This window comes from Euleptes europaea, chromosome 9, assembly GCF_029931775.1.
Source record: "Euleptes europaea isolate rEulEur1 chromosome 9, rEulEur1.hap1, whole genome shotgun sequence".
Lineage (NCBI taxonomy): Eukaryota > Metazoa > Chordata > Lepidosauria > Squamata > Sphaerodactylidae > Euleptes > Euleptes europaea.
This window is the reverse complement of record NC_079320.1, coordinates 54,602,687-54,674,775: the sequence shown is the minus strand read 5'-3', so window position 1 is coordinate 54,674,775 and position 72,089 is coordinate 54,602,687. Positions and strand designations below refer to the sequence as shown.

The following is a 72,089-nucleotide window of genomic DNA, read 5'->3' as shown; positions in this document are numbered from 1 at the left end:
GTTTGGGGAAATGGTGTATTGCGAAAGGCTGAAGTCCATGTATAATGAAGTTCCAATCTAAATGGGACACCACATATATGGGAACTGAGGAGAACCCACAGCTGACTGTTACACAGGAACTGAGGAGAACTCACAACTATTACACAGGTGGGGACTCCAGAACCAATATGTGTAGTCTGTAATGTATGAATCAGCTTCTAGGGCATAACTAGCACAAAAGAGCCAAAATAAATGCCAAATATTTACCTATGGTGTGATACCAATGACATTTTCTAGTCATAGGAGCGTACATGCATATCAGCCCCGTACATGGATCCATATGGAAATTTACTGTGAGTTTACGTTATGCAAGTGGATTGCATCGCTAAAAACAGGTGAAATCTTGAAACTGTTCTTGAAACCTGCAGTAGTCACACTAGTTTAAATCATTAAAACACAAAAACCAATGGTGCAGCACTAAGCATTTGGCAAGAGGAAGAGGAGTGTAATAAATAATAAATCGTCACTATCATAACATGGATATCAGAGCTGAGGAGTCTTTCACCACCTCCTTCGACTCTTACATAGAATTCCACATCACAGACTGCTACAATAGTCCTACAGATATCAATTGCCATCATATTTATTAGTTGTTTCTCTTCATTTGAACAGGTGAATCATCTCTTGGCTTCCAAAAGACTCCTGAGTCAATCTAAGCCATGCCCATATGACTCATGCTTTACTACTATAATTTCAAAGCAGGACCATAGACTATTCAGTTCTACATTACTAATTTCTAATTACTATTACTAATGTATATAAGCCCAGTTTATGTTGATTGGTGTACAAAAGCAAAAAAAAAAAATCCTTACAAGCTGCTTACTAGAGCATCAACATGCATTCTACACTAGATAACAAAAATCAGAATTATTGCTATTCAATGGAGTTGCCAGCGATCTTGGGCCTTGCCTAGACAAAAACAGACACGCTGTGGGCCCCAGGGCTAGAGGCCACACCTGAATAGTTAGTTGTTGCTGAGGAGAGACCAGCCAGTGCCAAATTGCAGGAGCCCTCCTCTGAAGGGGAAAGGAAGAGTGAGGGTCATAGAGAGAAGGTGAAGGAGGAGGAGGAGGAGGAGGGGGGATTGGCTTTTATATGCTGACTTTCTCTACCACTTAAGGGAGAATCAAACCGGCTTACAATCACTTTTCCTTCCCCTCCCCACAACAGACACCCTGTGAGGTAGGTGGGGCTGAGAGCTGTGACTCACCCAAGGTCACCCAGCTGGCCTTATGTGTAGGAGTGGGAAAACCAACCCAGTGCACCAGATTAGCGTCCGCCACTCACGTGGAGGAGTGGGGAATCAAACCTGGTTCTCCAGATTAGAGTCCACTGCTCCAAACCACCGCTCTTAACCACTACACCATGCTGGCTCAAAAACAAAAAAGAGGACAATCTGTCTCGTTGTTCTTCCCTGCCCTGAAGCTTTGAGTGGTTCCAGAATAAAGAAAGTTAACCCTGCAAGGGAAGCAAACAATGAAATCATACTTTTCTGCAAGGAACCATCTGGTCTCTCATCTAAACCCTTGTTCTAATGTCAAGATAAAATCAAAGCCAAAGCCAAAACTGTCCACCGCCCCACATATATAGACAATAGACATCTTCACAACTTGTTTTTGCCAGAGGGAATTCACTGTCTAACCACTGTCTAATAAGGAGACATCAGGAAAATTAATCTCTCTGAATTTGATTAAATATTACTTGCACTTCAGTTTCTACTAAAATGAGCCCTCTACAAACAGGGCAAGCAGTCAGGTCTGTGTTTGTTAGTGAAGGAAATGTTTGGGGGAATATTCACAAATTGCCCATAGAGTACGGAAGTGCTATGCTGATCAAGTAACAAGTACTCTGCCAGTAACATAGCTGGGCATTCATCCAGTTAAGGAAATTAAAAGAAACTGAGAGAGTGCTCACTTGCCTGCAGGGTAGCTTGATTTTTATCTCAGCTAACAATTTTTTTTTTGTAATATCATGCAATGAAGAATTGACCTTTTCCAAACATTCAAGCGCTTTCTAGAACACTGAAGCTAATATGCTGCATCAGGACAATACCCAGTCATTGGCAACAGACAGATGGAACAGAAGAGATTAAGGAGCCGAAGGCAAATGGCCCTGGATCTGCCATAGGTATGAACCCTGAGCTGTTGAGGCAAACTAATATGCAAAAGTCTAAATAGTATGCTATCGATAGGAACCACACAAATACATGCGCACACACAGAATTTTGAAAGCAACAATTTAGATCTTGAGCAATGCCAGACACTCAAATGGCTTCTTTGTCTTCCACCTACTGTGCTATGTACCAGGTACTATCTGTGTTATGCAATGACTGTGGCTGTAGCTTTGCCAGCCACACATCCCAACTTTCAAGGAGTATCAGCATTATATTGTTATGCACTCCCCACCTTCTCTTAGAAGTTCCAGGGGCAATGGTTACCAAGGTTGGTTCCCTTTGGAGACAAGAGAAATGTGTGGCTTTTTGGGGGGGGGGGGTTAACGTTTTATTGACAAACGTACAAGAGTATACTCATACAAGCAGAGAAACAACTACAGTGGTTGGAGCAGTGGAGTCCGATCTGGAGAAACGGGTTTGATTCCCCACTCCTACACATGAGCGGCAGAGGCTAATCTGATGAACTGGATTTGTTTCCCCACTCCTCCACACGAAGCCAGCTGGGTGACCTTGGGCAAGTCATGCTCTCTCAGCCTCACCTACCTCACAGGGTGTCTGTTGTGGGGAAGGGAAGGTGATTGTAAGCTGGTTAACTGATAGAGAAAGTCAGCATATAAAAACCAACTCTTCTTCTACAGGGCAGGAAGTTCTCCCATCAGATCCCCAGAGAGTGAGATCCTGCACCCTCAAGGTGCTTCAGCCAACCCACAAGAGTCTCTGGTCATTTATGCATGGGAGTTTTACCTGAGGTTCTGTCTGCCCCTCCCTTTGTCTTTTCCAGAAGCTAAACTGCTGTTTCTTTGCACAAGAGCAAAAGATATACATTTGCACCATCCCTCCATCAGGGTGGGGAGGTCACTTCCTCCAAGTCCTGGTGGGTCCTTGGAGGATGTTTTGTAAGAATGAAAGCCCATTGAGGAAATATTATTAAGAAACATTTCCATTCCTTTGTCATGACTTCCCCTACGCATGCTACTTTAGACCAAGCCCATAGGTTAGAACAATTCACAGTAATCAGACTTGAATTTTGAACAATATAACTGAAAAGAGTAATTTTTTTCCTTCTCATAGTACAAGTGAAATGTTCATTGACTTCACTTCCTGTAGAAGATTGTTGCACAACCTCAGAGTTACTGCTTCATGAGGTAAAGCTGCAGGGAATAGGGTGTTATAAAATTATCCTAACATGGGTTGGCTCATATTTGTTTACTTCACTTATACTCCACTTTTCTCCCAATCAGGTACCCAAAATGCCTTACAACCTTCTCCCCTTCTCCCTTTAATCCTCACAACAACCCTGTGAGGTTGGTTAGGGTGAGAGTGTGTAACTGGCCCAAAGTCAGCCAACAAGGGCAGAGTGGGGATTCAAACCTGGGTCTCCCAGATCCTAGGCTAAAACACTTAACACTTCGTACGGCTCTTCATCTCCAGCCAACACACCCAACTGTTCGAATGAAGGGATGACCTGGGTTGTCAGACCTAGTCTGAATAATGTTATCCAGTGAAAAATCTACTAGAAGTCTGTTCGCCTCTCAACCTGGAGTAGAGGTCCAAGGTAAGAGCTTTAGCCCTGCGATTGTTGTGGGGACTCAGGTCTAGATACTCATCCTTCATGGAATGTTTCATTAGGGTTGCCAACTTCCAGGTACCAGCTGGAGATCTCCTGCTATTACAACTGATCTCCAGCCGATACAGATCAGTTCACCTGGAGAAAATGGCTGCTTTGGCCTTTGAACTTTACGGTATCAAAGTCCCTCCCCAAACCCCACCTTCCTCAGGCTCTGCCCCAAAAACCTCCCCCCAGTGGCAAAAAGGGACGTGGCAACCCTATGTTTCATCTTACCAAGCTTGTGGCTGTTTGAGAATGGCATAGAAGACACCAGACTGCAATGAGCTGGAGCATCAGAGAAGATGCAAGGCTAGCTCTTATTTCCTCCTTAGTCTCTTCCAACCCCACCAACTCTGAGAAAACCTGCCTGGAGGACAATGTTGATCCTAGTCTGACTCTAATCTCTACGCCATGCTACAGCACACCATATGGGAATGCTATCTACTTTTGTCAGGCAATGGGACCACATTCCTTTTCACCCCATTTATATCAGATTTCAAGTAGCTTCTTGTTAAATTTTCTGCAATTAACATTCTCCAGTTTACCTCTCAATTCTGAATAGTAAACTTTCCCTAGTTCAAAGGATAGTTTCAATAGCTGCTGGCTTACTAATTAGGTTGTGAACTCTTCAGAATGTTGCTCTGTCTTTGTACATAACCTGTGCTATAGAGATGATACAAACGTTAGATTTATATACGCTTCCTTGGGTGCCTCCAACAGCCAACCATTAATACATCAATCACTAAGTAATTTAAACATTTGTGATAGAGAACTGTGATTTGTTTAGTTTTCTGGCCCACCCCATCCCAAATGCCCAAGGCAGGAAACAAAAGTACACATACACTCCCTAAGCAAAACTTTAAAGCTTTAATTGTGCTGGCACAAAAAATAATTACTTCAATACAAAGTGGCATAAGGACAAATTTGTAACCAATAAAGGCATTTATGTAGAACAATTCAACGGTTGCTAAAAGTGCATCTGGAAGCAGAGTTAATTTGTAGATACTGTTGGCTGGCTTCCAAGCATTTGTTAGGACAGGGGGTTTAGGAAAAAAACCTGGCTTTGCCTACCTAAAAGTACTTACTTTCTATGCAGACTATCAGTACAATCCTACATAGAGTTAAACTCATCTACACCCATTGACTTTAAAGGACTTGAAAGGATATAACTCTGCTGAGGACTGCACTGTTAATTAACAAAAGAATATTACCGCATCTTTCAAAACAGGTACTTTCAGCTACTCTGAGCACGAAGGAGAATCACCAAAACTGTAACTACGGAGCACAAAGAATTGCTTCTCTTTTGCTCCCTTCTCATGCCGTCCCTATACTTTATCATAGCCTCTGAAGTGATCAGAGCAGAAACATGGAGCACAGGTATAAGGGTCCCAAGTCTGACGCAGGAGGACATTTGTGCTGGAGCTGGGGCCCCATTCATGAACCCACATTACTGATCCTGTTACAGTAGCATTTTTGCTCTGCCACTCAGGTGAAAGGACTGCTCCAGGGCACTTGTCTGGCTATGGCATCCGAACTGCCATTGGAGACTTAATACAAAGCTCAATGTCAATGCAACCATAGGAACTGCTACTTTTAATAGGAATAGGGTTTGCCTAAGGAAGTGGAGCAGAACCAAACAACTTTTGTCCTGCTGTCATTCTTTCCTTAGCGGCAGAAGCACAAGGTGGAATCAGTGGCACACCGGCACAACAACAATCTATTATAAACTGGGCTGTTTCTGATTAGATCAGACCTTGGAAAGCGAGGTCTCCAAGTTAAGCAACAAAGAGTTCATGCATACACGCCTCTTAAGTTTCTGGCTATAATCCAGCGAAGCTCTACGCACATACAATGGAGAAGCATAGCATACACATAACCAGCAGTTTCTTTGGAGAGTCCACTTTTCCCCATACTGCCAATAGCCTAACCACTGTTAAATAGAATTGTTGTGGCTTGCCTCTTCAGCAGTTCAAGAAACCAAGGTTCTGCCATGCCATTTCTCAGCCTACATCTCACCATTGTAACTGTATCAAGAACCTTTTCCTCTGTTCCCAAATAAATATTATTGGATATTGTGTAAATTACAGCTAGGGACCGAGGCTTACACAAAGTCTTGTGCTGGCACACCGAAATTTTGAACATTTTCCCCTTTGGAACACCCATCTACAGCAGCCCTAGTCTCATGTTACAGTGAACACACATGCATCCTGCACGTACATATATATACCTGTTTGTAAGATAAAGCCAATGCACATTCACTTTACCAGTACCTGGGGAAATGTGGGACATGAATCACATGTTCAGCTGTGTATGCACTGACTGTAATGTGAGAATTATTCAATGCACATATGAAGAAAAATGGATTATAACTCAGTGTAACTTGTGAACAGGGCTACTGAAACCCACTTCAATTTCAAAAGTACTTGGCCATACAGCAGGAGCTGTTCAGAAAAAAACAAGGATAATCTTCCCTTGTTCTCACAGAACTAGTTTCACCATTCTTGGGATCCTGGCTTCTATTTTCTAGTGGATTAGCTATCTCTCAGTCAACAATATATTCATATGCGTACATAAGAAGAAATTACATGCCGCCCATTGCGACTGACATAGATCTGACCTTGGTTCTTTCCTGCTTCATGTTTACCTTACAAAGAATAGTGAATGCAAACCTCTCTTTTCCTTTCTTCCTTTTTTTCCCTTGTCAAATCAGTCAGGAAAATGAAGTCACTAGTTGTATTTCACAAACAGGAAAGTGACTTATCATAATTGAATCTCTTGATTATTTTGGGTGTAAATGTCAGCTGGCTACACAGATTAAATGTACTATTTTGTTGTTCATTAAGGCTGAAATATATGCCATTGTGCTTTTAAATCATCACACCTGCTATTTTGAGGGGAAAGAAAATATCAGCAAATATGGATATAATTTTGGAATAATTCACAATATTTCTGAAAAAAATGCCACCTAGAAGGCTGATCAGCATTTTCCTTTGCATTTTGCAAAGGAGTAGACATAATTTCCATGCAGCTTGCAAAGTTTATTAAAAGCAAAGGGGGATGGAGAGAGCAAAGCTGTACTTTTACACCAGCCACTACTGGCAAACTGCCCTGCCTCTCACATCCTCATTTTCAGCTTAGATAAATTTAACTATTGGAGGGCAGAAGAAAAAATTAAATCTCTTCCATTCTGAAAAATGATAGATGCACCATCTGAAGTCATGCAGTGAAGGAAAGTATAAAGATTTATCCACACAACCCTACCCAACTGCAAGTTCTCTTTTGTTTAACTTTCCCACAAAGCTCCTTCAGCATTACATCCAGTCTCTGTGGGAAAGGATGAATAGTAAATGCCTTGCTTTGGGGTTTTAGCAATTTAAAATTCAAAAGATTTATAGTGAAGTAATGCCTTCAAAAGATACCTGTTCTTGAAAGAGAAATAAGTCCATGAAATGGCAGGGGGCACTGCCATGAGACCAAAAAATTGTGCTTTTCGCTTTTAAAATGGTGTTCTCTGCAGCAGGCAACCTAAACATACTGTATGTACAGAGAGGCACTTGGGCCATTTGAAACTTTTTTAATTATGTTAAAATTATGTGGGTCAGTGATACAAGCACACCTAGCAGTATAGTATCTGGTGGTCCAGTAGTTAAAAAGGAGCCTTATGAACCTCACCTAGGGTTGCCAGGTCCCTCTTTGCCACCGGCAGGAGGTTTTTGGGGCGGAGCATAAGGAGGGCAGGGTTTGGGGGAGGGAAGGGACATCAATGCCATAGAGGCCAATTGCCAGAACAGCCATTTTCTCCAGGGGAACTGATCTCTATCGGCTGGAGATCAGTGGTAATAGCGGGAGATCTCCAACTACTACCTGGAGGTTGGCAACCCAAGATTTAAAAAATGGCCATATAATTTCACACCTACTATAACCATAAATATTTCCTAATGATAAGGTGCTACTGGGGGGGGGGGATAAAACCTCTCAAATATCTACCTGGCAATCTTGATGTCATGGTGTTGATTGCACAGGCACACATTATTGACTAAAGATGACAGCTGCTTCCTGACATTTGGGGACGGAGGGTAGCATTTTCCTCTATCCCATCCTTCCTACTCTGCAGCGCTGCCCATGGTCAGAGAAGCGAAAGCAAAACATTTGCCTCTGTTCACACCTGTGGACTATAGCGTTTGCATGTATCCCCCCACCCCCATCTGCAGCACTGGCTGTATGGAGCAGTGTACAAAACGAACATTTATTCTTATGCCCAGCAGGTGCAGCAGCAACAACAAGAGGCTAGAGAGCAAACGGAAGCTACGGGTTGTACAGAATCAAAGTCACAAGCCGGTGAGCCAGCAGTGTGATGAATACAAACCAAATACTCGCTCTATCGGCATAATCATCTTTAATGGCAAGATCTATGTAAGGTACCAATAGTTGATTGAAAAACATTCCTGTCAATTACATTATCAACTAAGTCACTGTCCCTTGCTCATTTTCAGCAAACTATAAGCCTGATAGCCAGGTGCCAGATCTGAACATTTTCAAACATTATTGGCTCTTTTTTGTTTACTCTGTTCCGAATAGTTATCTCTCTACCGCATACTGCTTCTTAACTTATTAGTTTTAAGCAGGTTACTAAAATGTTTTTTTTAAAAAACTAGAGCACAACTGAACGGCTGCGAAAATCAATCTCAAGGGCATAAAATTTCCCAACTGAAAGAGTGATAGGTGTATTATTATCTTCTAGAGGTAATGTTTCTGCTTCTAGAGGGAATAAAAGAGGTGATGTCTTTGCTTTGTCTCTATTTTGGAGCAAAGGAAAAACTAAAAGATTTCTAGCCTCAGTAAAATAGTTGCATTCAAAAGTCACATGGTACAGAGTAACTACACTACCTGCACTGCAGTCACTATGGGCGAAAACGCACGATCGCTTTAGCCTCCTTTAGTCTCTGTTTCAGCCACGATTCAGCCAGGATCGAATGCATGCGTTTTCGCCGAACGTGCGTTCGATCCTGGCTGAATCCTAGCTGAAACAGGGAATAAAGGAGGCTAAAGTGACCATGCGTTTTCGCCCATACTCTATCAGAGTAGGGTATCTTAAGATACCTCCATTGCCAGACTCTAGATGGTAAGCCATTTAGGTGTGTCAATATACAGGCATACCTATACTGAGGAACTGTCAAATATAAACGGTAGTCAGGAAGCTGGCCAGATTGAAGGAAGAATAGTTATCTTTAAAAAATGGGCCATTTCAGTTTGGGTTCTGAGTGGCTAATATAATAATGCAAATCCCTACGTTATAATGAGCTAAGCAATTAGGCGCCAAAACTCTGGTAATTACAATTACAACCTGTGACTCTCCTCTGCAACTCAAGTATTACATCAGTAACTTGTCAAACCCATTACCAGGTGAATCACAATCTGTATTACCTCTAATGCATTTTAAATTAAATGAGGATGAAAACACAACATATAAAATATGCATGATTATGATATATAAATGTGACATTGTGGGCCCTATAAAGGTTTTACTGCCATTTCTTTGCCACAAGGCACGTGGCAGGGCTCAGAGTGAGTCATCTGGGGCTTTACAAACACTCCAATAAAAGGTTATTAGCAGACCATGCCATCCTATAGTTCAACACATTCAATTTGTCCCAGTTTTATCCTCTCCAATTTCCCAACTTTGAAGTGGTTTAATCACTGTGGAAATGTTGATGTCATTGTTATTGGCAAAGGTAAGCGTACTAACTCCACTTAGGTAATGCTTGCTTTTCCTCCTTTAAATATATATATTGCATCTTTTTAAACTAGCGCAAATGAAACACTCCTGGCTTTAGGATTAGAGTTGCCAACCTCCAGGTGGTGGCTGGAGATCTCCTGCTATTACAACTGATCTCTGGGCTACAGAGATAAGTTCACCTGGAGAAAATGGCCACTTTGAGAGTTGGTCTCTATGGCATTTTATACCACTGAAGCCCTCCCTTCCCCAAACCCCACCCTCCTCAGGCTCCACCCCCAAATCTCCAGGTATTTCCCAGCTCACTGCTGGCAACCCTGCTTATGATTGCATCTAGGGTTGCCAACCTCCAGGTGGTGGTTGGAGATCTCCCGCTATTACAACTGAGAGGTGATGTGATGACCATCTTCAAGTACTTGAAGGGCTGTCATATAGAGGAGGGTGCTGAGTTGTTTTCTGTTGCCACAGAAGGTCGGACCAGAAACAACGGGTTGAAATTAAATCACAAGACATTAGGAAGAATTTTCTAACAGTTAGAGCGGTTCCTCGGTGGAACAGGCTTCCTCGGGAGGTGGTAAGCTCTCCTTCCCTGGAGGTTTTTAAGAAGAGGTTAGATGGTCATCTGTCAGCGATGCTGATTCTATGACCTTAAGCAGATAAATGAGAGGGAGGGCATTTTGGCCATCTTCTGGTCATGGAGTAGAGGTCACTGGGGGTGTGGGGGGAAGGTACTTGTGAATTTCCTGCATTGTGCAGGGGGTTGAACTAGACGACCCTGGTGGTACCTTCCAAATCTATGATTCTATGATCTCCAGGCAATAGAAATCAGTTCCCCTGGAGAAAATAGCCATTTTGGCAACTGGACTTTATGGCATTGAAGTCCCTGCCCTCCCCAAACCCCACCCTCCTCAGGCTCCACCCCCAAAATCTTCAGATATTTCCCAATCTGGAGCTGGCAACCCTAATTGTATCTGTACAACTCAGGCACATAACACAAGTCAGGCCTCCAGGCAGGCACTACCTTGCCTTGTCTGTATTGTTCAAATGGGATCACTTCCTTTTTTCTTTATGGTTTCTGTGCTTTTTAACAGCATTTGGGCATGCAGAAATCAAGCAGATGAAATGTTTTCCTGATTCATCTCTATTCCGGGACATTTGCTAAATTCGTGCATGTTAGACCATAGCACAACCAAACAATGCAATTAGTCTGTGCATATGAAAGCTAGGCATTGCCAACTTCCAGATGAGGCCTCCAGGTCTCAGGGAATGAAAACTGATCAGCCAACCACAGAGAACTGTTCCCCAGGAGGAAACAGCAGCCTCATACAGTGAACTCTGTGGCATCACATCTTGCTGAGCTCCCTCCCCAGAAACCACCCCCAAATCTCCAGAAATTTCCCAAGCTGGAGATTCTCAGATATCACTCTCAGGTAGGGTTGCCAACCTCCAGGTAGCAGCTGGAGATCTCCTGCTATTACAACTGATCTCCAGCCAACAGAGATCAGTTCACCTGGAGAAAATGGCTGCTTTTGCAATTGGACTCTATGGCATTGAAGTCCCTCCCCTATTTCGTATCCCATTTCAATCTTTTATTACGGTCATTTGACCAGCATTATAAAAATACAGCGATGTATACCATAAGCTTTACCAACAACAACAAGGCAGATTTAAGCACAAACCAGATAACACTATTAGAATAAAATATGACCATCAATAAAATAGATAAGTTAAAAATTACTGCTGTGATTTCCAAGCCCTACATATTAACATGCAGTATCTAGCAACATATCTCGAGATCTGGGGATGATTTCCTGTTAACAGGTGGTCCAATTTGGTTTTGTCAGATTCTCCCGAGAATTTCTTTAGCAAAGGATCAATCATTTTACTCCTAGCCTCCTTGTAAAAAATACACTGTAAAATCATATGTTCGATCGTTCCCACCTCTTGAAGCAAGCATGGGCACTTCCTTTCTATGAAAAGGAACTTCTTAAATTTGCCTTCGAGTACCGCAGAGGGGAATGCCACACACCTGGCAAGGGTGAGAGCTCTCCTGATGTTATTGGATTCCAGTATAGCCAGATAGGCTGCTGGAGCGATCACATATTTGGTGCTCAGAGGGCATATAAAATCTGGTGTTCTAGAGATATCGGCTTGACGCTCAATATCCTCAATCCTCTGCCTGATCAGCTGTTTTGCTTGATCCAACCCACTGCTTAGAAGGGCTTGGGGGGATAGGCCTAAGTTCCTGACATAATTTAAAACAGCCCCTAGCCACTTTGATTGGAAATTGTCTTGAAATATCAGAGGAAAAAGGCCCTGAGGATTCAGATTTCCTTTTTACCATAAATGAATGCACATCATACAGACCCTAGCCTCCATCCTCAGCATACCAGTCTCTCCCTATTTTGTATCAATTCCTTCAACCTAGAAATTTCCCCCTAATACCAGATGTGTGCGGTTACTGTGTAGTGAGAGAACAGCCCGCTGCACGTGTGCAGCGTATTTGCATTCTTGGCATTCAGGGAAGGGTTTATTGTTGGCTCAGATTGACTGAGATCTTTCCAAAGAGCTTGCTTTCTGTAACAAGAAGGGGTGGGATTTAGGAATGCCTGGATATCGCCCCTTTAAACCTCCAGCCTTGTGCAGCATTTTTTGTTGTAGAAAAATGCCTAGTATGCTTCTTCACTCCTTTAGCCCTAATCCCATTCATTCTTCATGTGTGAGTAAAAGGCATTCTGAACATGTTCAGAGGCGTGCATTCCTTTACAGAGGCAAGCAACAGCCAAGTGATTTGCAACTAACTATAAAAGCAGGTACCGTGCTAAGTAAAATGGATATTCATTTTTCTGTTCCAGCTCCCCCCGCCCCCACCATGGTCCTGCCTACTCCCGAGGAAAATTCCCCACTCCAGATATAGGAGGCAACCCCAAAACAGTTAAAATCTCACTCCAGTTTTCTGCCCAGTATGCTCAGATATCCCTCTCAGGTAGGGTTGCCAACTTCCAGGTAGTAGCTGGAGATCTCCTGCTATTACAACTGATCTCTAGCGGTTAGAGATCAGTTCACCTGGAGAAAATGGCTGCTTTAGCAATTGGACTCTATGGCATTGAAGTCCCTCCCCTCCCCAAACCCTCCCCTCCACAGGCTCTGCCCCCAAAACCTCCCGCTGATGGTGAAGAGGGACCTGGCAACCCTACTCTTAGGAATGACATCTAGGTGGGGCCTTGAGATCTCCCAGAATTACTATTGATCTCCAGACTAGAGATCAGCTCCCCTGGATAAAATGGCTGCTCTGAAGGGTGGCCTCTATGGCATCATAGCCCACTGAGGTCCGTCCCCTTCCCAAGGCTTCCTCCCCAAAACTCCAGGAATTTCCCAAGCCAGACTTTGCACCCTGCCAGGCTTAATGGGCCACCAGCAGTTAGCAACACTAGTCACTGTGGATATTAAAGGAGAATAGAATCTATTGCATAGTGCAAAACCCCAACTTCTTCTAAATCATTTTAACAACACTGGGAAATCCAGTGCAGATGCTTTGACTTGAAGGGAACAAATATAAGAAATACTTCTCTCAGATTCCTCTTGCTTCCCAGTTTTACTGGCCTGGATTTGCAGTAGGGGTGCCAACCTCCCGGTTGAACCTGAGGAACTCCCAGAATTACAACACAGCTCCAGATGACAGAGATCAGTTCCCCTGGAGAAAATGGCTACGTTGGAGGATGGACTCTGTGGCATTGTACCCCACTGAAGTCACGGTCCTCCCAAGACTCCATCCCAAAATCTCCAAGAGTTTTCTAACCTGGAACTGGCAACCCTTCCCAACCCCATCCCCTACTGCCGGTGGGCAGGGGGGACCTGCCAACCCAAATTTGCTGCTTTTATGGAGGCTCACCACTCATTCAAGTGAAACTGTTTTCCTTCCTCACTCCCATCCCTTCCTCACTCCCATCCCTTCCAGGCAACCCTGACAAAAACTGCTGGTGCATTTCCCCTTATATGTCTGCAACGAAGAGGACCAGAGACCCTGTCTTGGTTCCTATGAGCGGATTCCATGAATGCTGGAGCACACTTGTTTCAGTAAAACTTTCATTTCTACAAGATCAGTGGTTTTCAGTGGGCCTTTGAAATGAAGAGGAAGCTTGTTCCGTGGCAGACTCTATTAGGCGTTTATGGAACTTAATAATTGTTCATAGGATTCAAGGCTTCCTTAAAAAAAAAAAGCTGGGGATTTAGTGGTAGGAACATTTTCCCTAAATGACTGCCTATAACCCAACTGTACAAGAACCAAGTTGCTTCTTATATATGGTTATATGTCAGATTGGAGAATGGTAGGGTTGCCAACTGCCAGTTAATAGCAGAAGATCTCCTGCTATTACAACTGATCTCCAGCCGATAGAGATCAGTTCACCTGGAGAAAATGGCCGCTTCGGCCATTGAACTCTATGGCATTGAAGTCCCTCCCCTCCCAAACCCCACCCTCCTCAGGTTCCTCCCCAAAAATCTCCCGCCGATAGCGAAGAGGGACCTGGCAAACCTAGAGAATGGCCAAAGCGGATTGGTGGACAAGAAAGCCACAGAAGGAAGGGAGGCAGGAGCAGTAGTGATGGGAAGGTTGGGGGGGGGGGTTGAAGGAGAAAGCGGTAACTGGATGGTATGACGGTAGCATGAGCATGAGATTTCTGCTCCCCCAAGAGTCCTCTTTAGTCTCCCTTATGAAGAAGAAGAGTTAGTTTTTATAGGCTGACCATCTCTACAGCTTAAGGAAGACTCAAACCAGCTTACAATCACCTTCCCTCCCCCTCCCCACAACAGACCTCCCCACAACAGACAACAGGATTGTGAGGTAGGTGAGGCTGAGAAAGCTCTAAGAGAACTGTGACTAGCCCAAGGTCACCCCAGCTGGCTTCATGTGTAGGAGTAGGGAAACCGACCCAGTCCACCAGATTAGAGTCTGCCGCTCACATGGAGGAATGGGGCATCAAACCCGGTTCTCCAGATCAGAGTCCACTGCTCCAAACCACCGCTCTTAACCACTACACCACACTGGCCAACCTCCAGGTGAGGCCTAAGATCTCCTGGCATTACAGCTGATCTTCAGAGTATGGAGACCAGTTCCTGGGGGGCGGGGGAATGGCTGCTTTGTTGGGTGGGCTCTATGGCATTATACCCTGCTGAAGTCCCTCCCCTCTGCACACCCTGCCCTCTCTACCCCAAAATCTCCAGGAATTTTGCAACCCAGAGTTGGCAGCTCTAGTCACTAGGGTTGCCAATCCAGCTGGAGATCTCCTGTTATTACAACTGATCTCCAGCCAATAGAGATCCGTTCACCTGGAGAAAATGGCCGCTTTGGCAATTGGATTCTATGGCATTGAAGCCCCTCCCCTCCCCAAACCCTACCCTTCTCAGGCTGCTCCCCAAAAACTTCCCACTGGTGGTGAAGAGGGACATGTCAAGCCACCTAGTCAACCTCTGCCTATAATTCTAGACAAAGGTCATATCCCACAGAAACCTGTGCTGCTAAAATCTATAGGAGCAAAGTAGGATAGGGTTGCCAGGTCCCTCTTTGCCACTGGCAGGAGATTTTTGGGGCGGAGCCTGAGGAAGGCGGGGTTTGGGGAGGGGAGGGATTGCAATGCCATAGAGTTCAATTGCCAAAGCGGCCATTTTCTCCAGGTGAATTGATCTCTATCGGGTGAAGATCTGTTGAATTAGCAGATCTCCTGCTACTACCTGGCAGTTGGCAACCCTAAAGTAGGAGCACCGCAGACTTGGCCCAGGGTTTTCATAAAACCATCACTGCAGAGTGCGAAATAACTGGGGAAAGGGGTTAATTATTTTTTTTACTGTTAGACCTCTCATTAAAATGGCTAGGAATGAAAAATAATCGAGTTGCCACAAACAAAGACTGTGCTGCTGCTTCCAGATGGCAAAAAGCAGTGTTTATATTTTAATAAGTAAGCATGTGTGCGTGTGTATGTCCAATCTGAATGGCTTGGCTAATTCTACTGATAATTGTGCTGTCAGGCCATTTTAAAATCCACTTCATCATGGGATGTGGTTTTTAAAACTGCTGCCTTGACCCTCCTCCACAAGTAACTTTATATTTACACTTGGAAAAAAAATTAACAATAAGAATCACAGTCCTACTATTATTTTGATTGATTTTCCTTTGTGAGAAATTGTATAGTTGGTTTTAAAATTTGAGCTTTCACTGAGCAGTGCGATCAGCATAATAGCATTACTTTGAATGAAATGCCAGTCACTTTTCTTCTCCTGCCCTGCTCCAGTGGGTTCATGAGAACATAAAGAGGAAGGTGGGGGAAGAAAGACAAGAAAATCCCACACAATCTGCTAAATAACCTAAATAAAAGAAACTGCTTGACAACTGTCACACGAGAAGAGCAAAATGTAATCTGCAATGTATATTCTGTTTCCATAGACTGGATGTTCAGAGTCGAGGTATATTTAGTTGTAATGGTGCTTGCATTGCCACCTAGTGGCAGGTTTAATTCGTTCACATAAAATATTTTCCTTGGCTGTTAACAAAAGCATTAGAAAGGAATTTCTCTTTCTAAAATATGCCTTTAGACTCTTCCTGTGGAGTGTAAAGAATGCACAGTTGCCAACTGATTAAAAGTTTAGTGATGCAACCCTAAATACAGTTTACACCCTTTTTGTCCATGCAACGGACTTTGCTGTGACTCTGCTTAGAATTGCATGGGTCGGTAATTATCTATTTTAACATTAATATTTAATAAAGTGTTGTATTTTTAAAATGGGGGAGTTAATGAAGAGGATAGTTGGTCCCGACAACACATTACTGATGTAGAAATTCTTCTTAAACATATTGTCTGATTCAACAGATAAACATAAATATGTATTTATTGGCCACTATTCTTGCTGAGACTCACGGCAGATGACACACTGTAAAATGATGCCGTCAAATAGCATGAGACATCCAGCAAACAATGCAATAGGGCTGGGATCACAAAATTTAGAATCAATGGGGGGGAGAGTAGCAGACTTGATGCACCATAAACAGTGCAAAAAATGGAATTACCAAAACAAGTGCAGCTAGAGCAAGATAATGCATACAACAAATGGTAGAATAGGATACAATTCTGTTCCCTTTACAAAAGGGCCCTCTTTTCCATTATACTACAGCCCAATGGTTTTACACGGTTTGCAGAATGACCTAAGAATCAGGGCCTTTCCACAAAACAGGAGGCACTTTGTATAGTACTATCAGATCTCCATCACTCCAGCCAACATCCTGCCAGTAGCCATGGCTCAGTGACAGAACATCTCCTTTGCATGAAGAAGGTTCTGGATTCATTTCCTGACATCTCCAGCTAAAAGGTCCAGGTAGCAGGCGATGTGAAAGACCTCTGCCTGAGACCGTGGATAACTGCTGTCGATCAGCATACTCAACAATGATCTTAACAGACTATGCCTAGTCGGGGGGGGGGAAGAAGTCCCCCTTACTCACTAGTTTCTTTCAGGTATGCCTCAACCTGCCTTAGGCTGCTGATCCTTCCTCCACTGGTGATAGCTATGGGCAGGGTTTTAGTTGGCCTTTCCTAGGTGGCTGGGTCCTACTTGCCTTCATTGGCCATTGGCCCAAGGATTATGGGTGATTGTTCAGCTCCTGGGTGGGGATGAGATCAGCAGCTCCATTGATGGATTCTACTGCCTTCTCTCTGCCCCAACTCAAACTCCAATCAGTCCCTTTAAGCCGAAGAGAAGTGCAGGTGGGGGGGGGGAGAGAGATGGGTGTTCTGTCAAGGGCAGTCTGGCATCACTTCTGACCTAGGGCCAGTTGTGCTGTAGAACTATTGCTTTATGGACACTCCCCACCACAGTCACAATATCCTGCATGACCCTGGTTCCATAGTGTCCTAATTGCTTGTGTTGATACTAATATCAGTAAATAAGATGCTGAGAAAATAGGGTTGCCAGGTCCTTTTTGGAAACTGGCAGGAGCTGCCACTGGTTCACCGACTGTGGGGATCCCGGCATCAGGCTAAAACCACGGCTAGTGCTGGTGGGAGGCGGAGGAGTGCACGGGGGCAGGAGGAGGAGAGAGAGGCACCAGTGCTGTCGGGGCCCGGAAGTCTCCCGGTGGGGAACCGACCAGGACGCCGAGAACACACAGGTGAACTCCTTCCTCTGTTGCGTGCCTTCCATTTAGGTCACGACAACAGAGGAATAGGAAAACCTGGGGATGTAGCGAAAGGGGGAGGGTTGAACACGCTCAAGGCCAAAGCGACCACCAATTCGCTACATTCTTGGGAGAACAGAGAGACAAAGCGGCCATGCGTCAATGGCTTGATTCTTCCTTATGTGGTAGGTAAATTCAGCATATAAAAACCAACTCATCTTCTTCAGTGAACTGCAAAGGCAAGAGATAGATAAAAAAAACTCACTGGATTAACTTTGTAAAAATGTATTTATTATTTCACTGGCTGCAATGTCAGTGGCTTTTTCACATACTTTCCCATTAATCTACATTTGCTGTATTATAATTTCGTCTTCCCTCATTTTTTTAAAAAAAACAAAATCATTCTGGTTTAACCATCCCACAAAAGAGTCCTTAGGGAACATAAGCAAAAATTCTAGTGATGACTAGCATGGAGGATTTTATTGAGACATTATCACATTATTGTCCACAGCAGAAAAAGTACTCATCTTTCTTAGAATGCTGCAAACTGACCCATTTTGGAATAATTCCAATTTTGCAAACATCTCTGTCAAATATGAGGCCCTAGAGATTATTGGGGGAACATTAAAAGGCACCAAGAAGAGACAACGAAATGGGGAGAAAACATGAAATTGAGCATTGTGATTCCCCCTATATGGCAAATTCTGCTTATCATCAACAGAAGAAACATAAACCAGGTTGTGCAGTATTCCAACAAATGATAACAATTTAACAGAGGTCATAAAATAAAAATGGTATGCTGTAGTACAGAGTCACATAAGTTAATGGCAGGAGAACTTTATGGATTTTAGAAAGTCTATATATTTTCTGAGCAGAACAGAGGCACATATAAATAGGAAAAGCAGATATTGCTAGCTTACTAAATAGGGCCCCATGTTTCTATGTACTGTTCATGCACAAAGTCGGACACTTTACAGTACAGAAATTAAACTGTTTTCCATTTGGTCTAGAAAGACAAAACTCCATGTATTGGAGTTACACATAAAACAGCAAAGATGATTTATAGGTGGTTAATTAGTCATGAGGAGCCCCGTGGAGCAGAGTGGTAAGCTGCAGTACTGCAGTCCAAGCTCTGCTCACGACCTGAGTTTGATCCCGACGGAAGTAGGTTTCAGGCAGCCGGCTCAAGGTGGACTCAGCCTTCCATCCTTCCGAGGTCAGTGAAATGAGGACCCAGTTTGCTGGGGGTAAAGGGAAGATGACTGGGGAAAGCACTGGCAAACCACCCCGTAAAACAAAGTCTGCCTAGGAAACGTCGGGATGTGACATCACCCCATGGGTCAGGAATTACCCAGTGCTTGCACAGGGGACCTTTACCTTTTTAATTAGCCATGAAGTACTGTTAACGGGAATTTATTTTGCTATATTTGGGGTACTGAACTCAGGATTTTTTTTCAAAAAAAGGGGGGGGAGTCTCTTGTAAACGTTTGACACCCAATTGTCATGCACTGAGGGCTGATGGTCTCCTCAGGACAAATTCTATGGTTGAGGTGAGGTTTCAGTTTTCACATCTGGCCTGGCCTCTTTGTCACACGGGGAACAATTTTTATATGGGCTGCTTTTTTTATAAGAGACGCCCTGTGTGAAAGCTGAGGGGTTGTATAGGGGCTGAACTGTTAACTGAAATGTGTTGCTTTCTCCTGCTTTTCACCTATAGCTTGGAATTCTCAAAATATAGTGTCTAGAACCTCCATTCACTAGGTTTAACCCACTAGAGCCAGCGTGGTGTAGTGGTTAAGAGCGGTGGTTTGGAGTGGTGGCATCTGGTCTGGAGAACCGGGCTTGATTCCTCGCTCCTCCACATGAGCGGCAGAGGCAAATCTGGTGAACTGGATTTGTTTCCCCACTCCTACACACGAAGCCAGCTGGGTGGCCTTGGGCAAGTCATACTCTCTCAGCCCCACCTACCTCACAGGGTCTCTGTTGTGGGGAGGGGAAGGGAAGGTGATTGTAAGCCGGTTTGATTCTTCCTTAAGTGGTAGAGAAAGTCGGCATATAAAAACCAACTCTTCTTCTAATTCTGCCCCCTTCTCTTTTTTTCTACTTATATATCACTTCTCCTCCCTATGTTCTACATTTTCCCCCTTGGTGGCTATACAGTCAGGGGAAGAAACTAGTCAGTATTACTTTTTTTTTTTTTTTAAAGAAAAAATCTTTATTTTAAACCTGGTTGATCAGGTATTAAAACCAGAATTCAGAGGCAAAAAGAAAACCAAAGCAGTACTGTGATTATTTAAGTCAATGTTGGGACCATTTAAACATTCAAAACACAAGGAAATGCAAAATTGAACAGTTCCTGCTGTCACAAGACAGCACAGTAATCTTGATTGTCTGCTACCACAAATGGTAGTAATTAACAAAATAGAGGTTTTTGCAGCTAGTCCTGAAAACCATTAATTAATTAAATGCCACAGTTAAGGCTTATAAATGATTATATAAAATGATGGCTTAAAAATATTACTCCAATGGGTTTTTAATCATAGTTCCGCATGGTTGTAAGGCATCATTTTAATGCACACAGAACTTTGGCTGAATCACTGCAATTTGAATGTGTATAGTGTGCAGAAGACTGCAACATTACTCTTGTGTAAGGTTTATTACAGTGATTGATGGCAGGCAGGATGTTTGAAATATTCAGCCACTGGGTGTTCTTAGCACATTGTCTTTGATACCCCATAAGAGATCTGGAAATGTCAGTGAGCGCAAGCGCTTGCATTTCAAGCTGCGTTGTCCTATGAAATTTAGGATGTTAGCCCATTGATAGCTGATAAGAATTGGTCAAGAGCAAATGATCAGACCCAGGTTCCAGTCTCTCCAAACTGAATGGGCAAAAACAAGGCAAACAAAGTTCAGTGTAGGTAGGTGTAAGGTGATACACATTGGAGCAAGAACTCCTCATCTATATAAATACAAGGATCCATCCGTCTGTGGTATGCATAACTTCAGAAAACAAGTCTCAGAACTGGCCACCTGCTTCAAGATGGTCATGGGAGTTACAGTGCAAAATGTGAAGGGAATCAGAACATTCTAGCCCTTGTAATCACCAGACCCCCAACCCCACACACACATATACCCTGTCTGCCAGTACATTGGCTTGGGCAAAACATGCACATTTCCACCTTGAAGCAATTTTATTTCTATTCACAATACTATGGTTGCCTTCAGAGAGTTGTCTCTTCAAACAGCAAATTTATTATAGCTTCAAAATGTTTACATTCTTCAACATACTTGCAAAAGGAGAGACAGGAAAGCATTTCTGTAATGTGTATTCATTAATAATTACCATTCTGTTGCCATTGTACTTTCTTTTCCAAGACTGAGATAATTTTTCATTTTATAACTGAAAGCTTTAGCACTTTGTCATATTACTCTGAATCATAAAGCATTTGTATATAGACTCAAAGCAGCTTTCGGTATTACATGCAAAAACTGGATCCCCTGGGTTTAGCTTCAGTAACAGAACAAACAAAGAGAGACACCAGTTCCATTATAGAAAAATCTGAGTGCACTGATTTATACCTAGAATAGTCAGGGAAAGGTTATTCATCTTTTAACATTTTCAAAACATTTCTCTCCCTTTCTACATAAACTAACCACAAACTGTTGATAATATGAGAATAATACAGGCATCCATTTTCCAATAGCGTTTAGGATCAACAGATTAGGAAAATGGCCCCTTCGACAACCCACATGCCATCAACAGATATTACTATATATAAAAAGATGTGTCTTACTAGAAGGAAGAAGCACCTCTGCCGGACTTCTGCCTGCCAGACTTTTATCTGCTCTTAGCTCTCACTAGGGTTGCCAACCTCCAGGTACTAGCTAGAGATCTCCTATTACAACTGATCTCCAGCCGATAGAGATCAGTTCACCTGGCAAAAACGGCTGCTTTGGCAATTGGACTCTACAGCATTGAAGTCCCTTTCCTCCCCAAACCCCACCCTCCGCAGGCTCCGCCCCAAAGATCTCCCGCCGGTGGCAAAGAGGGAACTGGCAACTCCTATGACTTGCCAACAGGTTTTTCTAAGCTAAGCTTGTCTACATAGGCCCTTAGCAAAAGCCAGACAATAGATTGATGGGGGCAAGGCTGTAAGCCAGGGTAAGGTCAGTGAGTACACCGTCTGACCTGGACATCTGCTTCACTCCCCCCCCCCCTGTGAAAAAATGGTTAATTTGTGATATGACAACTTTCAGGTATGGAGTGGGATCGTGGTTTTAAAACAGGATGTTTCTGGTTTTAACAAAAGAAATATTGATGACTCTAGACGAGGAATGTATGCATTATAGAAAGGTAAAAGATTCTGAACTTACAAATTAATGGGCCTTAGTATGAACACTTTTGATACTAACAATTCATAGATGTTCACACAGACACATTTACTGATGACACAGTTATATAATTCACAGTGGGTAGCCGTGTTAGTCTGTTTGCAGTAGTCAAAAACGGCAAGAGTCCAGTAGCACCTTAAAGACTAACAAAAATATTTTCTGGTAGGGTATGAGCTTTCGTGAGCCACAGCTCACTTCTTCAGAAGTGAAGAAGTGAGCTGTGGCTCACGAAAGCTCATACCCTACCAGAAAATATTTTTGTTAATCTTTAAGGTGCTACTGGACTCTTGCCCTTTTTGACTACAGTTATATAAGTTTGTGCTGATGAAGACAGAATCACCAATTTTGAAACTGGTTAGCAGGTTACATCTTGGTGGTGGTAGAAAGTGCTCTACAGTCACAGCTGACTTATGGTGACCCCATAGGGTTTTCAAGGCAAGAGACATTCACAGGTGGTTTGCCATTGCCTGCCTCTATGTAGCAACCCTAGACTTCCTTGGTGGTCTCCCATCCAAATACTAACCAGGGCCAACCCTGTTTAGCTTCTGAGAACGAGATTGGGCTAGCCTGGGCTATCCCTATACAACATATAGAGAAAAAAGTAGGAGACATTAAACATTGTATGAACAAAAGCATAATTATATAGCCCCAGTGGCCCATAACTTTACACTGAGCCATATGGATTGCAAATAGCTTGCATCCTCTTGATGGTCATTAGTCTTCCAAGCTCCAGATTTATAGACACGGGAGTTGGAAGATTCATTTTTATAACCACAGGGTTGAACATCTATGTCACATAACTGGTTTTTGTTCCGCTAATTGCACTTTATGTGTCTGCAATAGCTACAACTCCAGCAGGACAATATCCTTCTCTCTATATTACTCTTCCATCAGCCTTTGGGACCTCCTTCCCTCACAATGCACTTGAGTGCTGTTAAGAGCTTTATATGTGAATGTCACACAGAATGAACAATCTTTTTAAACCTGTGAACAATTGATCCCATGGAGGGCTAAGTAGTTCTATACCTCACGCCGTCTAAGTTGACTTGAGAGTAAAAGACTTTGCCAGTCCCCCTGATTTATAAATGGCCACACTCAACACACACAAACACACACACACTGCATGCATTTAAGGCTTCAGCACAAATAGCAGAGTTGGGCTTCTCATCAGCTGGAAAGTCAAATATTGTCAAACTGCTGATTATTGTTTCTTGAAGTCAAGAGCAACCTCGCAGAACAGGCAAAGTATTTCAAAAAACATCAAAGAGAGAAGTATTAGAGAGAGAAACGAAGCCATTGTAGTGTAGTGTTGGGCTAGGATTATGGAAACTTAATTTCAACCGGATTAAGGTGCCTTATCTTGTGGAGCATTAGAAGACCACAAGTGCGACATTTATCTTCCAACATATTACACAAGACAGCAGTAGGGTGAGGTGTCTTTTCACCATACCTACTATATCAAAATACCCGAAGTTTGAGATGTGCATATGAGGCTTGTTTATAAGTGCCTCTACCTTCAGAGATTAATGGCCACAGCAAGGGCCTTTTCACATGTGGTCATAGAACATGACCTTCCCAGACAGATGGTTATCCTCACAGTGTCTAATTCTATTTAATCTTCATGGTTTTCAATGTTTGGTCAGTGCACCTATCATTTTGTTTGGCTTTTATTGATTTTAGCAGCTTTTTTCTTGTGTTTTTTTTGGGGGGAGGGGGTTAAATATTGGGTTTGGGTAGTTTTTACAATGCACTTGATTTTGTTTTAAATTTGATTCTGGGATCTGCGAATTCCCGACAGTAGAGCAGAGCAGAGCAGAGCGAATTCCCTAGAGTAGAAAAGTAGCTTTTAGATTTCCTAAATAAATAAAATAGTTCTGACAGCTGCATTAAAGGGAGAGGACGTCAGCAGTTGACGTTAACATCAGCAGGATTAGGAGAAAAACTGTCTATTACTCAGGGTGAAATACATGTAGTGAAAGGATTTAAAAATGTATCTCCTGATAATTTCTAGGAAGTAATTTTTGAATAAAAATTAAATACCACACATTCAGCTAAAAGAATATACCCAACATGACTTTGTTTACCAACATCAAAATGAAAAAAAAATAACATAATCAATGACACAATTTATTTTTAAAAAAAATTAATGAAAGCATGAGGTTGCTTAGTCTCTTTTAACAGACCTTTTTTGAGGAGGGAGGAGTTTTGGTCAGCAGTGCATTAACCATTACTCTAACAAGTGTGAATGTTGATCCTGCCTTCTATCTCTAAAAAACCATAACATGCCAGCGCTTTCAGGATTTAAGCATGGATATAAATCTGGCAGCCAGGTGTTTCTAAATCATTTTCTATCATCTGCAAATAACACTCACTTTGCTTGATTCAAGCAAAACTTGAGTGTCGCTCTTGTTTGTCTTAAAAGTAACCCACTTAAGAACGAGCAAGTCAAATACAACAAAAAGTACCCTGACCATTAAAAAAACTTGAGGGGAAATGTGTCAAATAACCTTGAAAACCAGATTTGAAAAGAATGCAAAGGTGATGAATGAGAGCTGACATACAATCCGAGGTACACACTATGCTGAGCAAAATACAGTAGAATGCCCAAGTAGCATTCCACTTAATTTATGACCAGCCACACGTCTCCACATTTATGTTAACACAAGTTTTCTTTTTCAAGTTCAACCCACCTTGAACAGCATAGATTTCCACTTCTTCTGACAGCAAGCAGGAAAACTGTTAAGACTGCCAGAAAGCTCACATTCATTTGATCCAACCTGGAGTCACTAACCGGGCGTTCAGTCTTCCTAGGGGTTCCAAGCCGTTCTCATCTGCCATAGGAAAATGTCCCCTCATTACCCTGACTGATTGCTTCAATTACCAAATGAGTGAGTTGCTGGACTAATGTTCTAGGCTTTGGTCCCAGAAAGGTAAAAAGGTTCAATGATATGCTTCAGATCCATCCAATTAGGAGGAAAATTAACTTTAATGCCCCAGGAACCCACTGCAGCAACAGATTGCGAGCGTTTGGTTGAATAATCTCCATGTACTGTCTGCACACCTCTATGCCTTCTGTGACTATAGCTTTGTTTACTTTGTACATTTGATTCCCAAATTAGTGGCTGTGATTAATGGAGCTTTCCACTGGAAATGTTGAGAATTTAAGATGTGTGGGAGGCAATGTGCCAAGCACTGGGACAGAAATCATAAGAAACACAACAATTAGCACATGAATTCTGCTACAATTTATGAATAGGCTTAGCTTCCCACTAGGAAGAATTATGTTGAAATAATTGACTTAGAAATTGACTTAGAAATGTGTGTAAAAAAAAGGATACTGTATGGTTCATAAATGTTTGTGACCCTATTCTCAAGCTTATTGTACAATATTCAAGCCAGTTATTTTGGAACAACTATTGCCAGGCCTTTCTTCTTCTTCTAGAAATGCTCACAAGTACAGAGTACCAGCACCTTTTGGGGGGAACCTCCCAAGTCCTGAGGGGGAGTTGGTGGAAATAAGTGCAACCTTATATGTGAGTACCAGCACCTTTTCTTTTTACAAATTAAGCACTGGTGATAGCAATAGGAAAAGTAGCCTCTCCTTAAGGGCTTTCTTTTCAGAACTGTGAAGAGTGAGCTACCAATTTAAAAACTACAGAAATGCTTGGGCCTCAAATTACTGCAGTACTTCTTCAACAGAAAGAAAACTGAATCTTGGAACATATGCAGTTCAGTTACTTGACAATCCTTCCACAAAACGCAGGATATAAAATCTGCTTCACAACAATAATGGATCCAACACAGATGACAACACAGAGATAGGATGGTAATGAATCATAGAGTTGGGACCACCAGGGTCATCTAGTCCAACCCCCTGCACAGTGCAGAAAATTCTGAACTACCTCCCACCCATACCCCCAGTGACCCATACTTCATGCCCAGAAGATGGCCAAGGTGCCCTCCCTCTCATGATCTGCCTAAGGTTATAGAATCAGCATTGCTGGCCATCTAGCCTCTTCTTAAAAACCTCCAGGGAAGGAGAGCTTACCATCTCCTGAGGAAGCCTGTTCCACTGAAGAACTGCTGTTAGAAAATTCTTCTTCCACAACAATTGCCCCCCATCCCAAGAGACCATTTTATCCTCACAACAGCCCTGTGAGATAGGTTAGCCTGAGGGTGTGTGACTGGCCCAAGGTCACCTAGCATGCTTCCATGGCAGAGAGGTTGGATTGCCAGGCCGGAGCTGGCAACCCCTATCATTTGGGGGTGAGGACTGGCGCACCGGCATCATGCCAGCCCGTGATGTCAGTTCCAGTGAGATCAGAAGTTATGTGATGGGATGCTCTAGGACTTGTGAAACTCTACAGTCCTACCGGAAGTGATGCCATGGGATGCACTAGGACTTGGGAAAACTTTTTTTGCAAATCCTAGAACATCCCATGAAGTGACATCATTGCACAGATGCAATGTTGGCATGCACTCCCATATCCGCCTGTGTTTCTTCCTGCCAACACTTCAGGCTTCACAGGGCAACAGATCTGGTTCAGAGGTCTCCTGCTATGATGCAAGACATGGCAATCCTACAGAGTGGGGATTAGAACATGGGTTGCTTAGATCTTATTCCAACACTCTAACCACTACATCACACAGGTTCTCAGATTCACATTAAAATCTGGACTTCAGTCCTATAAACACATATTATCTGCATCCTGCAGGCACTTCACTGGCTGCCCATCGTTTACCATGCTCAATTTAAAGTATTAGCTATCACATACGAAGTCCTTCATGGCCTTGGACTCTTATATCGGCAACACAGCCTCTCCCCCTATGCTCCGCCATGACAGTTTCGCTCATTGGAGCAGGGTCTCCTGCAGGTGCCAACCTGCAAATGGGCAAAATCAACAACTGCCCGTACCCATGCCTTCTCCATTGTGCCCCCTACCTTATGGGATGGCCTGCCTGAGGAGGTCAGGAAGGCTCCTACTCTCCTGGCTTCTCTCAAATTATGCAAATTATTCAAGAGGATTGGTTCTTGTAGTTTATCCGGGCTGTGTAACCGTGGTCTTGGAATTTTCTTTCCTGACGTTTCGCCAGCAACTGTGGCAGGCATCTTCAGAGTAGTAACACTGAAGGACAGTGTCTCTCAGTGTCAAGGGTGTAGAAAGAGTAATATATAGTCAGAAAGGGGTTGGGTTTGAGCTGAGTATTGTCCTGCAAAAGTATTGTCCTGTAAGTATCAAGATAATGTGCTAATGAGGGTATGGTATGTTAATATGGAACCATTGTATCCTGAAGTGATCTGTTAATGTGTGTAATCCAAAACTAATCTGTATGGCTATTGTTGAATGTTGTCTTTGTCTGGAGGTGTTTCAGGGCAGGAAGCCAAGCCTTATTCATTCTTAAACTCTCCTCTTTTCTGTTAAAGTTGTGCTGATGTTTGTGAATTTCAATGGCTTCTCTGTGCAATCTGACAAAATAGTTGGTAGAATTGTCCAGTCTTTCAGTGTCTTGGAATAAGACCCTGTGTCCTGTTTGTGTCAGTCCATGTTCAGCCACTGCTGATTTCTCAGGTTGGCCAAGTCTGCAGTATCTTTCATGTTCTTTTATCCTTGTTTGTATGCTGCGTTTTGTGGTCCCGATGTAAACTTCTCCACAGCTGCAAGGTATACGATATACTCCTGCAGAGGTGAGGGGGTCTCTTTTGTCTTTTGCTGATCGTAGCATTTGTTGTATTTTCTTGGTGGGTTTAAACACTGTTTGTAGGTTATGTTTTTTCAAAAGTTTCTCCATCCTATCAGTGACTCCTTTAATAAATGGCAAGAATACCTTTCCTATGGGAGACTGTTTTTCTTGAGTTTTCTGATTTTTGTTTGGTTCAATGGCCCTTCTGATTTCATTCTTGGAGTAGCCGTTTGCTAGCAGTGCGTGATTTAGATGGTTAGTTTCTTCCTTGAGAAACTGTGGTTCACAGATCCGTCTTGCACGGTCCATTAATGTTTTGATTATTCCTCTTTTCTGTCAGTAGAGTTGTAGTGTACTAAATGACTCACAATGTCACTTAGAGAAGTTATTAAGGACTGCAGGGAGGCATGCTCGCTTGCTTAAGAGCAGCAATAAAAGCAGCTGAAATCTGTAAGAGATTACTATTACAGTTAGGAAAAGAGAAAATGCAAAGACAATCGATTTTCTGATGCTCACAACATGCGCAAAATAGAAATGAGGATTCATTTGTTCTTAGCATCAGCAGGACAGCTGTGAAGGTGAAGGGTAACTCTGTTAGTGTTTCAGTGAGCTTATTAATTACAGCCCACATAAGACGACTGTGGAATGGTTTATAGTTGTATTAATAAACAAAATTACAATATACACAACATCACACTTTTTCTTCCATACATCCATTGTAAGGTATCTCTAGTTAACACATTATCATTCTTGTAATAGCACAGCAACTACCACCCCTGAGCAATAAAGAAAATTAATTATATGTCCTTAGACCACTTCTAATATCTGTTGCTGTACCTTATAATATCCATGGTAACTATTCCAATATTACACAAATAAAGACCAAGTGTCCACAAACTGTAAGGCTGAACACAATTTTCATGTCCATGTGTATCTATAAATAGAAATCTTATTCATGAACCACATATACTGAACCTTGTTGATCCACTGCCTTCTAGATGCAGGCACCATGATTTATTACCATTAGAGCCCTCAAAACAAGAGAAACACTATTTGAGCATCTGTAAAGAGGGGATGTTATGTCATGAGTTACATGTATTAATAAAATGCCAGTCTTCAAAGTAAGATAATGGCATTTATATAGTGCATGTCATCTAATGCACTGTTTTTCTTGCAGCAGGTCAATAGTATTGTCCCTATATTGCAGATGAGAAAACAGTGGCTTCAATAAGGTTACATAATACATTTGTAGGTAAGAACTCAGACACTTCTTAACTCACCCCTCCTATACTTAGTCACTATGCTACACAAGTTCATTGGCATTTGTTTCCATTTTTGTTTTTAATCAAGAATCTTTTTCTAAATACAGTTAACCTGGTGGACTGCATCCACCTCTAACTTGTGCTTTGAGGTTAGCCAAGAAAGCCATTTTGCAGGAAACCCACTGGAGGAATCCAATCAATGAGAACCCACATGAGGGCTTTCTCAGCAGCCCTTAAGATCTCACTCCCTCTTATACTGCAGACAGTTCCTTCTCTAAAGATCTCCTTGTTATCAGCCTGTTTTTGTTTTAATTCCAAACCATTGTGTTAAATCTGTCCCCAGTATGGCAGCTGTTTAATATGGATTAGTGTAAACTGCCTTGGTTTTAAACAGAAATGTACACTATAGATCTGTAGCAATTTCTTAAACTACATGACTAAGCAAAAGTCAAAAGGCTGTGCTAACACTGTTCCTCTTACATACCACTATCCACAGAAATGTGTGCTTACAATGAATTAAGAATTTAGATAATTAGATTTTAAAAATCATATTCCCATATAGCTGATACAATTTCTGAATAGTTGGATTATTTGAGGACACAACAGCACAGACATTATGTGAGATGTGGGGAGAGTGACTTCTGTATTAACAAGTAGCTCACAAAAGTTGACAACCTATTTCTGGACTACTTTATTAGGAAGTCAGGAAACAACTGCTGTTGTACTTTAAAACCATAGAAGCGTCTCATGTTCCACAAGGTGGTGCCAGACTTCCAGCATACTTGAAATCCATTCAAGACTAATGCAATTTAAAAAGAGGAATTTGCATAAGATATCTCAATGAATTGAAAGGCAAACACAAAGGTTTTCTTAGGCAGCATGAACCTTATAGAAAATGGACTCATTATATATGGCACAAACACATTTTTTCATAATGACAGTAACTTCAGGAGTGGGAATTCTGAAGAGAAGCAGTATAAGGGAGCTGCTTAACCTCTTTGTTGCCCACAACTTTTTTTTCTCCCATTGACCCCCATAAGCTCTCCATCGTTTCTGCTCTTAGCCTTGGCTATAGCAAAGATGTTTTTGCACCCCCCTTCCAATCCAAGCTAAAATCTCCCCCTAGTATCCCAGCTGTTGTTTCTCCTTTACTTAAAACCCACTTGCTTTTCTACATTGGGAACCACACATGGTGGGTGGGTATAGGAAATTTCCCATGTAACTTCAAAGTATTCAATTGGACTGGTCTTAAATGGGTAATTTTGCTGCTCACTGCATGAATGCGCTTATTGTCTAAATCCAGTTTAAATATCTCTCCTCTCCCCCTTTTTCTTATTTGTAGTCAATAAAAATCACTCTGTTAAATTAGAGTTGCCTCATTCAACTCAATCTCACTTCTAAACACCCTTGTGCACACGCAAGCTTCAAGATCCTGCAATCTGGGTCAAGAGGTACATGTGTAAAGCCACAAACTTTTATTCCTCCTTGTTTCCTGGGTAACAACCCATACTAGAATGTTGTATGGAATTCTGATCCTTTAACTAGGAAAATTGCTGTAGAAAGGACACCATAGAAAAGGTAACTACAATTATTCCTTACTGAAGAGGTTTAGGCAACTACAACATTCAAAACCTAGAGACAGAACTTGGTAAAATTATGAGTGGTGGGTGGGAGAGGGAATAGGGAAAGGATATTCACTTTTTAAAAAAATGCTACAAAAATACGTAATCCACATATACTATCAGGGATCAGACACAAGAAACAGAAGTCGGCACTTACAGAATTAACATGTGCTTCACATAGCTATAGAAAGTTGTGAGAGCAACTCACAAATTATTAGATGCAAGTGGCACTAAATGTGAAAGCCTTAATTTGACAATTCTTATGTTGGGAATATGAAGGTCTTCTAAAAAAAATGGGCACTTTGTTCTATTGTTTTGCAACAATTTTATGTTAAGGAAAGTATTACAGCAGTATTTTATTGCTGATGTTTTGTGCTTTTGTTAAAACAAGCCAGCATAGCTCACATTCATTTTTTAGAAAAAGACACAAGCTTACAAAATAAATCATGTTTTACAGCAAAATGGAAACAGCTGTTTTCTCATCACCTGCAAACCACGCCATAAAAAAACTTTTGATGTCAAGCGTTATTACAATGTAACTGAAAGATCTTATCTTACGAACAGACAGAATTAAAGTTAACTTGGCTGATTAAAAAGTTCCCTCTGCAACACGGATTAGTATGCTGCCATTTAGCAATCTAAATAGCTGAAGTGGCTTCCCCTCTCCCACCCGCTATTCTTTATTTGATTATATCATATTTATGGCTGTTTTACAGATACTTTTGTCTCCAAAGAGTCATTGGCCTCAAATCATAAAACTGCTGTGTATCTTAGTATACAGACTGGATGGTCTCCATCTGTGCTGCTGGTCTTAAAATGTGTCAGGTAATACAGCATTAAAACGCTCAACACATTTCCTAGTCAGAGTCTGTAGACCCACATATGTTTTAATGTTTCAGATCAAAACGGCCTTCACTGTCCAAATCAATGGAAGCTACTATGCACTGGTGCTTTCTGACTAAGTACAAACAAAAATAGATTTTAAAAACAAAACAAAAAAACCCTAGAAAGAGTACACATTTACAATCTGTGTACTCGGCTTTTCATTAAGCCTTGTACAACTTTACAGATGGCGGGATGGTATGTATGCAATTCTCTTGGGCGCAATATGCAAGTCCCAGCTGGAGTGTTTCCAACAGGATATAAACCATGGTCCTCAAGCCTGCACTTTTAAAAAACATATTACTTAGCCCAGCGCCAGCAAATGTCAATACAAAAATACACTTCAAGAACAGGAACAGCTTTGCTACAGTCACAGAGGTTACTCGCACAGAAAATGATTACAGGGAAGAAGGTGAAAATTATGGCAATGACAGTGGTATTATAAAATGTTTATTTTCATAAAAATGTACCATTTGCAAATATTTTGGGTCAGAATCACAAAAGGATTCAAATAGGTCTAAAAATTTTACACATATACATAATTGCTTTCAGATATATGGCAGCACAGGGCAGAAGACTCTAGGAGACGCTGCTTGAGGTCTTCAACAACTCTGAGGTTTCTTCAATCCTAAAAATATTATAAGTTAAACAGGCTAAATAAAAAAAAAATTCTTATTTAATAACAAAGGTAAATCAGCTCCTATTTTCCCCGTGTATAGGGAAGACTAAGACTAGTTTGAAAAGACAACCTACACATAGTGAGGAGAAGTAACAATAGTCCCGTTTTCAAGGTTAATCATAAACATTTCGCACAGAATAACTTTAAAAAGATTAAATTATTAATGCTTACTGTTGAAATAGCATTACACTGGGATAGAAAACTGCAACTAGATAAAATTAATTCCAAGTAATGAAAACCATCACATTTATCTTTAAGCAAGAGCTAAAAATTTGAACAGAATCATTCTCTTCATCCAACCAGATAACCTGATCTCTAAATTAGCATTCTAATCTCCAGAATAACCACTAAGCACACTTCCACTTGTATTTTGGAAGTGACTCATCCCACAACCACAGAACTGTATACAGATTTATTATCCAGCAGGAACAATAAATCTTAAGGAAATGCCACACCTGATGCAAAGACCTTTGTGGTATGGAGAACATATGTACTTTCTATATACATTTAAACCAAAGCAATTCCCTGAGAAATTAATTCGTCCTTCTTTTTCCCTTTTACTTACATTTTGTTTATTCGTTCCATTCTTTGTATTGTTGTCTCCTGCAATTTAAAAGCAATAGGTTCAATTTGTTTTTCAAAGGCCTTGTATTTCAAAGTTTTGTTACTTGCACAAACACAGTGAAGTTATACAAACTGAAGTTATACAAACAGAACTTATTATAACAGACTTTTTGAGAGAAAGCTTTGCTCTGCATAGGCACTAGTCAGTTTTAACTGACCTTTGAAACCTTGCATAAATCATGATTATTAACAACCACGGCTTTGGGAGATGGGTCTGAAGATATCAGTGAACTGTATCCAGACGAGTGATGAAGACTCTCTGGCAGCTCCTCCTTTTCTTTATCTGTGAAGAAGCATCAATTTTAAAGATTACCTTTGCCTTTTTGATCTCATGCAACAGGTCAGCCATCACATGGTTTGATTTATAGAAGATACCAAAAACATATATTTCATAGAGAACTATTACAAAACCGCAAAAGTATTTTTATTTATTATAAATATCATGTACTATTTTGAAAGCACACATGAACAACCTTCTAATCATCATTAATGTAAGCTTTTGGAAAATGCCGCTAGGCCAAAGATCACAACTTGCAGGTCTTTTCTAAGACCTTCGAGCCAATGCTCATTCGCCAGAAATTGGTATAAAATTAACTTTAAAGGCAACATGAATTGCACCAGACATGAGGCATATGCCAAGCCCTTTTTGAACTCTATCCTGTTATAGCATAAGGTAGAGACTGACAACATTTCCTAAAGCATTTTTACTGGTTATCTTAATAAGCAAACAGAAAAGCCCTCTATAAAATAATGGCAGAAATGCCTATAAAGGACAGAGCAGCTATTTTGGGAATATATATTTTAAAAACACCCAAAAAACAAGATATTACTTTACAGTAGGTCTTTGAGCTTGTTGCCAACACCTGTACTATATCATAAAATAAATCACCTGCAACTTGCACAGGCTACCGACAGACAAAAATGTGTGGCTTCACAACCATATAATTAACACAGGTTTTGGAGAAGATGAGTGTAGTAACTTTTGCTGCTTGTGCTGCAAATTTAAGTGGGGTGTGACAAAGTTTTAAATGTGGAGTTTACAGATCTTCAAGTAAGAGGTTGGTGAACTAAGCATTTCAATGTTTAAGTATTATTGGGATGAACATTTTTAAAAACTGAAGATTTTGGCTAGGGTGAGATGGATGTTTAAAAAAGGAAACGATAACGTCACAATAAAGACTCATTGTCAACACTGAGAAGCTCCTGACGAATAATTTGCCTAGCCTTCATTAACATAACTTTGGAAGCCCTTTTTAAAACTGTCTCTAGCTACAAATGAAAAAACTAAAAACTAAACACCCTACATATTAGTGTTCATAAAGAAAGTTGAGCAATGTTCTCTGTGTGCAGCACTTAACACATGCAAAGAAGAACATTTAAAAAAAACTGCAGTGACAAACGAAATCACTTTTGTGGGTACTATCATCTACTGTAAGTATGTTATTTCAGCGTGGCGTAGTGGTTAATAGTGGTGGTCTGGAGTGGTGGACTCCGATCTGGAGAACCGGGTTTGATTCCCCACTCCTCCACATGAGTAGCGGAGGCTTATCTGGTGAACTGGATTTGTTTCCCCACTCCTACACATGAAGCCAGCTGGGTGATCTTGGGCAAGTCACATTCTTTCAGCCTCACCTACCCCACAGGGTATTAGTTGTGGGGAGGGAAGGGAAGGCGATTGTAAGCCATTTTGAGTCTCCCTTAAGCAGTAGAGAAGGTTGGCATATAAAAACCAATGCTTCTTCTTCAGTGGGCTAGAAGACCCCAAACAAGGCAGTTTTAACTGCCAACATTAAATGAAATGCTCACCTGGAGAAACTGGAGTCATATGTATGCCAGAGGTATCGTCTTCATTCACGTTATTAAATTCTGTGGGTAAGTCAATCTAAAATTGAAGAGATATCCTGCTAGTGAGTTTTTCAATAGATCAGGTGGCAGTTCTGGGATTTGCCTTGCAAGCTGTTATACAATGTTACAACATTACCAACTTGGAGCAACTCTGCATGGGATTGCGCTTACTGCCTTTGAAGGAATTGATAGTATCCCCACATAACACTCCTTATTACATTACTACCAATATACCCCACAGTGGACAATGGCTCACTTCAGCCATCATGTCCTGATCCTCTGACCAAAGCCTGGGAGGATCAGGAACAGGCTGCAGTCTTATGCACAAACCCTTCCTTGCTAATTGCATTCTTAACGTACTTGTACTCTGCAATATTGTATGCTGTGGCGCCTGAACTGGACAACTATAGTTAGAGCCATGAATAACTATACAGCATATGAGCCCAGCCAGTATGTTGCTGATCCAACAGAACCAATATTGTTGCAAATCACATTATATTTGGCACAAGCCAAATACGCTGTTCCAAAGTAATAACTTGTTTTTCTCTGTTTATAAAAGGTATTTGAATTATGTTACATTATCAGTAATTTATACACTGTACCACTGATCCTAGTCAAAGTGAAATGCAGCATTTTAAAGAGTTGCTAGATAATCCAAACCCATTGCATAATAATGTACAGTATTTAGGTAAATTACTCAACAAGAAATACACAATGGATAAAGAAAAATGCATTCAACTTGGTTGAACTTTTAAATATGGTACATGGTAGTGTGGCAAGTACTAACATGAAATATTTTTTCCATTCAAAAGCATTACCAACAAATTTGTACTTTATTAAACAGTAACCATTGCAAAAATAACTATTTCCTGTGTTTCTCAAAGGTTTATCCTAAGAATACCCATTTTTTTTAAAAAATGGGTAATTTAAAGGGATTGAGAAAACACCTTTTTATTTTGCAGTAAAAATCATTATGAGTAGGAACCGGAAAACTAAGTACGATCATTTTACATTGTTTGTGAGACTATATCTTCATTAAATCAAAAAAGTAATACAAAAATGTTCTGTTAATATTGTTTTCTGGAAACTGAATAGTAAAACGTACCTTTTTTGATTGCTGCAAGAACTGTGTTTCAAGGAGAAAGACACGGCTCAATAGATTATTCCAGTCTTTCTCATCTATAATCAATTTACCCTGCAGTTTCTCTTCTAAAACATACAATTTTTCTTCAACCAATTTCAGTTTATTAACCTTTTCCTGCAGTTCAGCAAGTTGGCTCTTTAATTCGTTCATCTGATCGTCATTATCCTCCAAGATCTGCAAATAAGATGCAAGGCATAGAACAGTTTTATATAACCATGCAGTGCTGCTGAAGAGTAAAGGTTGATTCCCAACTTGTTTTGTATGCTATTCAATTAAGCTCATCAATTTTTACTAGAAATTACTAGATTAAGAGCCCATTCCTGAAGTGGGGGCGAAGCTCTTTAGGAGTCAGTGTGACCCCGTGCCGGCATAGGTGCCACCTTTTCACAGAATAGGCAGCTTCCTCACCCTTTTCATCCTGGGACCGCCCCCCCACACTGTGGCGGTGGTGCGCCACCTTTTTTGGAGGAAGGGAGAAAGAATACGTCCAAGGGCTTTTTTGCATTCTCAACTTGGTCCTTATTATCTTAGGCATTGATCCACAAACACTGACATTGATATGAGCATGGTCCTTCTGCACATCTACCCTCCCTCTGCATTTTCACAGTTGTTGAGTCACAGACCATTCCTGAGCTTTCGGTGGCCAGGGATGGTGTGGCCAAGGTGCAGCCGTGGCACCTCCTAACCTGTTTCCCAGCCGCTGAAAGGCCTTTAAAAATTTTAATGGGGCAAAATGCCCCATACAGAATAGTTCTCGGTGCCGGCATGCAGGGCCGAAAGGGGACAGGTAGCTGCCTACAGGCATCTCTCCCCCCAGCACGGGCCTTTGCGCTGGTGGGAAGGCCCTGCCGGCATCCCTGCCTCCTGGCCGCTCTGCGCGGCCGTCCCACTTAAGCTGGCTAAGCCCTTTTTTTTGCCTCTTGAGCTCTTTCGGCAAAAGAGCTCAGGAATGGGCTTTCAGTTTATTACCTTCTGAACATGGCTTAAATAATCAGGATTTTCAAGGGACAGTGGTTGTCATCAGTGGCATTCCAGCACCCCTTTTTTTAAAAAAAGGCCCTAAAATACTGTTGTAATGATAGTTTAAGCAGGTTCTACAAACTCCCAGCTTTCATTAAAAAAATAAGTTTCTAGCTCCTTTCTTCATGGAGATATAAGGGCAAATGTATATTTTCACACTTTTTTAAAAATGAAAGCTGGGAATACAGAGAACCTGCTTAAGCTATCGTTACGACACTATATCAATATATTGTTATTTTAGGGCCTTCTTTTAAAAAAACCTCATCGTTGGCAGAGGGGAGAGGGAGTGGTTTGACAATGATGACAATCCAATCATTTAAAAGGGGACTGGAGGTGGGTGGGAGTAGTTGGGACAAAGAAAACCAACAGAAACATTATGCATGAGGGAAAAGCTGACTCAAAATCTTCTTCCAGAAAAAGATCAGAGTAAAAGTTGTTGTTTTAAAAAAGCAAAAACTCCAGGGAACCCCCCTCTCCCAAGAAAGAATAAAAAACTAAATACACAAAAATGCATATGGAAACTGGGGAATAAACCAAAGCAGTATGGGGCCAGAATCAATGGGAAGAAACCCATGTGGATAAGTCCCAAGTGAGACTGCCTTTAAAAATCTGCACATTTGAATAGTGCTAAGCCCCCCATGAGTAGTCTCATGAGTAGTCACTATTTTTAAATCTAAGTTCAACTAGCAGAAAATGGATAAAGTAACAATGGCCTTACTTTTTCATGTGAATTGTCGGATATAACAGTGTCTTCATGAAGTACTTCATTGACTACTTCCTTGGGGGGACATGCATCACATGTACTCACATGGCGTTCTATTTGAGGTTTCTTTGCATGTAAACAAGAAAACAAAATTTCACACAATGTAACACCAAAAAATTTTAAGAGCTCATTAAAAAAAATCACTGGATTTAGTGGCAAAACCCCGTTGATTTTAATGGCTGTAGAATACCTACCTGATACATAAAGCCTTTGCAATTTGTTTGAAAAGCAAAAAACCAACTGAAACATTATGCATGAGGAAAAAGACGACTCAAAATCTTCTTCCAGAAAAAGAACAGGGTAGAAGTTGCTGTTGTTTTAAAAAAGGAAAAACACCAGGGAACCCCCCACCCCAAAAAAGGAAGCAAAAACTGAATACACAAAAATGCATATGGAAACTGGGGAATCAACCAAAGCAGTATGGGGCCAGAACCAATGGGAAGAAAACCCCTGCAGAAAAGCCCCAAGTGAGACTGCCTTTAAAAATCTGCACATTTGAATAGTGTTAAGCCCCTATCTCCATGAGTGGTCACTATTTTTAAATCTCAGTTCAACTGGCAGAAAATGGGTAAAGTAACAACGGCCTTACTTTTTCATGTGAATTGTAGGAAATATCAGTATCTTCATGAAGTACTTCATTGACTACTTCCTTGGGGGGACATGCATTACATGTAAACACATGGCATTCTATTTGAGGTTTCTTTGCATGTAAACAAGAAAACAAAATTTCACACAATGTAACAGCGAACATTATTAAGAGCTTGTTAAAAAAATCACGGAATTTAGTGACAAAACACCTTTGATTTTAATGGCTGTGGAATACACCTACCTGATACATAAAGCCTTCACAATTTGTTTGAAAAGCAAAAATAAAAGTATACATAGAACAGGAAAAAGAACCCCAAGCCTTAATGCCAAGTCAAGCCCCACCATCTTTTTGAATCAGTGTCATCCCAATTTTGATGGACTGTGAAACAGTACACTAAAGTACACAAACAGGGCTTGGATAATAAGCAGCACCAGGATTTATATGAAACAATGTTTCATAAAAAGTTTAATTCCCATTTAAAGAAAGAAATAAGTGATTGCTTACATTTATTCTGCTTTCTTTAAGAAACGTATCCCTAGATAAATAAATAAATAGCACAATACCAGTTCAGGAATCTTCCCCAGCCAAGCTGTTTGGGGAGCAGAGGTGAGATTTAGAGCTGTGTACTCCAAATAAAACAAAAATTATGCCACACAAAAATCATGTTGTGGCAGCAATGAGTTTTCATTTGGCAGTTGCTGAACTAATACCTTGATCCAGTGAGAGAGAATCCATTCGCAGCAACAAGTCACTGTATACAAATTGCACAGATTAGAAGCTCCTGGGGACGGGGTAAAGAAGCCCTTCTATCCAAAAGCTTGGAAAATGCATTGCACAGTGAAATGTTCCTTCAGCAGATCTCTGAATCAAGCTTTAGAGATCTTGTATACTAAAAATGCAGCTATATGTTGACAAGTAACTATCAAATGGCAGGCTTGCCAAGCTGAATACAGTAAGAGCTGCTAGTAAGATAAAACCAACTTTGGTCATTTATGTATGGGAGTTTCACCTGAGGTTCGTTGCTCGCTGGACCCACACTTTCCTGTGGGGAATCTATGCACCGGTAGTCTGTAAGCTCAAATCAGGTCCCTGCCCCTTTAAATGCTGCTTTGTAATTGGCTTAAGAGCCCCGTGGCATAGAGTGGTAAACTGCAGTCCCAAGCTCTGCTCATGACATGAGTTCGACCCCAACAGAAGTTGGTTTCAGGTAGCCGGCTCGAGGTTGACTCAGCCTTCCATCCTTCCAAGGTCGGTAAAATGAGTACCCAGCTTGCTGGGGGTAAAGGGAAGATGACTGGGGAAGGCACTGGCAAACCACCCCGCAAACAAAGTCTGCCTAGAAAACGTTGGGATGTGACGTCACCCCATAGGTCAGGAATGACCTGGTGGTTGCACAGGGGACCTTTACCTTTTTTAATTGGTTACTTTGTAGAGCTTATGGTGAGAGAAAATTATCCCCAAAAAACCAATTTCTGCATAAAAAAAGCATTTCAAGAACAAAAAACAAAATGGAATAATCTGAAAGGAGTGGGGAAGGGAGGAAGAAATCCAAGCCTCAGTTTTAAAAAGCCTTTCTTCTGCTCAGAAAGAGCTCTGAGGAAGCAGGAAGCATTTGAATCCCCACCTCTTTACACACTGCTTTGTAATTGGCTGTGAGAGAAACCAAGCTTGTGTGTCCCACACTTTGCTATATGCATGGGGATTTCACCTGGGCTGAGCTCAGGAGAGGGAAGAATTGTGTTAACAGAGGAACGAGAAGTCCCGGCATATGTGAGGGCTGGCAGCAAGGTCACCTCTAATGGACAAAAACTCATGCATAACTCCAAGGAACAACCGAGACAGACTGGGGGCAAACATGAGTGAAAGTACCCATGCATACATGACCTTTATCATTTAGTACGCATCTTCCCAACCAACTTGTTTAGTAAGACTGTAACAATTGCTAAAAGTAGACTGCAAAGCTGTAAAAATCCCTGGTCTGATGGTCACATCAGAACATGTATAGAGGTTTGGTTTTGGTATGTTCACTGGTAAATTTAAATTTGGCTAGTTTTTAAGAAAATACTTCATCTGCCACAACTTGCTTAGATTGCCTTAGATTCAGGGCACTAATTTTACCAATTGTAAAGTTTATATAATGCCCATGTTTCTTCCAAACTATTAAGTATATTTTTGAATTTGACCATTTTCTTTAAATATAATTAAAAGAAGCCATTTTTAATTTTTTTATACAATATAAAGTGTAGCTGTCTGAATAAGAATCAAGATTTTCTCCTGTGTGGCAGTTCATCTAAAATAATCCTACCTGCTGAAAATTCATAGCATCAACAGACATAGAATCAAGAAGATCTAAAATGCTTGCTTCTGGTTCGCGTTTCACAGCATGACTTTTCTTTCTTGTTTGAGATCTCACCTATAAAACAACAGAAATCCCACTGTTGGTGATGCCAGCATTTTCCTGTTTACACAGTACAAAATATGGTCCAGCAAGACATACTGCCAAAACAGTTAAGTTGAAGCAAAGTATCCTTAAGAAAATGCAAAAAATAGACTTTCCAAAGCAAATCTAGCCAGTTGTAGCAAATGTCCCAAGTAACTTTTCAGGAACTTCAAACTGAACCAAATATAGCACTATGGCTGTATTCAGACATCTTAAAAAAAACTTTGTCAATTAAAAAACAACAACATTGCATTCAAATATATAGCATAATAATGGTCAGATGAAGAGGAAACAAAAAGCATTAGCAGCTTCTTCTTTGTAGGGGTTATTTACTATGCAGCAACTGTACTGGTATTAAGGCCAGTTGAGGGTAATCATTTGTTTTGTGCAACCATAAGCAAAGCACCTCAGTCATACTGACGGGAAAAAGCTTAGCCTACATATTCTGAATTTGACAGAAAAAAATATCAGAGGCTTCTACCAGCCAGGACAAGTTTCACTTACAATGCAACACTAACCACGCAATCCCGGGGGGTGGGGTGGGGGGAATGCTCACAGGAGCCAGCGTGACCCCTACACCAGTGTCCATGCCACTTGCACCATGCATACTGGCATGGACATCAGCACAGGGCCATCTTGGATGCCGGCGCAGCCTCCCACTGGCATTTCCCTGGCATATCTCCACGCACCAGCATCCTGGGAGGCATTCCTGGGGTTGGAGCTTCCTGTAGGTGGCTTCCTAACCCCTATCACCCCGGGAATGCCAGCAAAACAGCTGATGTAACCTCACTAAAGTCAGTATTTTTTTGATGTCTTTATCTTAAGTGCTTGTTTTTCCTTTTTCAGGCCAGGAAGCCTCTATGGAGGCGGTGTGGCTGTGCCAATCTTAACTGCCCCCCCCCTTTAGGAATGGGCTGCCTGAAAAGTTACACCCACCTCAGCGCACTGAGGTCAATGAATTTAGAAGCATGAAACTTTGCTTAGGATGAAAATATAAGTTAAAACATTAAAAGCCTTTAACGTTAATGAATCTTATTTGTTCCTCTTGAACATAGCAATAAAAATTACCTTGTTCGTGTTACTTAATTCTTTGTGTTTTTTATAGACCATACTAATAATTTCACAAACAATCTGCATTTTTCTTTCTGCAAAACCTAACTGGAGAAACTGCTGTTTTGTTAAGACTGGTTTATATTGAAAATGATCCCGGAGAAGCTGTAAAGCACACAGGAAAAAAAGAAGAATTAGCTTTCATAATCACTACAATTGTATGTCAAGCTGACATTTTCTATTCCTGATTACTGTTGATGTAACATGTATTTTGTGGCAGAATGTCATATAAAACATTTACTGGAGGCAGGAATACACAGAATATTTTTTTTAATCTACCATACGTCAACCCATGTGTATAAAAGTAATCAGAAACATCGCACTTCTGTCCATTCAATATACTGTTGTCCTCAAAGGTTCATGCCAATGAAGAAACAGGGAACTAGAATGTTTAAACTGGTGTACAGTCTTCAAAGTCCTACAGTAGTTTTCAACATTTTTGTTAGGATGAAACAAGCAGCAGCACTTCCTTAGCGTACTTGACCGATCTTCCTCTGTAAATAGTGTTTTATAGATACCTTGTAAGTGGCCTCAATAAAGCGCAAGTCATTCTTTGCTGTAAGTTCCACATCCAGTTCCACCAGAAGTTCCATTATATGTGTTGAGAAAGATGTGAAGCAGTAGCTGATGATGGGCAAAAATGCATATGGATCACCCTTTGCTAATCTATTATGGGGAAAAGATGAGATGGTAAAGATACAGAGAATGTAATTGTGTTAGGTTCTGCCACACCAGTGAAAATGTATATCTGTTCAGGACTGAAAGTCTATCACTCCACTCAGCGTTGCTATTTACTCTCGTATTTGAAAGGGGCTTTAAGTTTGCAAAGCATGTTCTAGTTATGTTGTGCATTGTAATTATATCTGCGAGAGACCATTAGTATCAGCAACTGGTACTTCTTCTGATTTAAAAACCACAGGAAATGGAAGTAGCAGCTTATTTTATCTATCTAGTACAAATAAAATAATATGCATACCCCCTCTGCTTGCTTGATTTGTACATTACCATAGTTTTTCATGCTGGTGTATTCCATGACTACAGACACCTTTCCCATTAAATTAAGTTCTATGAATCCAAAGAAAATGTGTATCAAAAACAATACACCAACACTTACCCAGTATAATCCACATCTCTGGAATAATTTAAAAGCCGAAGTCCTTGCTCTATTCTTCGCAAATTTCCTTTAAGGTCTCCTGTAGCCATATTATAATTCTTTCAGATCACAGAAAGTGCATAACATGGACTAGAATGGAGAAGTGCAATTTAAAATCAAATACATGATCTGACCCAGGTAGTCAATATGTAAGCTTCCCAATATGTAACAGCCTCATGGTATGAAAAATCCTATTCACTTCCAATATGACAGTAACAAAATTGACACATGATAAATTTCACATTAACCAATGTTTAAATGTTTTGTAAAATCTGCAGAGAAATCTTGCAAACACTATTTTTGGCACTGGAAAATCAGGCACTTAAAAGCCACAATCCTAGGCACACTTACCTGAGAATACGTTTCATTGGTCTCATTGGGATTTTCTTCTGAGAAAACTCACATATTACGCTATAGAGGGATATGCAATTGCGAAAACAAAAAGAGACCTGTGTAATCTTCTTGGTGGTGGGGAGACATGTACCATATTTACTTGAACAGAAGGTGACCTTGAATGTAAGATGACCCCCCCTAAAGTGTTATAGGCTGTCCAGTTTTTTTTTAAAAAGGGATATAACTGCTAATGTAAGACAACTCCCTCTTGTTTTTGTGTAACATACACAGAGGAAAAATTTAGTCTTGCATGGGAGTAAAGACTGTAATTAACTTTCATATTCTGAAAGTGGCCATTTTTTGCTTGTCTGTTCCAGTATCTGGCGCATCTCGAAACCTGTTTGGTAGCACAATATTACACTACAGCTATGTACTTGCTATGGCTCAACACGGGTACCTGCAATACTTGTTCAAAGCAACAACAACAACAACAAAAAGCCTTAAGATGCCTTATTATAGTTCTTTATAGGCTGATGACATAATGCGTCAATCTTTAAGGTAGCCATAAACTCTTCGTTGTTTTGGCTGCAGGTGTCGACCACGGCTGCCCCTCCGGAATCCGCTTCTATGATCTGAAACATCCCCCTCCCCCCATTTAAAAATTCTGGATACGCTGAAAGATTGCATTTTTATTTTATTTTAGCTGCTCGCTTCCAAAAAAAAGGGGGGGCCATCAACACAGCTTTTGTGTCTAGACGCATGCGATTCCCTAAAAGATCTACCACTATTCCGTTAGTATATCTTACCCTGGACATGCCAGAAGTAACAGCTACTTGCTAGAGCTAAACTGTCACACTTCACCGACTTCTATATGCCTACCTCCGTTCAGCCGCTCCAGGATAAGCTACCCCAGAGACAGCAGGTTTGTCTGAGAGCGCCCAGACACCCCTGTCTTCTCCAGGTGGGCTTTCTACGTCACGCACACCTGCCCCGCCCCGCCCCCTTCCTCCTCGCGCTCCTTTGCAGCGGCTTCTTCTCTCCTATTTGGCGGCTGTTTGAGCCCTCCCGCGGGAACCACAGCAGCCTTTCGCTTCGCATCCACAGATTCATCACGGTTTTAATGTCTCCTCTCCTTGCCCAACTGCAGACGCCGTCCTTTAGCCTCAACTCTCACGACAACATTCTATTTTTTTTAAAGCTTCCCAGCCGCGAAACCAATACGTGCAGAGTAGGAAACCAGTCCTGGTCGGCACCGAATCCGCCGCTGGAGCAGGGACCACGACCAGGGCTACCCCCAACGTCACTTCCGGTAACAACATTTGCGGCTACAGTTGCAACGGCGACAACAAACGTCAAAAAAAAAACAACTCACGAGTTCGCGCGTGGAGGCGGTGACGACTGATGTCTCGTCGCCGGGACCCGGAAGTCAGCTTTCTCCACCGGCTATATGAGGCTGCTTGACCCGCTTCTCATCCGCCGAGGCTTGCGCACCAATTCGGACACGACTCGTCGCGGCGGCGGTTGGGACCTGGACTCGCGCAGGTAAACGAGTGGGACAACCAGACGTGGCTAGTGCGTGTGGAAGTGAGAGGCAGGGACGCTGGCCAATCGTTGCTCTCCGTTGGCGGGGAATTCTCGCTTGGGGCCAATCGTGCAGGGAGGCTGGGACTTCCCCGACCTCTCACCCTAGCGCAGTTGGGAAGAGCTTTGAGGGGGGATCAGTGGCTGAGGGAGCAGGCTGTCATGGTGCGGAAGCTTCCCGGGCGTTGTTCCTGGCCGGCTTCGCCCTTTTAACGAGGCAGCCACGTTTTTAACGCTCAGGCAAAAGAGTGGGGTTCCCTTGCTTTTGCAGCGCTCGTGTATAGAACGAAAGAGTCTGTTGTCCCGTTTGGGGGGCATGCAGTAGGGAAAGGGCCAACACACTATTTAGTTCGTCCGCAGTGTTATGTCTGCCCGCTGTTACCTGAAGCTGAACTGTTTGTGACGGCCGACAGCCATATGCAATACATTTCTGAATCTGAGACCTGAAGCTTTTAAATGTTGCCTGCTACCTGCTAGGTAGCCAGAGGTATTTCCACAGCACCTGAGGAGCTTTTGCTGGAGATGGCTGAGACCTTCTCAATACAAATAATGTGCTTCCTCATCACTGCCATAGAATGGGCCTGCCTTCAGTTTAATGATCTGCCTCCTTTCCTTTTAACTAGGTGACTGTTAGAGTTTTTCTAAAGTAATCAGGTGGTTCCTTAAAACAACAGAACCTCAGCGGTGCCAGAGTGTTTCTCAAGGTGGAAATGGAAGATCACATCCATTTACTTTCAATCAGATACGGGGTTTCTTCGTCGCTAATTAGGCCTGTACCTCATGGACTTGTGAGACTTGTACCCTTTCATAATTGTGCCCATCATAAAGCTGTGTGCAAGTCTCTTGTGCTCTACAATGGCCTGATTTGCATCACTCCCTTTATTTGCCTCGCCCAGGAACGGACTGAACAATGCGTTGATGCCGTTAGGCATTTCCACTTTAAGCATTTTAAATCTAAAAGTGCACTGGTAACAAACAAACAAAAAACCCAAATATTCCACATGCAGTGGAATTACATCCCAGATTTTTTACTCAGTAGAACAGTTCCATAACCAACACATTTATTTGTTTGTTTTGATATCTACCCCACCCTCAATTCCCAACCAAAGCCGGGCTCAGGCAACTAACAACATGTAAAAACCAAAACCATATCATTTGAATATAATAAAAACAACCTCAATAGAATCACATACAAATTCAAAAAAGATTAAAACCAGTTAATTAACAATAGATGGCTCTAAATTGTAAGATAGCTGTGGCCCTCAGGCAGCCAGGGCCCCAGTTCTGTCACTGGTACATCCACAGTATAAAAAGAAACAGGTGGGGGAGGCCAACACAGATATAAACGATAGCTGACTCAACCATAGGCCTGGTGGAACAACTCCGTTTTGCAGGCTCTGTGGAATTGTTTAAGATCCCACAGGGCCCTGGTCTCACTTGAAAGGGAGTTCCGCCAGGACCAAAAAAGCCCTGGTCAAGGACAGCCGGACACTCTTTGGGCCAGGGACCACCAGGAGAATAGCATTTGCTGATCGTAAAACTCTCTGAGGGGCATACCAGGAGAGGCAGTCCTGCAGGTGTGAAGGTCTGAGACCGTATAAGGCTTTAAAGGTCAAAACCAGCACCTTGGACCTGATCTACTCCAGCTGGAGCCAGTGCAATTGTTGAAGAACTGGCTGTATATGCACTCGTGGTGAGGTCCCCATGAGGAGCCCCGCCGCATTCTGTGCCAGATTTTTAATCTGTGTTATTTTATGCCTCCTTCTGTGACTCCATTTTGGTAATGAACCTCAGTTTTAAGTTTCCTGTATCTTTTGATACCCATCACTGCAGCACCTCAGGCCATTGGCTATATGAGCCTGGAGGTAATGGATTTTTGCTATGCTGTCACCTTCGATGCTACTGGTGACTGAACAAGCTAAGCCACTACTGAATAGATTTGGACACATGTTTATGTTAGCACTTCAAGAAACTCATTCAGTTTACTTAGCCTTTTCAGAGTGAAATATAGCAATTTTATTCCATAATTAACTGGTCAAGCAGTTAAAACAATAATTTAAATTACCAAATAGCTACTTTAAAACAAATCTGTAGTTGGTCAGATTGGCAGCATAAAAAAATAGCTATAATTTTCTTGGTGACTAGAATCATAATTTTGCATTGATACTATTAATATAGCATCAAGAATCGTGATCAGTCCTTCAAATGAGCTGAATTCACTGCTCTGTTCTTGTGTTCCACTATAACAAAACCCTAGTCATATGAATGCAAATGCACTTGCATGTAAGCTTTTGTTGGCTTGGTCCATCTAGGTGTGGGCTGAGTCTGGAATATGAAGTTCTCCTATTTTCCCCATACAATCAGTGTGTCTACAATGTTACTAGAAAGTGGGGTTGCCCGGTCCCCACTTACCTTGGGTGGGAGCTTCTTATGGTCAGAGCTGGGAAGAGGGACTCCCACACACTCCGTATTCTACTTGGTTTCCCAGCCCTGCTGTGGGCATGCTCCACAGAACACACGCACAGCAGGGCTAGGAGGAAGGCTCCAGCCTCCCTTTCCATGCTGCAAGCCAGATTGGGACTGATCGGGTTTGGAATGTGGAAAGGGAGGCTGGAGCCTTCAGAACCCCGCTGTGAGCACTCTCTGAAAGATCAGAGTGCGTGCACAGCAGTCCTAGGATGAAGGCTCCAGCCTCCCTTTCCACTCTGCAAGCCAGATCAGGACCAATCGGGCTTGCAATGTGAAATGGGAGGCTGGAGCGTTCCCGGGAGCGCATGAGGGGGATTGCTCCCTCCTTTCTGCTTCCGCCCCCCGACCATCAACTGGTCAGTGGGCAGCCCGGTTGATTGGTGGGCAATTGGCAACCCTAGTAGAAAGAATTAAAAAAAGAGGAGATTATATTGTCTATGTTGATATGAAGAGGGAGTGGATTAAGGAAGTTTTCTAAGCAAACTCAGGTACATCTACATACGTCGTTCTTCTGCCAGATAATGTCTATAATCAGAAATGTGGTTACTTGAGATGTTCTAGTGAAACTTCTATTTTGTGATTATTGTGAAGTTTAAAAAAAATCTTTGTAGGAAGAAAAAAAATCCTTGAATGATATCAATAGCCTTAAGCTTATTTATAGCCTCATGACAATCACTGGTTGAGTAATGTGTGTCAGTCTGTTTTGTCTGTGCAAGCTGCTCAGTTGATACTTAACATAAAGAACCTATTTTTAGTAACACATTTAAAATGCTTCAGTACTTCAAAATACTTTTATTAGGACATCTTTTGCTAAACAGTAAATAGGAGCATTCCAGAGAGTTTCGTTTTTTTAAGAGACTTCATTGTCCCTTTTACAGTCTAAGCCAGGGGTCGCAAAAGTGCAGCTCCCGAGCCGCAAGTGGCTCTTTGGGCCCCTGAGTGCTGCTCTTCCCACGTGCGGAAGCAGCGCTCTAGGCCGGCCGAAGCAGCGGGAGGGTCTCCGAGAGAGGAAGGAGTGGCCCTTCCTCCTTCTCGCCCCAGCGCCGTCCCCACCTCCCACCATTGCGGCGGCGGCCGGAGAACGACAAGAGCCCCTCAGCTGCCAGACACACCCCCGTCTTTTCTTGCCGCCCGGCTGCGCGCCTTGGTTTGGCAGAGAGGGGGCTCCTCCCTCCCCCCTTCCTTCTCTCCAACGTGAGGAGTGAGGCGTGGCTGTCCGGTCCTCATTTCGGCCGACACCGCGTTCCCTCCTCTGTCTCTATAGGCAACCGGACCTGGGCGACCTCTCACCCCCCACCTCCTCCTGTTGGCTCCGCCTGGCCCCGGGCGGGGAAAGCGATGATGCTTCCTGGGCCAGGACAGAGCTCGCTTCGCCCTCCCCGCGCCTCAGACTGAGAGTTTGGCGCCGGTCCGGTGCATCGCCTTCCCCCCACGCAGGCTGCGTTTTGCCCGGCTGGGATCTTATGGGGGAACTTCCAGGGCGGGGGGGGGGGGGCGGATTTTGTGCCTTAATCACCGGCCCACTTGGAAGGGGTAAACTCTCCTCCTCGCCGCCTTCCTCCTCCTCATCCCCCTCAGGCGGCTCCCAAAAGTCCAGCTCCAGGCTGCCTTTCTTCCCCAGTTCCTTCCTTCTCTTTCCTTTCCCAGTTCCTTCCTTTCATTCTGTCCTCCCCACTCTTCCTTCCTTCCATCCTTCCTCCCTTTCATCCTTTCTTCCCCAGTTCCTTCCTTTCTTTCTGTCCCTCCCCCACTCTTCCTTCCTTCCATCCTTCCTCCCTTTCATCCTTTCTTCCCCAGTTCCTTCTCTTTCCTTTCCCAGTTCCTTCCTTCCTTCCTTCCTTCCTTCCTTCCTTCCTTCCTTCCTTCCTTCCTTCCTTCCTCTTTCTTTCTCCATCCCTCCTCCCTTTCTTTCTTCCTTCTTTCCTTTCCCAGTTCCTTCCTTCCTTTCTCCATTCTTCCCCCCTCCCTTCCTCTACTAGCGTTTGCTGCTGTTTCCCTTTTCGGTTCTACATATTCATGCAAACAATCTTTTTCAAGCATGAACCTTATCAAGAGTAAATTGAGGAGTCGTCTTATTGATGAGAACCTGGAATCATGTCTAAAATTAAAAACAACAACATACAAACCTGATTTACCCAAACTTTCCAAGGAGATGCAAGGCCATTTTTCACATTAAGTGTTTGTCAGTCATTGTCATGATTTAATTTTATGGATACCTTACTTACAATTTAATTTTTATCAATAAATAAGATCATTATTGAGTATGATATCAAGTTTTATTCAGTGTACCTATAGTTTAATTAAGACTTAAAACTTTAATTAAAGTTTATTAAGTTAATAAACAGTGTACCTACCAATATAGTTTAAGAAATTTGTCTCTCAAAAGAAATCTCAATGGTTGTACTCAATGGTTGATATTTGGCTCTCTTGACTAATGAGTTTGCTGACCACTGGTCTAAGCCTATGCATGTTCAATTAAGATTTCTTGCAACTAACTGTGTAATCCTGAAAGGGGGGGCGAAGCACCATAGGAGCTGGCATGACCTTGCGCCAACGTCCGTGCCATTTTGTGCCATAATAAAGTAGCACAGATGCCAGTGCAGGGGCACTTACACCAGCGCCGGGTCACGACGTAGCAGCGCGGGCCTTGGATGCCAGCAGCGAAATTCCAAAAGCAAGTGCCTGTGCTGGCGTCTGGGGCATTCCCCGGGGCGGAGCTGCCTTTAGACAGCTTCCAAACCCTTTTCGGCCTGGGAATGCCCCTCTACACTTCAGCACTGCTATGCCAGCCACATAGCTAGAATGGCCCCATGAAACTCCATGGAGGAGTTTTACTTTTTTTTTTTTTTTTTAAAACAAAAAAAGTCTTTTAAACTTCTATTTTTTTGGCCGGGAAGTCTCTGTGGAGGCTGCGCGGCTGCACTGCTCCTGGCTGCTACCTATCTACCCCCCCTTCAGGAACAGGTTGTAAGTGTGCATGGGTATGCATCCATATACTTTACATTTCTGTTATTAAAAGGGGTGCTATTACTACTGTCAAATGCAGCCACCCTTTAGATAGTTTGATCCCCAGCTCTAGGGTCCAAAAAAGTCCAAGCTCTTAAACTCTTCACAAAAGCAAATGCAAAGCCTTTTATTTAAACTGGGGGGTTATATAGATGGCATCTTGTGTATATTTTTGCTAAAGTTTATAAAGTATTCTCAGTTTATCACCCGTCTTGAACCTATCAATAAGCCTAATTTTAAACTGAAATTGAAATTTTGCTGTTTAAAATAAGCACATCTTAAATTAGTACTATTGTTTGAGTGTAAAAGCAAGTGGAATAGTAAGTTGTTCTGAAAAGAGAAGCTTTTGTTCTGTCAGTAGCAATTATGAATGCATCTGTTGTTTCTACACTATACTGGCATATAATCTGGTTCTGCACAGGATTGGAAGCTTTTTTAAAAACATCAGTATGCGTCTAATGTTGTCAAAGTAGTGTGCCATTGCTAATTATCGTAATAGTAAACAACTTCACCATGTGTCCAGGTAACTGAAATATCTGAGCATAATCCAGTTTAGTTCTACAGTTAGAATTCAGTGTAAGGCACTTGTGCCAAACACTGATTTGACTGTGTTGCAGACAGAACACAAAGCACAAGCACTCAGTAACTACTCCATAACTTTTGCATTCTTTTTTGCACTCTAGTTAAGCAAGCTACCTTCACATTCAATGTGTTCATTCATATATATATATATATATTTAATATATATTGAAAGGGTGTAAATTATGCTTTGTGGCTAGTACTGATTGTAATGAACACTTAAAGTGCCATCCTAAGCAGAGTTCCACCCTTCCAAGTGAATTAATTCTTCAGGGTGGCATGTAAGACAGGTGCTAAATAATACTGCATTCTTTAGATTGACAGTACTTCTGGGGATGCTTAGGTACGCACTTCATTGCAATTTTTTATAATAGTTCTGTAATTATCTCAAAATTCCAATAACAGAAGGTATGGTGGACCCTGTTTAGAACTGTTTGTGTGTGGTCTGGCTTATGAGATCTTTGTTGAGTTGTGGAAAATGGGATACACGCCCATCACTCCCTTTTTTTGCTGGTTAGCAAGTTTGATAAGCGGTTGACATAAGGTTTTCAGACCATGTCTGACCTGTGTAATGGTATTGCTAGAGCTATCACTGGTTTAGGAGGGCCAAGCTCTTTGAGGAAGAAAAGGTTTTGGTTATATATAGACTGTATTTCTTGTTTACCCTTATGCTATATTACCGAAATGCTTTCTTTTTCGCTATCACATTCTTTGCTCATTATTGTGCTATGTGCAGACATATTTTAGAAATCTAAGAAAAGCCTTTAGAACAAATTTATAATAAATAATTGTTTCTTTGTCATCATAAAGTAGTAGTAGTTATTGTCTAGGTGTACATATATTGTAAACTAGAAGGACTCTCCAAGTTGGAGCTTGGGGACTGAAGGCCTGTTTTTCAAATAGATTGCCTGCACAAGTCACACCGAAATGAGTAGGTTTTATTATGAGGAACTCTGAGCTTACACAGCTTTCCTTTTTTAGTAAATACAAGCTATTATTGAAATACTTACTGTAGGTGCCTAATTTACAAGGTGACGGAACTAGACTTCGGGGACATTGTTTTTAATTTCAGCCTACAATATAAAGTAACAGGCAAGAATTAACCAAATAAGTTGCATTGTTTTGCATGTGGACTTGTTGTTTTTTTTAACTAGAATTTTAAAATGTAGAGCCAGAGGCCTTAGCTAAGTGCTGCTCTTGATTTTTACTTTGATTTATCTTCTAAGTGAAAAACAACAGCAGTGAAAAAAAATGATGTTTATCTTCAGCATACTGAAAATAAGGCTGTAGTCTGGTGTGCTATTAGGCTGCTTAAATCCTACTGAAGTCAATAGGATTTAAACAGCACCACTGTGTGCAGAAATGCAGCTTTAGTATATATCGCCATAACTCCTTTCCCAGGGCAGTGTGTTTATATAGGCAGTGTCATTGCTCCCTTGATTGTATCGAATGCCAGAGAGAAGCAAAAGACATCCAGAGTCCTAAACCAGCTGTTCAGTAAGTAGTCTTCAAAGTTGGAACTAATAAAATATCTATTTATTTTAACCCAAAAAAAGCACTCTGTTGGGAACAGTGGCTGGGATCCAGTCTTCCGTGGGTGGAATGAACTTTTGCATGCACACAACAAAGGAGGGGTATTTCCTTCCAGCAACAGCCCCTTGCACCTCATAGGGTATTATTCCAGAGGAAACCCCCCCACCCCGTGCTTGGGACTTTTCTAGGAGGGCTGGGAATTGCTGGTAAAAGGAGAGAACTGAAAAGTCTTTCTGCACTAGGAGATAACCATCTGCAGCTATTTGGATTCCACCCATAATAGATTAAAAGAGGGAAAATGGACAGATGAATTAAACTGATGTACAGTTAGAAGTATAGATATGGCCACAGGACCTCTGTTGTAACACAGGGCCAAACAAGTTAAGAAGTATTAACATGTATGTTCTATAAAGCTTTCCTGGTTTTATCTAATACTTCTGGCATGCTGGTTAGAAATGTGTGTTGTGGCTCCCTCATTACAGCACTTCAAATGGTAAAAATCCAAATGTACTTATACTAGGAGCTCACAAGTCTAAAAGGCCCTTGCCTCACAATGAACTTGCAAAAAACAAAAAAACAAAAAACACCCTTTATCATTCAAGGACAGTTACCATATTGCATGCCTGAGTGATAAGACCTTTTAATTTGGGTTTTTGTCTGAATTGACATTTTGCAGATTGCAGATATGTGAAACTACAAGCTCCATATTTGCGGAAGGGGGGCGGTTAAGACCAGCATCTATTTTTTAAACTACTTGGTGCCTGGAATTTCCATACATTATTGTCCATCTTCAGCAACAACAGATTACTTACTAAAAAAAATTGGGAAAATACTTGCTGGCTACTGAGCAACAGGGCTAGTTAAGCAGTTCTGCAATCTGCCAAACTGGTATTTGAAGACTACATATTATGTAAATCCACTTCTAGTCAATCACACTTCTAAAGTTTACATTAGAAGTTCTTTTTGAAAATGAACAGTCTTTTTGTAAGCCATTCCCATATTGATATTACCTAACTAGGTAGAATTCCAAAGTGTTTCTAGATTATCACATTTGAGTAGATTTTAACTAAGACATATAGAGAAGCAGTTGATTTCCTTTTTATGCACTGTTCACACTTTCATACTTGAAACTATTAGACTGAAAGTAGCTCCACAGCTCTGTGTTGTAGATGGGTACGGTAAATGTTGCAACCAAAAATAGTTTGGATTTATACAGGAACCAATTCTGCATTTCTCTCCTTCCTCCATTGCTCACCCATGCCTGTTTTTAACTAGTTTATTGCAATTGTCTATAGTTATTTTGTGCCTTCAACGTTGTTTTGGTTTATATTTGTATCTGCTTTAGGTAGATTTCTGGGTTGATGGTCCTAATTGCTTTCCAGCTGTTCTGCATCTTCTCATATTAAGACTTAGACCTTTTCAGAGCTTTATGAATTACCAGTAACAGTAAACACCTAAATCGTGATTTAGGTGGCCAGTGGCTGCTTCGAGTTGGAAGAATTTTAAATAGTACTACTCTGAAAAATGAGGTCTGAGTGTAAATGTAAAAATGCAGGCACATTACTTGTCTTTTTTTTTCCTCTAGAGTTCCCTAGCAGATGGTATAAAAATCTATTCCGTGGTGAACCCTCAAAAGTAGGCATTGCTTGGTAAAGTTTACAGCATCAGCTTTGTAACTGTGTCCAAAACTAGTGCAATAAGTAACACTGCTTCCTTACTGTGCTATAAATCATGCTTAATTGTTTTAATTCTGCATACTTCAATGAACATTGTAATCTTATAAATTATGTATGCTTAGAAAACACATAACAGGGGTAGGACTACTGCCTTTATATTTTTATTCTTAGACACAGGAATAAGGAACAGGGTTTTGTTTCATGAACTTTTTTGTGCTTTTAACCTACAGTCTTGCAGATGGGTCAGGGGCTGTGGAGAGTGGCCAGGAACCAGCAACTGCAACATCAGGGATATACAGGGCAAGGTTATCTTTCAAGAGAACATGGTAGAAGAATAGCTGCTAACAATGTTGCAAATGCAAACCATCGGAAACATGCCCAAGGAGGCATTGACATTTACCATCTGTTAAAAGCTCGGAAATCAAAGGAACAAGAAGGGTTCATCAACCTGGAAATGCTGCCGCCTGAGCTTAGCTTTACCATTTTGTCATACCTGAATGCAACAGACCTCTGCCTGGCTTCATGTGTGTGGCAGGATCTTGCTAATGACGAGCTTCTATGGCAAGGGTAAGTTAATGAGAGGTCATGCACACAGGTTACAGCAGGCTATTTGATTTGCTACTTCTTGTCCACACCACTTTCTTGTTTAAACAAAACATCAAAAGTGAAAAATTGCTGTACAATTAGTGTTAATTAAACCTTTTCTTGCATTCTATTTAAGTAAGCAAGAGTTGGCTACAAAATATCATCTCAAACTTGATAAAAGCAAAGAATGATTGAAATTCAGCAGCAGTTAATTATTTTTAATGGAGACACAGAAGGGAGCGGTGGCACAGAGACATTACTTATTTCAAAGGAGGTTAGTGTTTTTGTAGATCTCATGGTAGAAGCCGTTAAGACTCTGCTAATAGAAGTCTAATGGGCCTGCACAAGTAACACATAGATTTCTGGTCCAGATCAGAAGCCCATTATGGGTACTTCCAGAGCTACAATTCAGCAGAACAAACATGAACACTATTCAGTTGCCTAGTAAAACAGAAGCATTTCTAACCCTGGTCTACTTTAGTAAGCTTAAGACCTAATGAGCTCTGCTAGTGCAAGTATTTTGGAGACCCACACTTTGGGCCATAGAAAGTTGCCTTCTATCTGGACAGGAGCTTAGTTTGATAATGAAATTGTGTCTGCCAGTAATGATCTGAAGTTGTGAAGTGATATTCACAAACTGCTTCCTGGAGCTTGAGTAGCTGTTCAGAAAAGACAGAATGTGGAAGAGATGATGTTATACAGCTTCCAAGCATTATGTGCATTCACATTAAAAATGTATACATTACAGAGGACTTCCAATGATAGCCACATTCATTTTAGGTCCCCCCCCTCCCAAGATCATATATATTGTATTTAACCCCGTGTCAGCTATGGGGCTTGACAATGGGTAAAAATTCTAAAGATAAATTTAACACTTAATCCCCAGTGAAAGCTTGTTTAACTAATGAAATTAATACAAAATGTGTAATAGCTTTAAGCACAGTTCAATAAAAATTACTGTGTTCAAACACACAATATAATGATGATGTTGGTGTTACAGGATTACTGCTGAGAGGAAGAAAACCCAGTCTAGAAAAAAAGACTGCTGGGGGAACATGATAGAGATTTATTTAATTATGCACAGGGTGGAGAAAGTGGGCAGAGGGAGCTTTCTTTCTCTCATAATACTACAATTTCACCCACTGAAATTGATGGGCAATTGGCTCAGGATAGACAAAAGGAAATACTTCTTTACTCAACAAGTAATTAAATTGTGGAGGTCACTGCCAGTAGATGTAGTGATGACCATGAATGTAGTTAGCTGTAAAAGGGGCTTTTATTTATGAAGGGTAGGTCCCTCTAGCCATGGTGAGTTAAGGCAACCACCGTATACAGCAAACATCTGAATACAAGTGCTGGGAGGCAGCATAAGGGCCTCTATGCATTGTTTGTTGGCCCTCCACAACAGCTGGTTGGGCACTGTGTGAAAGAGCACGAGGTACTAGATGTACCACTGGTCTGATCCAGCATGGCTCTTTTTATGTTCTTAAAAATGGCACCCTAGCACTACATAGCACAATGGGAGATATGTTAGAATCTGTGGTACAAGTGTATTTTCCTTCAGTATCCTCCATGGGTCCTGCTAGAATAGCTTGTGCCCTTTCTCATTGTTCCCCTTTTCTCCCACACCCATTGCATTGAATTTTGAAACAACATCGTATCTGAAGTATGCTGCACAACATTTCTATAACTGCACCATGGTGGATAGTGTAGGTAATGTTTTTGTTAAATTCAATTCAATCTATCAAAGTGTAATATGAATCATTGTACAGCTCCGAAATTAACTACTTCAGAAAGGGGAATAACAAATGGGGAAAACCTGGGCAAAATTTGCCAGCAACTTGGCCTACGTAGACCTGACAGATTTGAATGAAAATGCTTAAGATCATCTTGCACTGTCAGGTTTGTGTCAAAATGTTCTTAGTGGATGTATTTACTGAATTTCATAGAACATTGTCACAGGTACTAACAGTACAAAGAATGCTAGTAATTTAAGCATCATGCTCCACATTTAAATGTGTAAAAGTAAAGGGTAAAAGTCTGGGGTTGTGATCCTGAATGCCCCCCCCCCCCCCGCAACCATACACTGGTTCACATTCCTTCTCTGTGTAATGATTGATTCCCTGGAAGAAAAGCTGCTCTATGCTAATGCCTGGTTGGGTGATTATTTTCAAAATGCAAGGTTAGGGTCAATTGATGTTTACATTACTTACCAGAGATGGTCTTTGGAGTATTAATGAGTCTGTTAGAATGGGAAGCCAAGTACTGGATTGCACTATTAAGCTCTAACCCTATGAATGCTTACACATGCTTTCCTTTATCAGTTGGAATACTGTAGCATGTAAATTTAGACATACATGTTTTTGGAAAGTTTTGAGTTTAAGCATTGCTATTGATGCTCTCTAACTGACTGTATGTGAAAGTGTTTCTTGATTATAACCAGAGAGGTTAATTTCTGTTGTACAAATCCTGTATGGCTACAGTGAAATCCTGTGCAGTCTAAGCCCATTGATTTCTGTATAGGATCGCACTGTATATTATCTTGCTTTTGTTTAGCAAGCAGAATGAGACATTGATAGTAAAAGCATATCTGAAGCCACTGACTCTGGAGTAGCCCTACTAAAGACTGGAATAAGTGTTGCTTAAGGAGTGCAACCTTAAGCAACCTTTTTGCTACTGCAATCATGTGTAAAATATTCAAAGAATTCTTACAAATTTCCAATAGGTTTAAAAAGGAAATAGAGCATAGCATTATTTTCATACTGAGCATTCTTCTTCAATTTTTGTAGATTGTGCAAATCCACTTGGGGTCACTGTTCCATATACAATAAGAATCCATCTCTAGGATTTTCTTTCAGAAAACTCTATATGCAGTTGGATGAGGGAAGCCTCACCTTTAATGCCAATCCTGAAGAGGTAAGTGAAGTGCTGCTGTTGTTAAAGTAGATAATAAATCTGAAGTTCTGGTTTAACTTTTCAGTTACTCTTCAAAGCCCAATTTGCTGGTGTGTGGGATTTCTCCCATGACGAGCATCTAGAGAGCACTGGTGATCTTGAGCATAATTTTTAATATACATTACATTGAGATCCATGTGAACTTGCTTCCAATTACTTGTGTTTGAGATTTGGGTATGAGAGAGAGAACCTATATTACATTCACTCTGATTTAGGATTATCAGTAAATTATCCTGTTTTCTTGCATTGTAGAGAATTAATATATGTATTTAGGGCTCTGTCCAATGTTGTAGTGTCATTCCTTAATTGAAACTGTGGATTTGTGTGGTTCGTGTTTGAAAGGGTAGTGTGATGTGCACGGTTGTTTTACTTGAACAATACTTCAACAGTGACATTGCTTCTAATAGTTTTCTGATATTGAAACACATTTTGAATCTGTGTTAGAGGCTATTGTGTACATGATGTATATTGAGCTTTCAATGTATTTAGATTTCTCATCATGTGCATTTTGTATTGCCTGTTTGCTTTTTCTGTCTTGTAAGCCTGTTTTGTTGTTGAAAAGGGCTTCAGGTTGGAAAGATTAATTTTAGATCAAAGTGTACATTTATGTGCAGTGAAATTATACCACATAGACAGCATTTTACAGTCTGAGTGTTCAGAGGATTTAGGCGACTGTACTGAGACGTTCAGATCTAAATCAGTTACACGTCTGCATACTATAAAGGCTGTCCAGTGTTGGAGATAAAGTTGTACTCAGGCCTACCCTAACCGTCAAATTCTCGTGAGTAAAAGCTGGGATATTTTCCATGCAAAGCAGATGTTTTGCCACTGAGCCACAGCCCTTCTAATGAACATGCTGGCTCCTTTACTCTTGAAAATAAAAATGCAGCATTGCACTGACAACCCTTGACCATTAAAATACTTGTTAGGTGCCACAAATAATTTGTGTATGAACTGTGTTGAAATACCATCAGCCGCTGCTGCACACATGCAGTTGTCTGGCTTCTTCACACTGTGGCAACAGCAAGTACTGCTGAAGTGGCAGCAGCAGCAGTTGTTGGGACCAGAGTCAGGTTCCAGTGTGAGGCTATCAGGGCACCCTTGTGCCCGGGCTAGGCAATCTGTCAGCGAAGAAGCAGCTCATAGGAATAGTCTTCAGGACAGCTTTAAAAAGAGGTGTCTCGTCCACTTTAATTGGGGAAGATATTTGTTCTCTTACATTAAATGCTTTTTGAAGAGTAAGATCACAGTGAGGTCCACGATATCTGATGAAGCATTTAAGTCCAAAGTTTCACACGTGCAGCCTTTTAAAAAGTTTTAAAGAGAAAACAAAAGAGCTAGAAAATTTGGTAAAATATTTCTGTAACATGGAAGTAATAAAAGAACTGTACACATTAAAGTTTTATGACAACTGCTGGATCTGTGAGTATTCTGAATACATTTTAACATTTGGAATGAGTTCTGTGGCTTCAAGATATGCATAATATACAAATGTCTGTATCAGAACATAAATGCAAAGTCATGCATTTATCCCACACGTGTCACAACTTGAAAGTGCCTGCTGTAAAACAAAACAAAAAAGGTAAAGGCCCCCTGTGCAAGCACTGGGTCATTCTTGACCCATGGGGTGATGTCACATCCCGACATTTTCTAGGCAGACTTTGTTTATGGGGTGGTTTTCCAGTGCCTTCCCCAGTCATCTTCCCTTTACCCCCAGCAAGCTGGGTACTCATTTGACAAACCTCGGAAGGATGGAAGGCTGAGTCGACCTTGAGCCGGCTACCTGAGACCTACTTCCGTCGGGATCGAACTCAGGTCGTGAGCAGAGCTTTGGACTGCATTACTGCAGCTTACCACTCTGCGCCACGGGACTCCTTTGTAAAACATAAACGGCTAAATAATACATTTCGGATAAGATTTCTTCATGAAACCAAGTTAGAAAATTAAATATGGGTACAGAGGAATCATATGTCTATAATGTTGTCTTTTTAAAAAAGTTCGCTGCTGCTTTAGTACATATAAAATCTCAACACTAATATTGTGTATGTGTATAAATTGGATTGAGCATGTTCAAATGTAGTTCTACAGACAGAATTTCAAGATAATGATCCTTTATAATTGTTAGGATTTGTTCCATACCAAATTCTTTAGATGAACCAAAAAAAACCTAATCTTACATATATAAAACATCTCTTTGCCCCAGGGAGTCAACTACTTCATGTCCAAGGGAATACTGGATGATTCACCAAAGGAAATAGCTAAGTTTATCTTCTGTACGAGAACCTTAAATTGGAAGAAACTGAGAATCTATCTTGATGAAAGGTAACTTGATCATGAAAGGGGGGAACATTATACCATCTATTTAAAAGAATTACATATCTGATTAAAATACTGATGAAGCTCAGGATATTCATTTCCATTCTTTTTTTTCATCATTTGACCAATAAAGTGTGCTCAATTAAGCAAAAATGTATCACTTAAATTACAGAAGCCTAGCATTAGTTAGATTAGGTTGCTGGAAAATACAGCTCTGAATTTGGTCTTTTTCTCTTCTGCATCAAATTCTCTAAATTTGGCACAGGGAAAGTGATCCTTAAGTCACAGTATGTTACACAAATGGCATTTGGACAACCCACTCCACAATTTGTAGCATCAGAGTTATTTTCTATAATCAGGAGTTAGAGAGTTCTACTTAGACTGACACTTGGTTTTAGTGCTTGGGCAAGTAGTCATGTGTGGTTTTCACCCTCCCCCAATAATTTCTCCATATATCATATGCAGGGCTTGCTAGGAATAATGCTACAATCTCTTTTTGTGCCATAGGAAGAGAGGATAGCTCAACCAATCAGGAAACAGTACACTGAATTAAGTAATAATCATGGAGGAACTTTGGAGTAAGGCAAATGGTTGTTTTTTTACAAATTAAGTCATGTAAAGAAACATCTCAGAGCCACTGTCTAGAGACAGCTCTACTATATGCACAAGGAATTCCAGGGTGTTACAGGAGTATATTCTTGCCTCTCATCTTTGGGTAATTACAAATCACTGCGTAGCATGATCTCCACTGACAACTTCTTACCAGAGATAATAGTTTTATTAATGTTTACTTAATTGCATCCCTTGAGACAAAAGAGAGGCAATAGCCTCTATCTATTCAGTCCATGAAAGTCCACATCCAGTCTACAAAAGTTATGCCATAATCACCCTGTGTTTTTCTAAGGTGCTACAGGATTTATTGTTGGTCTATCCAGGAGGCCATGTTCTGAATGAAAGCTTCTTGTCTGTGTGCTTCTTAAGTATTTAAATAAATGAGAGTTTATAACATGTCAAGGAGCTACCATCCCAGATCAAACATGTAAACAAACTCTTAGAAACTGCAAAAGTACCAGTATACACCTGGAAAACTAACTGACTATTCCATGTTTGAACAACACTTGGAGTAATGTGATAGAAACGGCCCAGGGATGAAAAGAGTATATAAGGATGTTAGAGATTTTTTCACTTCAGGAAAGCTTGGCCCCTCAGAGCTGTCACTTGTGCTGGAGATATCTGTTGTGACTTGATCCTTCTTTCTGTTTTGTCTTCAGTTCTCATCTTGTCCTGTCATTTGCAGCTGTTTTGTGTTTTTATCCAACGTCTTTCCTTGTAAATATGTTATATGAAAGATCCTGTTGCTGTTTAATGTTATCTGTAGAAGGCTTCCTAAATTTCTCTGCCCATTCATTTGGAATGTAAATATGCAAATGTTTGGGAGGGGGTGCAAATCTGTGCAAATTTACTCGGGAGGGAGATATTTTATGTGTAAGCATGCATAGCACTAGGTCCTGATGAGGACAGAAAGGCAGGATATAAATTTTATAAATTGTGTGAGTAAAGTGTCAGTGTATTTATTTGGGGGGGGGCGTATTCATATAACATGCTTGACAGTAATTGAGAAGTATTCTTGGAACCTAAAGGGTTTGGGGAAGTGTCCTAAGCGTTTAAGTATACATATATTTCCAAAGTCAGTACAAGCCACTGACATGGCAACACGGATTTGTAAGACCTGGAGGGCCTAAGTGTTGAATACATTTTAGTATTTCTCATGTTGTAATTGCAGAATAGCTCCATAGTGGGAGAAAGCAATCAAATTATTATTTCCCTTTTGTACCACTTTCTGTTGCTATCCTGTGCTAAAAAAATAAGGTGAATTCTTTCCATGGGTTGAAAATAAGGTCAGATCTGATGTAACATTTTCTTTATCTGAAAGGCTCTTTGAGCAGTTGTTACAGGCTTTGACATATTGGAGCACATGAACATGGTATTAATGTTGTACATATGCAGAATTATTCAGAATATTACACAACTACACATACAAACTGCAAAAGATATATAGCAGAGGTTTAATTCCCTTTTAAAAGAAGGAAAAATAATCTTTGCCATAGAGGCTTCTGCTCATAATACACTGTCAAGGTTACAATGACATTGCAGATTTACCGTAAGAATATTCTGCTTATTTCCAAAGACCTTTCTCAGCAGTTTTGATAATGAGAAACTGTTTCTTAAAATAATGAGAAACGGTTTGCAACTTCTTATATAACCATTTAAATGCAGAACTGAGTGCTTAATTCTTATTCTCATAAATGACTTCAAGTAAACATATGCTGACTATGCTATAATGATGTAATGTAAACAGTATATTGTATTTTATGATTTAAACATGTAAACTTGATACTAGAAATTAATGAATGGGTTCAATGAAAGCATATTTTTCTGAGGATGAGAATGATACTAAAATTGAATATATAGAGTGATCACAAAGCTCGAAATTGATTGTTTATAGTTGAGCAAAATAGCCTGGTAAGGAAGGAAGTCCTTATTTGGTAATGCAAAGAGAGGCCACTGAGCATGTGCAGTAAAAATGCTGACTGCTTGAGAATTAGTTTCTCAATTAGTTGAGAATTAAAGGTGCCTGAAACAGTAGAAATACAGTCACAGAAAGGCTAGTACTTCAGACCTCTCTCAGAGGGTCTCAGAAGAGGCAGTTGGTATGTATGGCATTACAAATATATTATTCTAGAGTGTGAATTAGATACTTTGAACTAAATAAGACTTTTTTAACTGTTATATTTTAAGTGTTGGATTTTAAAACTGAATAGTATGTAGAACTTGCTTGCTTTAATGTATTCATTGTTACTGAATATTAAGACTTTGTAATACTTGCATATACACATATATATACACAATTACATTGGAGTACATCAATAAAAAGACTTACTTTTTAAGTGAGTAAAGTAGTTGAGTCCTGCTTGGTAGGTGACTATCTGAATAACATACCACTTCTCAGGAAGGGGTCACTTCTAAGAGTATAGTCACACGAAAGACACTGACCCTCTTCACAATGTCAATAGATTCATAGATGTGAAAATAGATTACTTATATTATATTACAATGCTATCTGCTGAAAAGTACTCTTATGAACTGGGTTTTCCAGCATTAGTTTCAGATATCTTTTTGGGTAAGCCGAATATTCCAGCAAAATATTTTCATGTGTCTGCATTTTTGAAAATATTTTGAAAAGCCATGCTCTGATTTAAAGCATTACATCAGAACTAGTATTTAAATGGCCTTATTTTCCATAGGACCTATATGGACCTTCAACTGGATATATTGTTAATGAATTTAGGCTACATTTAACAGATTACTGCCGTCCATGCATATTACAACTAGTCTACCTTCTGGGTCTGTTTCTTTACTGTTATCACATTGCACTGCAGCTCTGTTTTGTTTCACTATTTTAGGAGGATGACTGTATTATTATGATACTCATATTTCCAATGACTAATGTTAAATGGCATTATTTTGTTTTATTTGATCGATTGTGGTCTAACTTTTAAATACCATTTTGCCGTTCTATATACATAGGGGGGGAAACTATTGTGAGAGTCAAAACACTCTCTTTGCATTGTTCTTTCAAATATCAGAAGCCGTCTTGAACAGGGACGATACTGCTTCTCTACCCTGCCAGCCATACCTTTAGTGCTAAATATGCATCAAGGTTGTAATCCTATGGCTACTGTCCTCAGAGTGAGCCAACATACTAAAAATGATTTATGAGCAAGTTGTATAGCATGAGGCTGAACGATTCAGACTAAAGAGTACACTGTTTGTTCTAGTTGAATATTCTTTACTTACAAATGATAGAAGTATTTGGGGGGAATCTTGTACTGTTTTTAATTTGAGTACACAATTGTTTAAAAAGCAAGCATTTGTCTTCAAGTGTTTTCTTTTTTCCTTCAAATCAGGCGAGATGTTCTAGATGACCTTGTGACACTACATAACTTCAGAAATCAGTTCCTGCCAAATGCACTAAGAGAATTTTTCAAACACATTCATGCCCCTGAAGAGCGTGGGGAATATCTCGAGACTCTTATTACAAAGTTCTCACACAGATTCTGCACTTGTAACCCTGATTTGATGAGAGAGCTTGGTCTTAGCCCAGGTAAAAGGGGGGCTTGCATCCACTTTATGTATAGCTTGGAGCATCAGTTTATATTGTAAATCAAGATCTGACTAGATACAGTTTAGTAATAAGATTAATACAGTTTACTTCCTAGGGTTTAGGTTTGTTGTATAAGGCTGAAACCCAGCAGAGATTTGTCTTCTCTGTAATTTTAGTGTGGCTTAAGCATTGCCTCCTAAAACTGGTTACTTTAGAGAAAAGAACCGATATAGTATGTGTTACATACAGGGATGGGTAGGAATGAATTCATATTCTTTCTGCTCCAGGCTCTAAGCCTCAGCTGGCATTTCACTCCTCAAACTGTTCTAATACCCAGTGTAGCACCTTGGAATTTAAGCCTTGGAATAAGCTGCTAAAGTCTGTCACATAATGGTTGCAGATTGATCAGAGCTAGGGCTTCGTGCCCCCCCTGCCAGGGCAGGGAATCCCCAGCCACCATCCCCTACTGCCAATCAGCTGACCAGTGGAGGGGGGAATGGCATGAAAAATGGGGGGGACACACCAGCAATTTCCCAATGCTCTGATGTCACTCCCTATGTCCCTGGAAGTGACATTGGCACATTGCTAGAGAGTTTTGCCGGCAATGCATTAACATTACTTCTGATGTGCACCGGAGGTGAGATTGCTGGCAACATCACTGGCCTGGACCTCCCCTGCCACTGGTAGTCCCACCACTGTTTGCCAGGGGGTGGGGGGGAGGACGTGGAACCATAAGCAGAGCTAGGTTGTTAGGCAAAAGCACAGTGCAGTGACTTGGCCAACTCAAGAAAAAAGACATATGCATGTAAAGAATAAACTTTAATTAAATCCGTTCAGGTTATAGTGATATCCAGAGCTAGCATGTGTAACTGAATATTTACTGTAATGGTTTTTAAAGAGAGAAAATGCAAAGCTGCAGCAGTAGAGTGTTCCTAAAAATCATCAGAACTCCTGAAGCCTATTGGGCAAATTCATGAAATACAGGTTTATCAGTATGTTACTCCATAATAGCAAAGAACAGAATCTCAGTGTTCAGAAGCAGAATATATCTGATGACCATACATAGGATCCAAATTGAATGACTGTCTCCATTGTACCTGATTTCTGAGTTTCCTAGAGTATCTGGCCAGCCACTGTTGTTTACCTTGATCTGATCTAAAAGGCATTTTTATGTATATTTACTGACTCTGTGTAGCTAATGTTACCGATTTGTATGATCATGTCCTGAAGCATAAATTTAAAAAAAAAACTTTTAGGTGAAAAATTATGTATTTAAAATATAAATTTCAAGGTCTCAAAACCACTTTTCTCTTTTTCTTAGATGCTGTGTACGTACTGTGCTACTCTTTGATCCTGCTTTCCATTGATCTCACTAGCCCTCATGTGAAGAATAAAATGTCAAAGAGAGAATTTATCCGAAACACACGCCGTGCAGCTCAGAACATTAGTGAAGATTTTGTTGGGCACCTTTATGACAATATCTACCTTATAGGCCACGTAGCTGCCTAAAAAGCACAATTTGTTACATCTTGGAGTTTATTACAGTTATCCAAGGAATTAATTTTGGTAGATATGGGGGTTATATTAGTGCTGGTCATTCTAACCTCTGTCTCCAATGCAAATGTACACGAGCAACTTTTTATTAGCAATTTACCATGGGAATTGAAAAAATGCAGGGTTTTTTTTCTTAATTTTGCTTACAGTTTGCACAGACATTGCCATTAGTCTGACACACTACAACTTCTGAATGTTAAGCTGACATTATGATTTTAAACTGACAAGATGGTGGACTTGCGCAGTAGATTTGCTTGAAAACTTTAACCAGTTCTTTCTTTTTTAAAAAAATGTAATGTGTACATATTTAACTACAGAGATTTATAATCATAATTATTTTATTGTAAAATATTTTAACTAAAGTTTTTTCCTGTTTCTCTCTAGAAAGGACTTTTGTATTTATTTCTTTACATTTGTCACTGTTCCTTGGAGTGCTTAGTGTACAGAGTTAAAAAGATTTTTCAGATGCAAACCATTCTAGATTCTAAGTTGCCATTTGCAGTAGTCCTGGAAGAGTTGGATCTCTAACTATGTTGTTTTTGTGGCAGGGTGAGATGTGGCATTAAAAAAATGCTGCTAGAAAATGAAAATATTTTTTTCCCCTAGCCATTGAAAATAACAGAGATAATGCAAGAACAACGTTATGTAATGGGATAAATATTGGTTTCTTGGGGACATGGTCAAGACATAGAAGAAGAAGAGTTGGTTTTTATATGCCGAATTTCTCTACCACTTAAGGAAGGATCAAACTGGCTTACAATCACCTTTCCTTCCCCTCCCCACAACAGACACCCTGTGAGGCAGGTGGGGCTGAGAGAGTGTGACTAGCCCAAGGTCACCCAGCTGACTTCATGTGGAGGAGTGGGGAAACAAATCCAGTTCACCAGATTAGCGTCCGCCACTCACGTGGAGGAGTGGGGAATCAAACCCGGTTCTCCAGATCAGGCTCTGCCGCTCCAAACCACCGCTCTTAACCACTACACCATGCTGGCTCTCAGCATAGGGAGTTGTTCCATGGTTTACTGCCAATACACCACTCCCCTGTCCTGTGCTACCTAGCCCTGTGCAAACAACTACCCTGTGTGTTGACTCATCGCATGGGGGGGGGGAGAGTGGCTTTGGGATGCTGGCCCCACTCTCTGCACGATTGCTTAGTCATCTGAATGGTGCATGCATGCTCCCCATGATCAATGATCCTGTTTTCCAAATGCTGATCACAGGAGGGGGCTATGTGTACTCATGTGGACAGTGCTTTATAATGCAGTGTTTATGCTACTTATTTATAACTGGTTTTCCCTCTGAGTGGCATTCATACTTCATATTTCTCACTGGGAAACCTGCTTAGGGTTTTGTTTTACATGAAAGTGGTATCAGATTTCCACAATTTCTCACCTAATTGGTGAATTCATCTCCTTCCACCCCATCTCCTTATGGCTATATTTTAAATAAATACTGCACCCAATAAGCTTTAGATTACCAACTTTTTGATTGCTTTTGGAAAATCATCTCTAATCTCCAAAGTACTATTAAAGTGGACAAAGGACAGACTTAAAGGATTTCCTGTTTCTTCGTGCACAGTTTGGTTTTGATTTAAGGAGTAAAAAGATACAAGCTTCAAAATCTACATGCAATTATATTTCTGCCGTTGTGTTTTAAAAGGCTTTTGATATTATCAGAGTATATTTTCTTGTTTTACTTTACGAAGTAGCAATTTTTTGTATGCCTGAAGAGCCCCTTATCCATGGGTGGCTCCATCTCACTGATAAGCATTCAAGTATCAACTTCTGTATGAAGAAACAAGTTTCGGGCTGGAGACAAATTACATCAGAACAAACAAAAAATTTATCATAGCACAATATTGCAACCCTGCTGGTTGGAGAGCACATGTTAAAGTAACCTTCCTGAAGACAGACAGGTCAAGGTCTGGTTCATGACAGTGCTTGGGTGACTTCTTGAGTCCTATGTAAGCTGCCTTGAGTTTCGTAATGGAATATAGGTAAGATATAAATGAAATAAATACTTCGGTAAGACTATTCTGCATACAGTACTATGGATCAAAATCAGGATGCCTTTTACAGTCAAGTCATGTGCAGAATCTTTGACCAACACCTGTTGCGATGGGGAATGGGATTAACTTCTGCCTGTTGAGAAGCTTGTTCAATACAAGGAATTTCTGTCCAATAAGCTGGTAACTGTGCCTGGCTGGCGCGAGTTAATGCCCGTTTCAGCAGCACTTGACATTTTCCAGACACAACTCAAGAAGCTGATTTTGACTTGCAAATGAGTACACAAAAGCTATAGCCTACCCAAAAAATGGTTTATTGTTCTGCTAGTTTGCACTTGTACTAGTCATGTATGGCAAATAGATGGCCTCAAAGAGAAAATGAATCTCTTCCACCTTAAAGCTTTTAATGGCCATCTAGAAGCAATTAGCCAAGTTGCTATTTTCAAGCCTTTCCTAAATACCTTGCGTCTGTAAAATGGAGAACTCTTGCACACTCCCTCACCACCTTTAAGATCAACTAAAATTTCCTTAGCTATACCTGGTTTCTTAAGGGGAAAAAACTGTAGGATAAGAGCACAAATATATGGGATAACAGCAAGAAAGAAAGGTTATTGAAACTAGGGTACTTTCCGATTGGCAGCTATCCAAAGCCTGAGCATTTTCAGAAACACTAATTGACTCTATTTGGATTGTCTTGTTGTTTAAATTAAGGAAGCACAGATTTCAGGAACAAGATTCATCATATTTTTGCAACAACATCATGTTTTTACCCATCCTGAGTCAGGCAATGGAACAAATTTGAAATACTGCATTTGGGACAACTGAAAATTAGGTCTGTGAATAGCTGAGGTTAGAAATAACAATTATTTCCTTTCTAGGCATGCATCTCAAATCTGTTTATTTAGAAATGTACAAGGCTGGGATACTGGATCTTTTTTCCAAAGGCATTTCCATTTGTAAGTTAGTTTTCTACTTGGCAGCATCAGACTGGAATGTTGGATTTAATTTAAAATGATTAATGAGATTTTGTCAGACTCCTGCCCTCTACTGCCACTGCAGTATGTCAGCACAACAACCTGGGAAACCCGGACGCCACTCTGTCGCCCCAAACAGCTTTCAAGGAAAAAATAAACCCAAATAGCCAGAGCCAGGTACTTGTCAATGGTATTGTCTTCTGACTGCTGATAGTTAAATGCTAAACTAAGATACCAACATGCTCAGAGCAGGAGGGACCCCATTAGCTACTTTTTTGATGCTAGATATCAATATCCAGTGGACGTTTTCAGATAAATGTATGATTTTTTTTCCCTTAAGAGACCGTGTTGTTTCTGATAGTTATAAGAGAAAATAGTACTGTTCCTGCCAAAGAGAGATGAGGGAAAGGAGAGTGTGTAGCCTATTGTTGTAACTTCCATACGTATTTTCTGCAATGGAATTGTAAATGTGTGATCTCATTTTAGGAAACAATATAAATCTGAGTATAAGATGCTAGAAATGGCCTTTTATGCATCCTTAATCCAAGTGTGATGCTATGATCAAAGGGCATGTAGAAATAATGGGAAGCACTCCGGGCTTAAAGCCTTTAACTTAGACATGTCGACATATTTTATTTATTTTAAATATTTATATCCTGCCTCTTAAACACAGTTCTCAAGGCGGATTACGATCTGTTTTAAAATGCAATCAAACTTTTTTTAAAGTCATTAGAATGAAAAGCAACAGCATTAAAATGTCAATGGTAAATATCCACCTGGTAGTAATAAAAGCAGCATACAGCCAGGGTATTAGAACCAATACGGTATCTATTTATTCACCAAACTAGAAAGGAAAAATATGCAGCTCTTATTTTACACAATTGCTCCCACCTTACAGGATTTGGGCCAATTGCTACAGAAATTGACTGACATTTTTGTTTGTTGTATTGCAGTCTAACTGTATTCTGTTAACTACAGGTACAAAATTCTGGAGGCTAAGGTCTCTCTTGGGACCTGTCAGACTTCTGCTTATGATGCACACACAATCTTTTATTTCACTATCATAGAATTTTTGGCTACAGGCCTGTTTAAAATTCTATTCAATTTTGTTGGACTCTAGCCATTACATATATAATCAAAGGATTATATTCACAGTAATGTATAAATATTGTAGGCAACAACAGCTTTTAATGATGAAGCAACCAGACTTTCTTTAAAACCCTGCTTTATTATGCTTGTTTTCAGTGATACTTAATGTATTGGAAATTCACTGTAACTTCATAAAACCTCAATAACAGCTTTCTTTGGCTTCGTATGTATAGGATTGGACTGGTGAAACTTAGGAGCAATAGTTAAAGTGAAAATTACACCCATAGCATTTGGGGTTTCTAGATCAAGAGTCTCCAAAATAAGAGGCATGTTAAAGTTGCTCATTTTATACTAACCATCCTTCCAGTGTCAAGTGTAGTGGTTCATTTCTTTGTCAAAAGAACATGGATAGCTCCTAGGATCCTGCTTTCCATTACAAATTTACAAGCTGCTCTATGGGTAGCTGCTGGCAGGCAGAATCAAAGGCCATTTTGGGAACAATAGCAGGTATACAGCAGGGATATCCAGGAAGCAGTAGGGATATTCAGGAAGCAAGCATGTGACTTCAAGGAAGCATTAAATATTGCTACCCGGAAAGGCTTGGTGTATTTTACAGCTGTTGCACGAGGCCACTGACATTATCGGGGGCCCCCTCCAAATCTAAGACAACCTTCCTAACTAAAGATTACCAGAACTGTAGGTCTTACAAGGACACAAATGAGATTATTAGGATCCTATTATTTGATTCTATTCTGTAGCTTTTTGTTGCAGAGATGGTCTTCCACTGCATTCGTCTTGTGCTTGATGCATTTCACTGGTATTGTGTGAGCACCTAACCCTAGAAGAATGTGCTCCCCAGCAGAGGGTTGCCTTTCTAATGGAAAACATCACCACACAATTAGAGGCAAGGTAATGTTTTGGATGATAATGTTTAAATATCTGTGCAATCTACTCTGAGCTCTGTGGAGATAGATCACAAGACCTACAGATAGATCACAAGACCTACAGAAACACTGGAGAGAGTTGTAGTGACATGTGAAGAACTAAACCAGGATCCAATCAACCAGTGAACTCACCAGTTGACCTCAGCTCAAGTGGAGTTCCACTGTAAGAACAGAACATTTCCTCCCTTTCCCTCTGGTATCTTCTGAAATGATGCCAGGGGACCCTCCCACCCAGAAAACTATTGGGTATAATGCTAGGGGTCTGCAATAGGAGGGGAAATTAGTGAAAATCACACCATCCTCTATCAATGGACATACCCTTATGCTGGTGGAGAACAAGCTTGAGATACATCCTTGTATACAGATGTACATCTTCCTTCTAGAAATGTGGGCCTTGTACCTTTTTTTCCTGAATCTACTCCGAATGTCTTCAGTTATTCCCATTCACTCATTCACATGCCAACATATTGTCATACAACATGTCAGAAAGAAAACAGAGAGGAAAGCTTAAAGAGAAGGATAGTTGAAGCAGCTAGGTTTTGTTTCTTCCCCCTAAAAATATGAATGACTGAATGAATGGGTGCATAATGATGATCGTAATGGAAGCCATATCAATGTCAAGCTTGACTGCTTAAAGCAAAAACATTTTAAGCTGTCCCACTTCCCTCTTTCACCTTTTTTTCCCCTACAGGAAACTGAATCCTACTTTCATGGCTAGGACTTCATACCATGAAGCAGGGCATCTGCCAGGGTCCCCTGCCACTAACCCCCACACTTCCTCTGCCAACTGCCTGGACATCCTTTTCCCACCAACTCACTTGAAAATGCTCCTCTTCCTGTGCTTTTGGCTGCCTGGGCTGTCCAGCACCACCCAAGAGGAATGTGCGGGTGATGCAAGCAGCTCTCCTGATGGTCACAGCTGAGCCCTGGCACTTCCAGCTTCACAAAAAGGGCCAGGGGCAAGGTGCCTGCACCAGCTGGGCACTAGCTTGATTGAAGTGCCTGCTCTAAAAGTGGTACACATAGCACCACATCCTTGGGTCCAGGGCTCTGCAGGACCGAGATGCAAGCTCACAGCATCCCAGTGTGTGTTCCACCTCCTCCATACCGCAGACTGGCCCAGGAGAGAGAATGATGATGCCAGACGTTCTAAGGTACATAGGTAGCCAAGCAGTTTGCATCAGGGGGTGGGGAGGAGGTGGGGGAGCAGGGTATTTGTTGGAATGGCCACAGGCATGGCTGAAGATTGGGCCCCCATAGGTCAGCTTTGGTCCTGGATGGGAGTAGCATGGAAATCTTCATTGGGAAGGGGAATTGGCAAAAAAAAAAAAAAATCTTACTTGAACAGAGGCAAAACAAAGCCCAGTTTTGTTTTGCAACAAGCTTACAGAAAACCTGGAAC

At 41.0% G+C, this 72,089-nt stretch overlaps 2 protein-coding genes across 2 annotated transcripts; one reads left to right on the top strand and one right to left on the bottom strand.

Annotated features, from left to right (window-relative positions):
- Positions 1-32,135: 32,135 nt before the first annotated feature.
- Positions 32,136-43,014, bottom strand: CEP44 (centrosomal protein 44). Its single transcript, XM_056855675.1, has 10 exons — positions 42,885-43,014; positions 42,289-42,436; positions 41,729-41,875; positions 40,526-40,633; positions 38,221-38,331; positions 35,810-36,022; positions 34,666-34,741; positions 33,018-33,142; positions 32,801-32,838; positions 32,136-32,184 (listed from the first exon to the last, which is right to left on the bottom strand). The coding sequence occupies exons 1-10, from the start codon at positions 42,971-42,973 to the stop codon at positions 32,136-32,138; spliced, it is 1,104 nt and encodes a 367-aa protein (XP_056711653.1). The 5' UTR covers positions 42,974-43,014.
- A 1,662-nt stretch (positions 43,015-44,676) lies between these two features.
- FBXO8 (F-box protein 8) lies at positions 44,677-65,637 on the top strand. The gene is made up of 6 exons (XM_056855366.1): positions 44,677-44,798; positions 54,331-54,667; positions 57,475-57,601; positions 59,844-59,962; positions 63,925-64,121; positions 65,443-65,637. Exons 2-6 carry the CDS (start codon positions 54,339-54,341, stop codon positions 65,628-65,630), a joined length of 960 nt encoding a protein of 319 aa, XP_056711344.1. The 5' UTR covers positions 44,677-44,798; positions 54,331-54,338; the 3' UTR covers positions 65,631-65,637.
- Positions 65,638-72,089: the final 6,452 nt, after the last annotated feature.

Bases quoted from the DNA above. Each gene is read 5' to 3' on its own strand.
- CEP44 (XM_056855675.1), bottom strand. From the start codon at position 42,973: ATGGCTACAGGAGACCTTAAAGGAAATTTGCGAAGAATAGAGCAAGGA. The intron at 41,876-42,288 runs GTATCTATAAAA...TGTGCTTTACAG, and splicing joins TTATTGAGGCCACTTACAAG to CTTCTCCGGGATCATTTTCA. The intron at 34,742-35,809 runs GTACGTTTTACT...CTTCAATTTTAG, and splicing joins TCTTGCAGCAATCAAAAAAG to ATTGACTTACCCACAGAATT.
- FBXO8 (XM_056855366.1), top strand. From the start codon at position 54,339: ATGGGTCAGGGGCTGTGGAGAGTGGCCAGGAACCAGCAACTGCAACAT. The intron at 54,668-57,474 runs GTAAGTTAATGA...CAATTTTTGTAG, and splicing joins GACGAGCTTCTATGGCAAGG to ATTGTGCAAATCCACTTGGG. The intron at 59,963-63,924 runs GTAACTTGATCA...CCTTCAAATCAG, and splicing joins AGAATCTATCTTGATGAAAG to GCGAGATGTTCTAGATGACC.